This window comes from Ochotona princeps, chromosome 17 (assembly GCF_030435755.1).
Source record: "Ochotona princeps isolate mOchPri1 chromosome 17, mOchPri1.hap1, whole genome shotgun sequence".
NCBI classification, from domain to species: domain Eukaryota; kingdom Metazoa; phylum Chordata; class Mammalia; order Lagomorpha; family Ochotonidae; genus Ochotona; species Ochotona princeps.
The window spans coordinates 47,741,508-47,813,596 of record NC_080848.1 but is presented as its reverse complement, the minus strand read 5'-3'; the positions used below and the strand labels follow the sequence as shown (position 1 = coordinate 47,813,596).

Genomic DNA, 72,089 nt, shown 5'->3' with positions numbered 1-72,089 from the left:
TAAATCTACAAACTTCACAGGAAGGTGTGTCTGGATGCCTGTGCCTGGCTGCTCTTCACCTGGAGGTAAGGACCTGACGGAGTGGGGGTAGGTGAGGGGCGACCCAGGCTGGTTGCCTGTCTCTCTCACAGCTGCATCCGGTGGACTAAAAATGAGCAAAGTGGAGCAAGCATCAGGTCCCAGGTCAGCCTCCTGACTGCACCTTACAGTTACTTGTTCTTACTACAAACCCCCCTTCTCTTCTTCAGTCTCTATTGGTTACATCCAAAATATCTAAATGGAATTCAGAGGGACTAAGCCCCCATCAGTGACATTGCCCTTGTTTACTGGAAGACGATTCGAGTTGCAGTTGCTCAGTTTCCCATCTAGCACCCCTCTCTGGCACTTGGGAAAGCAGCAGAAGATAATCCAAGTGCGTAGGCTTCTGCCACCCCACTCGTTTGTGAGACGTGGAGTTCCTGGCTCTTGACTTTGACCTGGGCCCAGCCCCAGCTCCAGCAGTTGTGGCCGTTTGGCGAATGAAACAGTGGTTTGAAGATCTATCTTTCTCTCTGTCGATTTGCTTTCAAATGCATAAGTCAATCCAAAATTACTCACTGGCTCACCTAGATTTACAGCCCTCCTCAGAGTCTGTGCTAGAGTCATTCTTTTAGGTTAAGCATGTTAAAAATAGGCAACCTTTAGGGCGTGGTGGCATGTCTATGTAATCCTTTGCCTGCAGCCCTAGCATCCCATATGAGTGCCAGTTCTAGTTCTAACTTCTGATCCAGCTCCCTGTTAATATCTGGAGAAGAAGTGGGTGGTGGTCCAAGGTCTTGGGACCCTGCACTCACATAGGAGACCCAGAAGAGGATCCCGGCTCCTGACTTTGGACCAGCTCAGCTCTGACCGCTGCAACCACTTGGGACATGAGCCAGGGGATGAAAATATCTCTCTCTCCCCTCCTCCTCCTCTCTCTCTAACTCAAGAAAAGTAAACAGCACTTTAAAAATATAGATACGCCTCGATCACGTTGAAATTTCCATGTGATAGTAGATCAATGCATCTTCCAAGAAGACGATCTTGAGGTGGGGTTGGAAAGAGGTACAGCAGGAGTTTCGAAGAAGGCATTGTCCAGAGCCCTGCAAGCCTCTGCTGGGACATTCTGGCAGGGCAAGGGAGAGTTAGTGGCAACTGTGCTTGGGCACAGGGTACCAGGAGCATGGTAGAGGGAGATGCTAAGGGCCTTTAGTGAGCACCAAACCGCACCAGGCTCTATGCATATCTAATCCATTTCTTCTCTTGTTCTTCACAGGAACTGTGTCATCCCGAGTTCACCAAGGCTCAGGAAGGCTCATTGAGATGCCCTAAGTGCAGTCATTACCATGTGTTAGAAAGAGCTACAAATGACTACTGCGTGAACCTCCAGCGACATTTCCACAAGCACTCCTTTTCACTCACTGATGATGGGATTTCAGAAACCGTGGGATTTTTTTTTCTTGTCTATGTGTGCTATAGGCAATGCCAGGGCTCCACTCAAATATGATCAAATCCCATTCTGTCACTTCTGTCTACCTGCCTCCACTTTCCCTGGGCATCAGAGTCATTGCACTTGTAAATGCACCTGCCTGCCTGCCTGGTACCTCCTCACCTTGTCACTAACTGGGCTGAGGAGCACGAGCTTACAGACCCCTTGCTTTGAAGGCAATTCTGTGATGTAGCTTAGCCTGCCCTGTCCTTGGTGCTATGGAGTCTGAGTTCTGCCTTCCTACGGCAGGGCATTGCTTGAGCATGGGCCCTTGCTTTGCTGCTGTTCCTTGCCTTCTTGCTTGCTATTTGTTGTCCCGCAGCACCTGCTTCATAAATCACTTGAATTTTGACACCACATCTGCTTCTTGGGAAAGTAAAATCAGGCAACAACTCTGGAAGGTGATGAAAAAGGAAGGGAAGAAAGATGAGAGTGTGGGGAGAAAACAAAAATAAAGGGAAAAGGCTTTCCTTGACTGGCCGCGACCTCGTAATACATTCGCTGAAATTTTCTGAGACATTTCTTTCCACACCACCATTTTATATAATGGTTGCCTTTATGCCTAAAATTACAAAGATAATATGACGTCTATAGTTTTCTGAATACTTAAATAGACTTGAAGGATCTAAGAGATTGGAAACTGAATACAGTCCAGGACAGGTCTACACAGCACAGGGCCACAGTGTTTGAAAACTGAATTCATTGCCAGCATTTGAAGCCTGGAGTCAGGTGAAAAAAAAAAAATCCTTATTTCTGACCTCTGTTGAGAAAATGAGAGATTTGGCCATGTCTAGCCTATATTACTGCGTGACAGCAATCATTTAAAAGTGAGCGATGAGTCACAATTACATATTAGTCAGGATATATTGCTCTGCTGGATAAGCAAATGCAATCATAAATTTTAATGGCTTAATCCAACAGGATTATTTCTCATTCAGAGTTCAGCGAAGGTCGGGTTGGTCCTGTTTCAAAGCAGCCAGGACTCTGGTGCAGACCTTTCCAGGAAGGCAAAAGCTCTTGACCCACTGACCAAAAATGCCCTTGCCGACACCGAGGTGATGGCCAATGGTCCGCAGAGGCCAGCCATCTCCCCAGAACCTCCCCAGCCCCTCCAGCACATACTTGGTCACTTTCTGAGCAACCATGGTTTCTTCTCTCTACATTGTCACCCAGCATCTTCCCCGTGAAAATGGGCAAAAAGAGGTGACGGTGCCCTGACGCCATGCCACAAAACCCGCTGAAGCAGAGGATGATTGCAATTCCCTGTGGGTCTGAGACAGATTCTGTGGGCTGGCTAGGAATGAAACTGTCACCTCAAGCCAAGTCAACAGGAAATGACATTTCAAGAGTGAATGACTGGCTTGTGGAAAAAAAATTTTTTTTGTTTTGTAAGTTCGGCATCACCTATACTAAATAATCTGACACTGGCTCCAGGAATGTCCATTCCTTCCCCTCTCTGTAATGACTGGTACAAAAATGTAATTTCAGATTCCTTTTATCTTCAGAATAAAAGAAGCCTGCTAACCAGTTAATGCCAGTCAATAGACAGGTGTTGCTGTCTATTGTAGAGGATTCTGCATAAATACTGCCTCATAGAAATTCGAGGTAAATCATGTCCATAAAAGAAAAGCATCCAGAAATCACGTAACAAAAAGTAAAAACTAGGGTCTACATTGCAGTGCAGCTGGTTAAGCTGCTGCCTGTAACACCAGCATCCCATGTGAGTGCTGGTTCGAGTCCCAGTTGCTCCCCTTCTGATCTCACTCCCTACAGATACATCTAGAAGAACAGCAACGATGGCTCAAGTATGTCAGTCCTGGCCACCAACACCTTGATGGAGTTCCTGGTTCTAGGATTCGGCCTGGACCAGTCCTGACCATCATCACAACCTTTTGAACAATAGGACAGTAAATGAAATCTCTCTCTCTCTCTCTCTCTCTCTCTCTCGGTAACTGCTTTTCAAGTGAATAAATACATCTTTTTTTTTTAAGTAAAAGTAAGCAAATTAACTTAAATACAAAATGTTGCTTAATTTTTTTAAATTTATTTATTAATTACATTGTATTATGTGACAAAGTTTTATAGGTACTGGGATTCCCCCCATCCCGCCCCAAACCCTCCCTCCATGGTGGATTCCTCCACCTTGTTGCATAACCACAGTTCAAGTTCAGTTGAGATTCCTTCACTGCAAGCATATACCAAGCATAGAGTCCAGCATCTTATTGTCCAGTTAAGTTCAACGGCTTCTTAGGGAGACCCTCTCTGGTCTGAAGGTAGAGCCAGCAGAGTATCATGCTGATCAATTAAAAGCTCGAACATACCATCAGCAACAATTTATAATGTTATGGAATTAATTGAAATAGTATTGAGTAACCAATATGTTAAAAATAAATGCGAGTTCTTAATTTGATAAGGGCAAAGCAAGCTTCACATGTAATTAATACAAAAATCTAAAGACACTGGGCATTTAATTAAGGTGTTGCGATACCTGTGTTTTACATGAGGGTGCCTGCCTGAATTTGGTACCACACCAGTTCCTAACTTCATGCCAATGCAGACCCTGGGAAGCAGTAGGGCTGGCTCAAGTAACTGGGTTCTTGTCACCCATGGAGGAGACATGGGTTGAGTTCACATCTTGTGCTTTTAGCCCAGTGGAATCCCAACCCTTCTGTGCACTGGGTGGGGGACATTAACCCAGAGATGGGTGCTCTCTTTCTCTCTCTCAACATCTCGAATAAATAAAAGTTTTTAATTGAGACATTTTCTTTTTTATATGAAGCCTTCAAAATTCAGTATCTATTTTACACTCACTGCATATTTCAGTTTGGGCTAGGCACCAGTAGCCTCTTGTGGCTCAGTGGCAACTAATCTGGACCTTTGTCCATGTAGTCATCAAATCAGAGGAGGGTGTGGGATAAAATTACAGGAAAGATGGCTCAACTTTAAAAAAAAAAAAAAAAGGAATCAAGACTCCACAGAAAACCTCAACTCCATATGATGTATGAAAGATGTGGATCATTTGTAAAGCAAGGCTTGCTAAGTTAGGAGACACTCTTGATACCAAAGCCAGCTGGTGTGGATGAGGATGGAAATGAGAACAGACAAAATTTTAAGGAAGCAGCTGCTCTGACCCAGGAAACAGAAGCATGTGGAGATTAAGGCCACGTTACTTTCCCAGGCACAATGACAGACAACTAGGTCGGAAGTGGAGAAGTCCGCAACTGGTGTTCACGTGAGATGTGAGTGTTAGAGGTGGCACCTTAACCCACTGCAGTACAAACGTTTTACATTTATGATCTTATGGCTTACCTAGTATCTATCTCTCCAGTTGCTTTTAGCCTTCAAGGCCAATAAAGTTTAGCAAGAATATGAGGCAGGAGCACCAGAGAATATCTCAGGAGTGCCCATTGCAGTGATAAACGCCCCTGCAAAAATTCAAACCAGTCGTCACCACCGCACCAGCACAGCCTATGACTCTGCTACCTGTGTGCGGAGACCTCGAGAGCCTTCCTGTGGCCAGCAAAGCGATGGCTCTCCAGTCTGATTGAGAGCTTAGAGACCGTGCACATGGAGACACAGCTTGTTTACCGTTCCCGTCTCACAGATGAGGACAGTGAGAGTCTGACTGTAAAGAAACTATAGCAAATCCATTAGCAGGTGTAAATGGACCCTCCCTGCTGCAGGCACAATGCAGGAGTCCACTGGCTCAGAGGACACCTTCCACTCTTTTCACCAGCTCCCGAGGATTTCGGGAGGACCATACCTCGTGGCACTTGGATCTGATCTTTCTCCACCAGCTGCCGCAGGGAGCAGGATCAGAGTTTGGCGGGAGCTATTAGAAGGACTCTGGAATGAGGGCCCCACCATCCGAACATTCAGTCACGTTCCAAACATCTGACAGCGCAGCTATGTTTATCCAGACCTGGCAATTCCTTCTGCAGTTATTTTCCTGGAGCGCTCTGAAAGCTTTGGCCTTAGCCAAAGAGCGTTCCTGTGGGGCTCTGTCAAATCACAGGGCAGCGCAGATGAAGGGATGGTGGCTGCCTGCTCTGTTGCCCTCGGGCTGGTCCTCAGGGGGATGTGGGAACACAGGTGTTATCCACAGGCTCGTAAGTGCCTCACTCATTGCACAGCTCTCGCAGAGCGTGAGTGGGGACACTGGGACCCTAAGGAGCCCCTGGATGTTTGCAGTGACACCTGGAATCCATTGCTGCTTTCTTGGCTACAAATTCCAGCAAACAGGATGTTTGGTGTTCTGCATCCCCTCACTCCAGTGTCAGCCCACGTGAGTCCAGGGATCCATGAAGGAAGACAATGGTTGCGCAATAACTGGGTAGGAGGCAAGAGAATCCAAAGGCATTAGTATCCTGAGAGCCTGTTTGGAAAAGAATCTTCAAGCTTGATGACTTGGTTTGCACCTTGGCTTTGGAGTTCGGCATCCTTTTGCCATCTCCAAGCTTTAGAAAGCTACCTGAGATGTCTTCTCACTGCCATGCCAAGGAAGGGCTATCTTCCCTTCGGTCTCTATTAGCTTTCCTGGATTATCATAACAAGTGTCAGAGACCAGGCAGCTCAAGCCAGAGAGATTCCTCTTCTCACAAACCCAAAGGCTGGAGTCTGAGAAAAAGTGTTGGCAGTGGTGGTTCTACCTCTAAGGACTCTTCACTTGGTTGACGTTTGGCTGCCTTCTCCCTGTGTCTTCACAACGTCTGCCGTGTGTGTGTGTGTGTGTGTGTGTGTGTGTGTCTAATGACAAAATTCCCTTCTCCTGTAAGGATGACACTGTTAGGTTAGGGCCCATTCTCATAACTTTAACTGCCTGTGATCACCTCTTATCATCTCTTATCTGAGACTAAGTATCGAGGTGCCAATGTATCAATTTGGTGGGGGTGAGGGCGTAGGAGACACAAGTCAATCCTTTAATACATCCTTACATGGAGCAGGGTGTTGGGATCTTAACAACCCATGAGGACTTCTTCCAGGGAAGGAAAATTGGAGAGAAAAAAAAAAATTACAGCTTTGTGTGTGACCTTCCTTCCCTACCACAGCAGAACAGCAATGCAGTCTCTGGTCTCTGGGGTAGAAAGAGACAGACAGAGGTTTTCCATATGTTGGTTCACTTGGCCAGACTGAGCCGATCCAAAACCAGCAGCTTCGTAAGGGTCTCCCACATGAATGCAGGGGCCTGGGAATTTGGGCCGCCCTCTGCTGCTTTCACAGGCCATGAGCAGGGAGCTGGAAATAGAGCAGTCGGTGCCACAGGCTGGGGAATTAGGTTGTTAAGCCACCGCACTAACCCCCCAAGAATTGTATTTCTTTGTGATCTATCACTTGCCAGACTCATTTTGTGCCTAGCCTGAACTGAGTCACTACTGACACTGCCGCCCAACCTCTCAACTTTCCTCCGGCAGACCCCACACACCACAGCTAAGTGCATCACCCCCGCAAGTCCAGCACAAGCCTATAATCCTTCCTCTCGGACCAGATGGTATAGTTCAGTTGCCTCGGGTCCTGGCAGCAATATTCCTTCCCATCCATGGCCCCCACCCTAAATCCTTCCTTCCAGACAATCAGAAAACCCACTGCAAACTCCAGCTGCCCTGGAAAGAGAATCTTGTTGGGAGGAAGAGTAAGGCGAAAGCTGCAGTTTTCCTCCCTTGGGGACCATCATTGTCAAGGTCTCAGTGTCCTGTTTTGTGTAGACATGTGTTAGGGCTGATCAAGCTCCCCCCAAATCCACTGGCTGAAATCCCACCCCAAGCATGTCTCTCTTTTGAAACTTTTATTCGTATACCACCCTTTATCCTTTCAATCTGCCACAGCCCATGCTGAGCATCTGGGCTTTCCTTCAAAGTCCACTTCCCATACAGAGCTATGCATGATTAAAGAAGAAGAAGAGGAATAAGAAGGAGGAGGGTGAGGGGCAGGGGGAGGAAGAAGAAGGAGAAGCATTCCTCCACCCAGGCTTGCACCTGTGGGCTCTCTGTCTCTCCACTCCTTCCCTTCTTGCCTTCCTCAAATGACACTTGCTTTACAAGTGTTGCATGAAGTCCTTCCCATGACCCCTTGGGCCCAAGGATGACCTGGTTCCCCTTCAGATTACAGCAAAGTGCTGGGTGCCCTATTAAGACTTTAAGGACTCAGTCCAGGTTTCAATGGACAGAAGTGCTGTTTCTGTCCACTTACTGGTTTGGTTACTTTAACTATGGCAACATACATAAGGAATTAAATGTACCATTCTTTTAAGATTTTGTTTTTATTTATTTGTTACTGTCCCTTTCAAATAAATCATCAAAGGAAGGAAGGGAGGGAGGGAGAAAAGAAATCACAGAAATGGAAATGCTGCCCTGTGGCTCACTGAGATTTTGCGCCTATTCTCATATGAGGAAAACCTTTCCAATCCCGTTTTGACTGCAAAAGTTAAAAGAAAGGAAGAGTAGAGCCTGGCACCATGGCCTAGTGGCTAAAGTCCTTGCCTTGAACGCCCCGGGATCCCATATGGGCACCGGTTCTAATCCCGGCAGCTCCACTTCCCATCCAGCTCCCTGCTTGTGGCCTGGGAAAGCAGTCAAGAATGGCCCAGAGCACTGGGACCCTGCACCCGCATGAGAGACCCGGAAAGAAATTCCTGGCTCCTGGCTTCGGATCAGCGCAGCACCAGCCGTTGTGACCACTTGGGGAGTGAATCATCGGATGGAAGATCTTCCTCTCTGTCTCTCCTCCTCTCTGTATATCTGGCTTTGCAATAAAAATAAATAAATCTTAAAAAAAAAAAGAAACGGAGAGTGATCAAATCACTGAGACAGCTCTTATGCACAAGAACTGGATTGATGGCCTCCAGGTAAAAAAAGATTCTCTGGAAGTCATAAACTTTTACCTTTGGGGATTCAGTGAGATAAGATTCTTTGCTATATCTGCCTCCAAAGATACAGACTCATGTTTGAATTGCTTTTACAAGTCACCACACACACAGCACCTCCAGGGCCCATGAGCAAACTCCCATCCAGACACTTACCTCAGAGATGCTCAAAACTTAATTTCCTGGTGAATTACCATCCTGACCCAATAGGAAAACATTTCCTGTTAAAAAGGATGGAAAAATTGGATCTAGCCTAAGATGGGCTTTTATCAAATCAGTGTATCCATTCTGTCCAGTGACATTTGCCTTAATTCATTTACTTCTGTTTTGTTTGATCTGTGAGTTTTTCTTTGGGGTTTTTATTATTATTTTTACTATCCCCCACATTTTGCTGCTACCATGCTGCTGGTTAAATTCTCAGTTCACTAAAAGAATGCCTCAAAAGTGGTTTGCTGAAGCATAAGCATGTCATGGAAACAGCAATATAAATATTACAGCTCAAAATAACCTTGTAAATATAAATAGGAAGTGGACTCCCATCTCATTCAAATATAGACTGTAAGTCTGCATGTGCTCCAACAGACAATGGCCAAATTTGTTTGCTGCAAACAATCTGAACTGAAGGGTTGGATGAGACCCACAGCAATGGGTTTTAAGTTGATTTTCCTTGGACCAAAGAATTTGCTTCTGCTCTACAGCATTGTATCTGTTCAGAAACTTTCTAAGAAGATGAAATCTTTTACATCATTTCTAATGATGGCCTTTTCCATAAACCCAGTGATGTTTCTTAAATTCTAGAATGAGCCAACAATATTGCTCCTCTGGTTTTCAGCTGTATATTTTTATCTAAGGACTCTAAAAGCAAAAGAGCCATCACTGAAAAACCTTCTCCAAAGCATCAATAGATTGAAGTGAAAATATTTCCACAACACTTAAAACAACACTAATTGTATGGTTCTGGGCACCTTAATGTTCAGAAAGAAAGCACAGAAGCTTCTGGAAGCCTTCTGTACTATTCTCTGCCTGTCTGCAGACCTTTACCTTCATGTGCGCAGTAGGACCACAGCTTGCTGCTGACAGTGAGGTTAGGTGTGGCTGTGGGACAGCTGGGTGGACCAGGGTGGAATTTGTCACTGCTCTCTCTTCCCTGGCCTCCCTCATAACTTGACTATTTCAATAATGGCAAGTCCACCTGGCTGGGTCCCAGAGTGAAGAAGATTTGTGGCAGAGCTTTCAGTTCATCTACACTGAAATTTGCTGAGTGGTAGGGATTACACACTAAAGCATGACATAGCCCATTTTGACTAATCGTGGTGATGAAAGAAAGCCTTGATTCATTGGACCTCTGGGGAGATGATGCTGAATACTAACTATAGATATATAGATATATAGATATATAGATATATAGATATATAGATATATAGATATATAGATATAGATATATAGATGTATAGATATATAGATACATGGTATAGAATGGGTTTTGCTGTATGGTGGTGGTAGCAGCACTTGTGCTAGTGTGTGTGGGGGGGGAGTTGGGTTAAGCCTCTTTCTTTGACTACTTTATAATGCCATAACAAATTACCTCGGACTAGATCGTTTACAACAAATAAAAATGGGTTCACGGTTCTGGAGGCTGAGAATTCCCAGAGCACAGCACCAGTGTCTGGTGAGGGTCTTCCTTCTGGTTTGCAGCACCCTGTGATGGAGGAGAGAGGGCAAGAAAATGGGAGAGCACAGGAGAGGGCTGAACTCACTTGTACAGCAAGCCCGTTCCCCATTCCAGGGGGCTGCAGACCCCTCAGGCTTAATCACCTCTTAGACACCGCATCCCTCAACACTGTCCCTAAGGTGATTCAAGTGTCCAACATATGCACGGGGTGGAGGGGGGAGATGCACCCAAACCATAGCAACCCCTGAACTCACTCTGGGAATAAGAGTGTAGAACACAGGAACTTGTGAAAATTCATTGTCAAATGGAGTTAAAAGATAAGCTTATTTTGGCACAAAAAAGAAATCCATACATAGCTTTTTCCATAGCATGCATTTTCCACATACTTTTCTCAGGGCCCCTTGTATATTCAAGGAAAAGGTGGCTGGTGACATTTTTCTACTGGAAAGTAAGGGGAGGAGAGGTATTCATTTTAGTTAATTATTGGGTGGGTCACCAGGAGGACTGGAGAATGTGGAAACTAAGTAGGTATGAAGAATGGGAGAGACCATAAAAATAGATGAATTCACTCCTCCAGGTTTGTGTTCTCACTGCTTGGTATTCAATATCGTGCGTGCTAACTATATTAAAGAACTGCACTACAAAATGAAAGCCAAGTGGTGGCCCTTGGGCAGGTTTTTTTTTTTCAGCACATTGTGTGAGGGTGTTAATGGGGAGTAGAAGATTGTCCCCCCTGACTGTATTTGAAATGAATCATTTGTAAGCCTGACTGTACAACACTGTTGTTATCAGTCAAGGCTATTTAACCATCGTCAGGTGACTTGCCTGTGTGCCGTGTGGGATGCCTCAGCTCTGAATTTGTCAACTGATGAAGATGATTTAAGTGATGGATGCAGGCTTCCATCTTTAACTGTTAGAGGGATAGGTAGAAGACATGTTATTGGGCAGATGGTGCTTTATTTATGAGTGCAATCGAATGTGTAAGCAGAGTTTGGAAGTTCCAAGGCTCAGCTCATCCATAAAGCCCTGGGAACCATTGGCCACTGCCTTCCAGCTTTTGAGCTGAACCCAGGCTTGCTCACTGTCCTGGGTGTTTGAATAGGTGCTTGAGAGTACGGAGTTAGCCATCCGGGGCTATCAGGTGTGGCTGTTTAGAATTTGCTTCTCGTTTCAGTGAGCCACAACTATGAATCAGGATGCTTTTGGGTACAATTGAAGTGTTGTTAAACTTGCCTGCTTTTTCTGTTACTGTTTTCATAGCTTCTTAAAATCTGAAAGCACCTGTAATCCATGTTAGCAAACCCCATGAAATAGAAATCTACACTTTTTCCCCCTAAGTAGCAGATTATTTACGAAGCCACCCTTTCACCATGCTTGGCTTTGCCTCTCCTTATCTGTAAGTTTGTATCTCTTCCAGTCACTCACACATCGTAGTGGATTTCCATGATCCACAGTGCCCCATTGCTGATTTTATGGGACTCGAATATGAAGACAGACCTGCTTTTGGACATCCTGTTTCATTGATCTGTCTGCCCATTCCAGTTTGGCTGACTGAGATTTAAAACCCCTGCTTTTAGAACATTTAAGTAAGAATGACTGAAACTCCAGCTAAGGGGATTGGAAAAATTCTCGTCTTTAAAATAATAACTACAAAATTAGTATCAAGTAGTTCACCTATGACTGAAAGGCAATACATGAAGTAGGAATTCTTTCAAAATACTTGATTTTTCACCTTCTCCATGTTTTTATGAAGGGTTCATGGAAAATACATTTTATTAAAAATTCTGCATATGGATTTGAAAACTCTTTTTGCATCAAAAAGTGATCTTTTAATTGTATTTGGCCATAGACTTTTTGAAGTCCTATCATAAACATGAACATGTCTTCTGCATGTTGAAGAACCTTGCCCTGATTGTTGCCTTTATTTATTTATTTATTTATTTATTTATTTATTTTACTTTTTTCCACTGCTTGTCCACCTCTGTTGCCTGGGCAACATATTCTTTGCCTTAAATTCCTGATTTATCTGGCCACCCTGTGCTCCCTGAAGAGAACTATTAAAAGTTATCAATGACCTCTTTCTCGTCCTTCAAGTCTATTTCTGATCTCCAACCTCCTTATATAATGTGACGCCTACTCTCACACCGCTGGGACCTACCTCTGTCACCGTCTACTGTGATACAGTAAGGTGACCCGTACTGTCACCGTCTACTATGCTAGGCCTCGTCTGACTTGCCCAGAGGCTGCTTCCCTGCCTCCTCTCTCTTCCTCTTACACACTTCTCCAGATGTGATTGGGTGGCCTGGCACTCATCGCTGCCATATGCTTTCCCACAGGGCCTTCAAGCATGAGCTGGTTGGGCTCATGTGGACTGAGCTCAATATGAACCAGCTGCACATTTTCACAGGGTAGTTGTCGGGTAGCTTCTTCTTTTCATGACTGAGAGTCATGAAAATCTGGGTTTATAATCATATTCGCCCTATCCCAGCCCCTGTGGCGTAGAATCTGTACGTAACCTTACTGAGTTCTATTATCTCAGACGTTCCTGTGGAGGTCTAATCCATATTCAATAGCCACACGTGGCTAGGAGCTGCCACGTTGGACAGGAAACTTACAGAGAATGATCCTGATTCTACAGAAAATTCTTTTGCATCGTCCTGATAGAGAAAACATCTCAAGAAAGGTGGCATGGCTGCCAAGAAAGTCATGAGATAATATTGTTGGGAATTGCCTGAAACAGAAGCTTCGTGGACGTGGCTATCCATATTCAACAGAAGCACTGCCAGCCATATTAAGTGAGAAGCCAGCCAAATGTCTCTGGGATGTGATCCAGAGTGCCTGTGTGGAATTTGATTAGTGGAGATTCAGACAACTGAAAAATCTCATCAAAATCTCTGGGTGAATGATGGAAAGCAAGGCGGTGGGGGGAATCCTCAAAGAAAAACAGCCCTACTCTATACCCAGCAGCCTCTAGCACTGAATCCAAAATATGAGGAGATTCCAAAAGATAGTTTGAGACTTCACATAGAAAGGAATTATTTTCAGATATTTTTCAGCTGTGATGATTTAAGAGATCAGCGTTGGAGTTGGCATTTGGCTTAGCAGCCAAAGCACTGGTCAAAAACCTGTTTCCTATCAGTGTAGACCCTGGGAAGCAGAGGTGATGGCTCAAGTGATTGGGTTTCTGTCACCTAGGGGGGACTTCTGGATTGACCTCCTTTGGGGAGTACTTAGCCCTGCGGGGGGAAAATATTATGAGGAAACATGCAAGAGACTATAGTGTATCCCAACTAGAAGACTTTGTTAAATGCCCACCACCCCTTTAATATCCCAGGATCCTCCTTAACCTAATTCTCTAATGTGCTTCTTAACAATCTGCTTGTCAAGATTTGAAACTATCAGTCATTCTTTGTTTCTCAGGTGAACTTAGGGAACAACGGAATAATCATTTCCATACTTTCTTTTTTTAAAAGATTTATTTATTTTATTACAAAGTCAGATATACAGAGAGGAGGAGAGACAGGGAGGAAGATCTTCCATCCGATGATTTACTCCCCTAGTGAGCCGCAACGGGCTGATGCACGCCGATCCAAAGCCGGGAACCAGGAACCTCTTCCAGGTCTCCCACGCGGGTGCAGGGTCCCAATGCATTGGGCCGTCCTCAACTGCTTTCCCAGGCCACAAGCAGGGAGCTGGATGGGAAGTGGAGCTGCCGGGATTAGAACCGGCGCCCATAAGGGATCCCGGTGCGTTCAAGGCGACGACTTTAGCCGCTAGGCCACACCGCCGGGCCCAATTTCCATACTTTCATTCTTAGCATGGACCCCTCTGGAATTGAGATTTATTTCTTGCTGTGTCTTAAAACCCTTCCCTGGTATCAAGATCAATATCTTATACCCAGGACTGGCCACTTAACTTGAGGGACCCACAGCACAATGGAAATGTAAGGTGCTTTGTATAAAAGGTAAGAATTTCAAGGGGATAACATTGAAGTATTAAACCAGGGGCAGAATAGTGGCACAGCTGCCTGCAATGCCAGTATCTCACAAGGGCACTGATTTCAGTCCTGGCTGCTTTCCTGCTGATCCAGTTCATTGCTGATGCAGCTTGGAAAGCTTCAGCCTGGTCCATCACATTCCGGGACTGAACAAGCAGATGGGCGGTCTGTCTCTGAATCTCTCCCTGTTCTCTCTTCTGTAACACTGCCTTTCAAATAAATAAATATCTTAAGAAAAGAGATTATTGCAACTTCTTTATTTCCTCTCAACACTGGGTGTTTTCTGTGTGCTAACACCAGATTCTGGGAATGATTTGCTGGACAAGTTAGGAATCATTCTGTTACTGTCCAATGGAGTAGATAGATGTGGGTCAGATAATCACACCAAAAACCATGCAAAGTATGAGAGTTTACAAGAGAGGGATTAGGCTTTGAATGTGGGGAGCTTTCTTGCAGTAGTGATGCCAAAGTCATTACTCATTATTTGCATGTTAAGAACTCAGCATGCCATGTTCTAGCAGTAGGAGAGTCCCCAGGGTAGTTTTAGGTAGAAAGAGATGCATTTGAAAACGAGTTGGAATTTCAAGTCTCTGTGTGACCTGTACAAAGTGTACAGGTCAGGGCCTGCCTTGACATCTCAGTGGCTAAATTTGCACTGTGCATGCACCGAGTTCCCAAATCGGCACTGGTTCATGTCCTGGTGGCTCCACTTCCCATCCACCTTCCTGCTTGTGGCCTGGGAAAGCAGTAGAAGATGGCCCAAAGCCTTCGGACTCTGCATGGGAGACCCAGAAGAAGTTCCTGACTCCTGGCTTCAGATTGGCTCAGCTCTAGTCATTGTGGCCATTTGGGGAGTGAATCAATGGCCAAAAGATCTTTGGCTCTCCTTCTCTCTGTGAATCTGCCTTTGTGATGAAAAGAAATGAATCAGAAAGAAAGAAGGAAAGAAAGAAAGAAAGAAAGAAAGAAAGAAAGAAAGAAAGAAAGAAAGAAAGAAAGAAAGAAAGAAAGAAAGAAAGAAAGAAAACAAGGCAGTGTTAGGAAGGGATGTGATTGGTTAACACTTTTTCTTTAAAGATTTATTTATTTATGTGGAAGGTAAAGAGAGAGGGAGAGAAGGAGAGAGAGAGAAAGGAATTTATCTTCCCATCTTCTAGCTTGCTATTGCAAAGGGTTGCACTGTCCAGAGCTGGACCAGGCCAAAGCCAGGAGCCAGGAGCAAGGAGTTTCATTCAGATCTACCATGTGGGTGGAATGAGTCCAAGAACTTGGGCTATCTTCTGCTGCTTTGCTGGGACTCGACTTGCTGTGTCTACGGCTACCCACCCACTGGCCCACATTGCCAACCCTGCAATTCTCCACACACCGTATCTAGAGAGAATTGGCTATACAAGAGGAAGCTATAATTCGGAGTCCAATTCTAGTTCCCAGCATTGTTTCATCTAACACCTTTGTGCCAGGGATTTAGCCAACCAGGGAGCACAAAGACAGTAAAGCCAAAATTTGGATGACTCACTATTGAACCATCCTGTCATTCCTTTTGAGTTCCAGTGCCTACTTCTCACCTGCCACTGGGCTTGGCTAATTTGTATTTTCCTTAGGGACTTTCGTTGATTTAATAGAATGCTTAATTATCATACTCCTCAAAGCTGTGTGGGGTTTTACCCTCTACTTCTCAGGGCACAACAATGGCAACCTCAAGGCCAAGCAAAACTGTCCATTGACAAATGTGACAGTGCTGCACCCCGTTGATAACAGCATTTACTCCAAGGACAGACTTGTTCCTCTGCCTTATCAGTGTAAAAACAGAACAGACATGTTAATACAGGGCTCGGGAAAACGCCCTCAGTGCCAGTGTGCAGGAGATTGGTCTTGGCAGTGGTGCCAAGGGTGCAGGTAGCCCTGCTGGGGCTGCATGAGGAAAGAGAAGAGTCAGCACACAGAATGAACTTCAGTTGTAGGCTCCCTGTGTGCTCTGGGTCAGCCCTGCATGCAAAGCGAAGGAATCCATGCTTGTTCGCAGGGCAAAGCAGAAATTATAACCTAAAACCAGACCCCCGCACTCCAGCTATTTACAGCATGAACTCGTGACACACAAAGTGCCAGGTGAGAGGAGTTTATGACAACATTCTCCAGGGACATAAATGGACATTACTAAAATTATAGGTGACTTGGCTATTTAGGGGCCAATTACACACATTTCTAAATCGGAGCAGTGCTCGGGTAAGCAGAAGCTCGTGGCGATTCCAGAAGTCTGCGTGAAAACCACATAGGAGTGAATACAATTGGGGGCTCAATAGATAAAACTAGAGCAGGTGCTGATATTTGTAGTCTCCAAGGTTCTCAGACAGGGTCTCGGTATTAGAATCTTGACTCTCACGGCGTAGCTACAGCACATCAGACAAGAAACCAAATGTTTATTTGCAGAATTTCATCTTGCCCTTGGTTTACCACAGTAACAAGAAAACTGGGCTTTTTCTGTGCCTGAACTTCTTTTACTTCCCATTAGCCTTTTAGTGCCGGGAATGTATGCCTAAGTAAACTGACTATATAAACATTTATTCCTAAAAAAAAAAAAAAAAATTCTTGAAAAAAGTCAAAGATTTCCCCTCTTAAACATACAGCAAATAAGAGCCATGTAGAATTTACATTTATTCTTGCTGTTGTCTGATGTTATGCTGAGCTACATCTGATTGCTGTAATTGCTAAGTGTTGTGGTGGTATTCCTATATTATTGTTTCCATCAGAAGCCAAGAGAGGATGACAAAACCTACAATTTGGTTCCTAAAATGATATCCTGAGCCCACAGAATAACCCTAGTACAAGTTTATCATCTATATATCAGGCCTGCTAATTTATTCTGAGATGTTTTGGAAGATGAATTAAACAAAGGTTTCAAAAATGCTAGGAAGTAACAGAAAAAGTGGGGAGGTAAGGGAAGATGAAAACGGAGTTTGGTGTTAAAGGACAAGCGGTTAAAGTGGAGGAAGAGAACATGGGGGAATGGATGGAGGTGCTAATAGGAGTGAGAGGTACAGGAGAGGAAACTTTGAGGCATTGTAGTCTGGCAAGTTAAGCTACCACCTGCAGTGCCATCATCCAATTCCAATCCAGTTTCCTGTTAATTCACCCGAGAAAACAGCAGAGAATGGCCCGAGTGCTTAGGCCCTGCACCCACGTGGGAAACCAGAACGGAGTTCCTACCTCTGGCTTCAGCCTGGCTGTTGTGGCCATTTGGGGAGTGGACCCCAGCTGGAGCATTCTGTCTCTCCTTCCTGCTTTCTGATTCTCTATTCCTCCCTCTTTCCCTCCCTTCCACACCCCCCATCTACAATTCTGCCCTTCCAATAAATAAGATCTTTTGAAAAAATCTTTCCTCCTGTAGGTTCTCCCTCTTATTTCAGAGATTCTAGTCCTAAAAGGACTCAGAACTAGCAGCCCTCCATCCCAACCCCAAATTGTTACAGGTGTTTTTGTGAATGAATTAGTAGATGATCTCTCTATATACATATATGTGTGTGTGTGTGTGTGTGTGTGTGTGTGCCTGCCTCTCAACATTTTTAAAATGACTTTAAATGTCATAGATTTTTGTATCGAATCTACTCAAGTCTGCCTGTATGATTATATTAAGATGATTTATAATATCTAATATAATACAAAAAAAATTGTCTTGTTGGCAAATAAAAGCAAGGCAAGAAATATCTATATATGGCCAGGACAGCAGCAGGTTTCTTTTTCTAAATATTTTCAGTGTGTGTTCAGTTGAATCTAGAGGCATGTTAATATAGCAGCTTGGCTACACATTATGTGAGCTGTGCTATCCAGTACAATTCTATTTCTTGAAGGGGAAATGCATATGTAAATGCAGAAACAAATTCCCCCATGCATCAAAATATCTTGCTGGTTTGGCCATGTGGGAGTTATTTCTTTTGCTTGTCTGTATTATCCGAAATTTCCACAAGCAACAATCAGCAATAGGTTATAGATGTTATGATATATAACATATATATATGTGTGTGTGTGTGTGTATATATGTATATATATAACAAAATATAGGTTATATATATTGAAAAATATGCACTATGCACTATCTTTATAAATACAAAGAAAGATTACACATTACTATATAGGACAATGAGTGTTGCACACATACAGATTGTAGTCACAGCAAACAGCTGGAAGAATATATTTAAAAATGCTGATAAACCTCAGTGATTATTTTGGGGGTGTGGTAATAGTGCATGGCTTTCAGAAATATTTGTCTGAGGCATTTTTGTGTGTGTTTGTGTTTTTCTCTCATTTCGAAGCTATTTTCTGTGGTGCAAATGTTTTTCGCTTGCGGTGAAGACAAACAATTGCTTTAGTCAGTTTTCCGTGGCTGTAGCCGAATGCTGCAGACTGGGTGAAGCATAAGGACCAAAGGTTGTTTAGGCTCACAGTTGTGGGGACTGGCAAGCCTGAGAGCACAGCACCTGCTCCACATCTGGGAGGCCCTTCCTTCTGGGTGCTGGTGGTGGGCAGAGGCACCACAAGGTGTGTGCCAGAGGAAGCTGACTTCTATACCAAGGCTACTCCAGGCAGCAGCCTATGCCCCGTTTGTAGATGGCTCGGTTAATGCACTCATGGAGGGTACAGCCTTTATGACCCACCCACCTCCCAGAGGCCCACCTCCCAGAGGCCCCCCTCCAAAAGCATCAACAGATGATGCTGGGAAATGAGTGCCAAAGACACAAATTTTAAGGGACACACCCAAGCCATGGCAACAGTGATTTTAAAAAATAATAGTAACTCTTACGACATCACAGGACTTCCTAGAATTTAAGCAGTGTCCCGTTTCCAACTGCTAGGGTTTGAACAAGATTTAGTTCCCCAGCTCTTTGCAGACAATCTTCAAAATCTTCAAGTCAATGGTAGCTTAGACGTGTAGAAATGTCATTCAGTTATGGTAGAAGAGTGGGCCAAGGTGAAGGTCTTGAAGTCAGTCAGGACACAGATACCCTCGAGAGGTAGCTCTCTGGTGAATGCAGGGTCTATAAAACCATCCTGGGCCCAGCCGACCTCTCTCCTTCCTGGCCCGCCACGTGGTCTTTCCTCCGTATGTACTCTATCGTTACCATCCTCCTCGGCCTCATCAGCTGCCCAAGTCGGGAAACCACCTGATCCTGGATTGTGAAATCTAAATCCGCAAGCCCAAATCAACCTTTTGGCCTCATCAGCATGATGTTATAGTAACAAAACGCTGACACACCGGTCCATGTAGCATCCACGCCCACGCTATAGCACCCTGGATCCCTCAGCATCCGGTATGGAAAGAATTGCCGAGTTCAGTTAGCTTGTGATCATAACGTGATCTGCATGGCACCTTTCTCTCCGTTTCATACTTCCATTGCCCAAACATCATTTTCAGACTCAGGCATTGTCCACGGAGCAGAAGGCCCACCTCCTCTTCCTCCACTTTCCCAGGTGCCTCCTGCACTGGTTTCCCTCAGATACACCCAGGGCCAGTGAATCTCAGCCTAACTAACCTACTCACTCCAGTCCCAAAGGCACTCTGCAGTTTGCAGATTTCCTGTTTGGCACAAACTATTTCTGACTAGCTCACATCCAGAGAAGAACTGGCTTTTCTTGCTGTTTAAGGCACAGTTCAAACTTCATTCTGCCTGTGACTCCTGCCATGACTACCTCGGAGATGAAACAGCTCTTCCTTTCCGCCCTTCGAATACAGAAAATCATAGAAGTCAGCGTGTTCTTCATTTCTGTTAGATTGGGTATGTTTTGCTTTTATCCTGCTCAGAACCCAGAAGTCTAGGTTAGTGGGAGGAAGCGAAGTTGAGACTGCAACAGAAGACTCCCCAAGACAAGTAACTGGTACATGGCCATCAATCCTTTAATACATGAATATATTAACATTCATTATGGGCCCTGAGACAGGGGTGTGAATCTGTCTTTACTGGGGAGCCACGCTCCCAGGGGTTAACGAGGGGGGGGGTCCTCTAACAGAAACAGGGAGTGATGAGAGGGGGCGTCTAACAGAACCCAACCAGCCGCAGCGTGTTGGGGAAGCTCTTGCGCATGCTCATGCACTTCTCCTGGTCGATGTACAGGGAATTGGCCTTGACGGCCAGGTCGTGCTCTAGGGTGGCCTTGGTGTGGACCAGCGACTGCAGGGTGTCCTCCGCTTCCCTCAGGCGCTGCTGCAGGGTCTGGATGGTGTCGTCCACCTCATAGACTTCATTCACAAGGCTGCAGGAGGGAGTAAGTGAGGGGAGGTTAGCAGGGGTCACGCTCCTGTGGCTCGGGATGAGCTGCGAAGGAAGTGCACATGTAGTTAGTGAGCTTGTGTGAGGGACGTGGCTGGCTGCTGAGCTGGGTGTGGCACGCAGAGCCCCTGCAGTGCGTAGGTTATCCTAGAATGATTCCATGTCATGGATGGAAATATTACTTATGTGCGATCCTACTGTCATACCAGGGTCACACCTGTCAATCACACCCCATGATCCTATAGGAAAACTAGGCATATTCTTAGGATGCCAGCACATTTTTCATATGCACACACACACAGAGTTGTACATACTGATGAATATACACATATATGCATAGCAAATATTATATTTTAAAGGAGGAAAAACTTAGACCCACTTCACATTTTTTAAATAGTGAAACGGAGAACTCAAAACTTAGCTGGACACTTTTGCATTTATTTTGTCGCTGAACAATATTTTTATAGTTGAAAAGAAAGGATCATTCAACTGTTTTCAGTGGCTAAAATCCAGCCCCACCTGTTAACCTACCCTGGGACAGGGATAGTTCACGGACACTCCCCAGATCCAAAAACACCCTTCCTGCACAGCCGTGACCTGAGGTAAGGATTCCTGATTCTAGAGTACATAGGTTTGTAAGGGTCAAACATTTCACACAACATCAAACTGGCAGTGTGTGAGGTCAGTCAGCTCCATAAACCACACAACCAACCAGCTGCAATTCCAGTTGTGCTGTGGTAATGAAAAACATTATACATTTTTCATTCATTCAGACAAAAGGGGGAAAAAACAGTAGTCTGAAATGGTTTTTGATTGATTTCTAAAATTTGCTATTTCTTCATTAAAAGGAACTTTCAGAAACCTCTGTTGGTCACTGTGCATTTCCTCTGTGAATTGTCTCTCCTGTCTTTTGCTTATTTTCCTACTCAGGTATTGTTACTGGATTTAGTTTAAAGAAAAAAATCATTTCTGTGAGATCAGCACACTGGGAATTAACTGTTGCATAGAGCAAGTGTCTATATACCTGAATAAAACTAGAATTTCCATTTTCATTTTAGTTTATTTTTATTAGATGTGATTTTTTTTTTATGTCATGATTCCTTCAAACAGTGGGAGACCTGATGCAATAGCCTAGTGGCCACATCCTCGCCTTGCATGCCCGGGATCCCAAATGGACGCCAGTTCATATCCTGGCTGTTCCACTTCCATTCCAGCTCCCTGCTTGTGACCTGGGAAAGCAGTGGAAGATGGCCCAAAACCTTGGGACCCTGCATCCATGGGGGAGACCAGGAAGAATCTCCTGGCTCCTGGCTTTGGATAGGCTCAGATCCAGCCATCATGGTCACTTGGGGAGTGAATCAGCAGACAGAAGATCTTTCTTTCCTTCTCTCTGTATATCTTCTTCTCTCTGTATATCCTACCTTTCCAATATAAATAAATGAACCAATCAATCAATTAATAAAACATTGGGAAGTTAAGTGTTACTGTGAACTAAAAGAACATGCTAATGCAATAATTTAGGAAACAGTAATAACAGAGGAGATCAGAGAGGAAGAGGATGGTGAGAGAGGAACCTCTATGCTACTAAATCTGCACTGTGAAAAATGTGAAATCTACTCATTTTATATCAATTAAAAATAAGAATAAAAATGCAACATTCCTTTTAAAGTATCAGTTGAGGTTATAAACATTTATTTCAGCTTTCTATGTTTTTTTTTCCTGGCAAAATTGCTTGTGATTGAAAGCCATGTTGCATCTGTCTCTTAAATAATTAAATAAATACTAGGCAAACTGATTTTTTTTTTTGCCCTCATACTTATGAAAATGGTTTTCCCTGATTTTAGTTTGTGTTTTGTTATTCCTAAGATTGCATATTTTAGCAAGTCAAATCTTTCTCGCTTTTCCCTGATGGTTTCTTCGGTTGTGTTTACAGTGATGGTCCCTGACTTACAATGGTTCCACTTACGATTTTTCATTGTCTGTGACAATGCAAAAGTGATGTGGATGCCACACCTACACGCTGATAGTAAGACACCTGCAGAGCAGCAAGTCCAAATTCCTCCGTGCTAACCTTTTCCTAACAAAAGCATGGGGAACAGATGTAGCCTAGTGCTTGCCTAGGTCATGGTGACATCATCTCAGGGAATGATGCTCTCAGATGTTGGGATCAGAATCTATCTGATCTTCATGGATCCGCCCTACTCCTACACCTCAGTGGTAAGGTCACAATATTGTTGTTTCCCAGAGCCTCCCCCTCCTGGCTCACCATACCTCTCTCTGCCTCTGCCCTGCAGACTCACGCTCAAATGTGTTTGTGCTATCTCTGACTTCAGAGCCACCACCTTTAATGTTTGCTCAGCTTAGATTACTCTCAACCTACTCTTTCTCCCCTTAAGGGATACCAACCTCCAATCCCAAATGAATGGGTGCTTTTCCAGGAAGTCCTTCCCTTAGCCTTGGGTCTAGGTTGCAGTCCAATGTGGAACATTCCAAGAGGACCAACCCTTTGATAGCCTGAAACTCCCAGCTTCCTACATCTGCCCTATGCACTGTCCATTGCACCAAGGAAGCCAGATCCACCCACAGCTGCCCTGCTGTATCCATAGCCTTTTCTGCAGTCAACAGCCATGCCCAAAAGGCATGGTGCATGAAGATCAACCCGCATGTAGCAAGTAAAGGAGGAGGTCTTAGGAGGTGGAGATCTGCTCAAAGCTTGGAGTTCACAGACGTACTGAGAGAAAGAAAACAAAGGCAGGAAGGAACTGAGATGGATCTGCTTCCAAGTCTCCTGCAGCCAGCCAGCCTGGAAAGGGAAAGGCACCAAAGAGAACCCAAGCAGGCTCCTGGAAGAAGCAACAGGCCCTGGAAACAAATCCACTCTGTCCATCTCTTTCCATCTCGTCAGCACTCTTGTTTTCTCCCATCCCAAGGGGATGGGAAGAATTTTAAAACTAAGTGCCTGAAGTTTTGCTTGGGCTGGTGATCATAAACACAGATTCTGAGAATTCATGGGAAAGCACATTTGATTGCTGTTGTTTAGCTCAAGTTGAATTAGAAAAGAAAACGCGATATGAAGTACCACTAGCAAAAGCCCAGCTGCTGAAGAATGGCAATGGGTTCTCAGGGGTGGGGTGTTTAGATCCACACCATGACTTCCCCTTATCTCCCACCCCTCCCTGGCTTCAAAAAGGACCCGGAACCCGACCACAGGAAACGCAGCAGGATGATAACTGAGACTTTACTCCTCGCAGACAGATGCTGGTCTAGTGGAAAATTTATCCGGGAGGGAACATTTGAAATTTCATACTTTAAAATATCAATGTTAAAAATACATATATAATTCAAGATCCATGGAGGGTGGCAGTTAGGGACGTAGCTTCCTATTATAAACACAGGTAGGAGACGAGCTATTAGGAACACAATATCCAGAGCAAGTTTTGTGGTTCAGCTGGTTAAGCCCTTTCTTTGATTGCCCACACCCCATATCCAAGTGCCAGTTCTAGTCCCAGCTTCTCCACTTGCAATCCAGCTCTCTGCTAAGGCATCTTAGGACATAGCAGAAGATGACTCAAGTTGTATGAACCCTGCCACCCTCAGTGGCTCCTGGCTTCTGCCTGGCCCAGTCCTGGCTTTTGCAGGCATTTAGCAAAGTGAGTCAGAAAATAGACAATCTCTTCTCTGTCCTCTCTGTCGCTTTGACCCTTAAGTAGATAAAAAACAAGATATTTTTTAAAAAGTATTTTCCGTCATCTTCAAGGACATATTTCAATCCCAATTTCCTTGCTCTTGGCTGATGATAAGCTCTGTTATGCTGAAATCACTCCAAAAAAAACTCTTTTTGGAACTACAGAACTACATTTTTGCATTCAGAAACATATAGAGCTCTCCTCCTTCTAAAAAGAAAAGTATGGAGATTATTTAAATAAAGCAGAGCCTGGCCTGGCCCACGACCAGAGATGCCAAGAAGGGTTAGAATCTCTTTTGAAAGAATCCATTTAGAACATTTTAAGTGAAAACAAAAGTCTTGAATTGAAAACCACCATTCTTTTTTTTTTTTTTTCTCATTCACCACTGCCTTGAATCTAGGATCTTTTTTTTTTTTCCATTTAGACAGTCAGAGGGTTGCTTTCAGAATGATCCATTTCAGAAGGAAAATACCTCCTTCCCTCAACAATAATGCTAACTACTTTTAGCAGGGATACTTTAACAAGAAACCTTGACAGCCAAAAACAGATTTCTTGTTCCGTAGTCAGTCAAGACGCAGGAGACACAGACGCCCTAGAAAGCTGGCAGGAAAGAGAAGAAAAGTCAGCCCTGAGTAGCTGGGAAAGGGTAGAGGGAGACCGCACAGCTTCTCCAGGGACACTGTGAATGATCCACTTCCCAACAAGTCCTACTGCACCACTCCTTAAAGCCACTTGAAGGAGCAGCCCGCAGGGCTAGGGTTATGGTACAACTGGTCAAGCCACCACCTGCAATGCTGGCATCTCCTATGAGCCTGGTTCAAGTCCCAGCTGTTCCATTTCCAATCCAGCTCCCGGCTAATGCACCTGGGAAAGCAGTGGAAGATGGCCAAATATTTGCGTCCTGCCACCCACGGGGATGATCCAGATGGAGTTCCAGGCTCCTGGCTTCAACTTGACCCAGTCCTGATCATCGTGGCTCTTTGGAAAATCTATTCCCCCTCTCTCTCTTCCTCTCTCTCTAACTCTGACATTCAAATAAAGAGCTACACTTTTGTCTTAAGGCAGTCTGAATAATCTGCTACTTGCTCACAAAAGCCCAGCTTTTGGAGGCTCTGCAGAGATTTCTGAGAAATGAAACAGCAGCTCATCTTTCCCCTAATACTATTTGCATAAAGCCACAGCTCACAACCGGGTGTGCTCCAGAAGTGAAGCAACGTTTAGGCAGGCTGTGTAGGGGCTAGCCTGGAGGAAATGGACACCAGGTTAGCTTTAGCTTTCTTAAGCAGGAAGAAGAGGTCTGCAGGACCCATTCTGAGAAACGTAAGGCCAAGGCAAGCTCCTCTGTGCCTACAGCCTAGACAACAGCTCATCCAGGAGAAACACAGCCAATCCAGGAAGCGAAGGCTCCCTCGGACGCACATGCAGGTTGCTGTACGGGAGTTATGTCCTAATAAACCCATCTTACGTTGAACATGCTAAAAGTAAAAAATAAATTTAGTTTGTCTAACCTGCTGCACATCATAGCTTAGCCTAGTCTACCTTTACAGTGTTTTGAACATTCACAATAGCCCACTGTTGGGCAAAATAGTCTAAGTCAAAGCCTATGCTTATAAGAGAGTGTTGAAAATCTCAGGTAATTTGCTGCCTACTGTACTAGAAGTGCAAACCAGAATGGCTGCTCACACCATTGAAATTTTGCATGTGGAGCCAAAGCATTTATAAAGTGAGCAGCAGCTATACATTCTAGTGCATGCTTTGTAGAGTTCAACTCAGACAACTCGCGTGGTCCAAGAGTGAGGGCTCTTACACAAATGATCTCCGTGGTCTCCATTTCATTCTCTGCCTAAAAAAAAGAAGAGGATGGGCTCGGCAGCATGGCCTAGTGGCTAAAGTCCTCACCCTGAATGCTCCGGGATCCCATATGGGTACTGGTTCTAATCCTGGCAGCACCACTTCCCATCCAGCTTCCTGCTTGTGGCCTGGAAAAGCAGTGTACGATGGCCCAAAGCCTTGGGCCCCTGCACCCAAGTGGGAGACCCAGAGGAGGCTCCTGGCTTCTGGCTTCGGATCAGAGCAGCACAGCCCAGTGCGCTCACTTGGGGAGTGAATCATCGGACGGAAGGTCTTCCTCTCTGTCTCTCCTCCTCTCTGTATATCTGACTTTCCAATAAAAATAAATAAATAGAGAGAGAAGAGGATGTCATGCTGACTTGTTCTCATTTGGGCATGGAGAAAGCCAGATGAGACCAGCCATGTGATGTCAGGCTGGCCAAGGAACTATGCAATGGAAAGAGCTGGCTCAGTTGAACAGATCTCTACAATGAGACACACAAGACTAAACTCCGGCTCTCTCTGACCACTTGGTGTGGTCTGAACCAAGCCACTCAAACTGTCCCTGCCTCGGTTTCCTCATTCGTCAAATAAAGGTAATGAATGAGACATTACAAGTTGCTTAGGATGAAATAAGATGGAGCAATTGTAGTAAAACTGTTTTGATCACTGCTTTGATCATTGTCTTGTCATTGCCACCACTGTTGGCCTCACAAGGACCACTCCCTCCTCTCTCTCCAGGAAATCCATTGCCTCAAACCATCACCTGCTTCTCCGGTGGAACCCCAAGTGGAGTTAGCTTTAGGATATAGCCTTCATGTTGAAACAGGGAGTCTCTCCTGGGGTCACATAGAACACAAGGTGTGTTATTTCCTCTCTGAAGCAGAGAGGCTGGTGGAGAGCAAATGTTTCCCCCTCTGCCCTCCAGTTGGTGTCAAATTGATTCACTCCAGAAAGGAGTGTCCCATGACTTTAGAATGGCAATGAGGGGGGACAGGTCTAAAAACAGCAATGTAAGAGGTGGCTCTGCCTGTGATGCTGGCATCCCATTTGGGTGCCAGCTAAAATTTCAACCATTTCACTTCCTGATCTAGCTCCCTTTTGTGGTCTGGGAAAGCAGCGAAAGATGGCTTAAGTCCTTGGGCCCTGTATCCACACAGAAGTTCCAGATTCCTGGTTTTGGATCAGCTCCGCTCTGGTTGTAGCAACTGGGGAAATGAACCAGCAGTTGGAAGATCTCTCTGTGTGTCTCTCCTTCTCTAACTCTTTCAAGCTAAATAAATCAATCTTTTAAAAGAGAGAGAGGAGATTCAGAAAGCAGAGGCTGATTGGCGGGGACTGCGAAGTGGGAGGCTAAGCCAGTGGTGGTGCAAGGAGCAGGGAAGATGTGGTCAAGGCTATAAAGGCGCTTCCTGGAAGGTACCTTCAATGTTAGTAAAAGAAAAATAAACCTTGTGGAGTGTTGAGCAGATCTAGCGTGGAGTCCAATTCCTCCTGCCACGAGCAGGTAAGAGCTGGGCTTGAGGCAGAGTGGTTGGCTTTGAACATGTGGAAATGAGCCTAAACTACATGTAAGGCTGTGTTGGGTAGGGGCTCAGTCTCAGGGGATCACGAGGATCAACTGAATGACAAGAACAGCCACTAATCGCCAAAACAGACCACTAAGGGCAAATGAGCACAGAGGAGTTAGAGGAATTGGTATCAAAAATTCCTTATTCTGAGGAATCCCCCAGAGGTTGAGAAATAGAGAATCAAGCCATCCAACTCTGCTGCTGGCAAGAGAGGTGATAGGGAACCCTTAAAGGCTCCCAGGAAGTGGCAAAGAACTCCAACACGTCCAGCACTCACCAAATGAGCTAAATGCTTAACACTTTGTGTGTCTGTGTGCCCAGTGTTGATGTCACTTCCTATTTTTTTAGTTATGGTAATGTGTACATGGCATGAAATGTACCAGTGCATGGCCACTGTGCCAGGCACAGTTCCATGGTGCTGAAAACCTTCACATGATTGGGCAGCCATCACCACCAACCTTCTCCAATTTCCCCATCAGCCCACACTGCCATACTGCAATCATGCTGCAGCTCTGCGAGGACCCTGCACATGGTGTGTTGGCAGAAAGCGCCATGGGCTACATATGGTTGTGTTAAGGTGAGCCCCCAGCCATCTCCCTTGCCCAGCCATGCCTCCTTCGCCTTACCGTAGCTGTGCCATGTCTCGGCAGAGTTCTATGTTGGGTCTCCGTGTGCGCTCATCCAGTCTGGTCTGAGCCACCTTCAGGAAGGCTGACTTGTCCCTGATGGCCTTCTTGATAGAATCGATGGTCATTTCGGTCTGGAAAATCTCTTGCAGCGTCTACAGTGGAGGAGAAGAAATGACTGCCTGAGGCTGGTGCTGGCTCCGAGACACCTGCTTCTCCATGTGCTCGTGTGCTGCCTGCCCTCTCTAGGATGAGGAAGTGGGGCCACAGAGACCCTAGTTTCTCTAGTTGTGTGGGACTGGAGTGTGAATCTTGAGTTTCTCTTCCCGGTTCATACTGGGAGGGCCAGGGTGGAAATATTTACACCACATAAGTGGGTTGTCCCCAACACCACCCCAGATGGCCAGGTGTCAGTTATTTGACAGTATGTAGCTTTGTGGAACTCTGATGAAAGTAAGACCCCAAGCTGTTTCTTCACATCCATGTGTTTTTGCCTCTCTAGGTTCCCTTGCTCTCTTTCCATTGATTTACATGTGCAGAGAAGAGCTGCATACATAAAGAAGGTTCCTGAGAAAATGTCAAATATGTAGGTGAACTCTGGAGGGAGACACCAATGTTCTGGGTTTGGGGGCCAAACTGCAATATCTTGAACAAAGAAACTTGGAGATATAAAACCAAAGGTTGAGTTCAGGCTGAATCTATAGAAAGCATGGTGGTTGGTATGGCAAGGTTGTTGTGGAGGTGGGGAGGGGATGGAGCAGAGGGCGGAAACATGTGCCAGGAGAGAATGTTGGGAAAATAGGTTGCAATCAGATTAGAGGAGATGCGATGGGGAGGTTAATTAGGTCAAGAGTCCTCCACTGGACCGTCAAAAGCCTTTGTAAAGCCAAGCCTAGGCTTTTTCTTGAAGCCCAGTGGATCTAAGCTGCAGGATGCCTCACTTGCAAGGGTGTTGCACCTGTGGTTCTGCGTTCCTGGTTTGGATCTGAATTCCTCCTTGGTTCCTCCTCATCTCCTCTAACTCCAAAACCTCCCTGCAACCAGCCCTCTGCTCCAGTTTCTTTGCTGTGGTCTGGAGACATGCCCAGGTTTGACCAAACTTGCTTGAAAACCTCCTGTTTACCACCACTCTCCCATTCAGTTCCTCCTTGGTCCTCTCCAATCCTGCCTCTTGGGTTCACTACCCAGTGTATTCAACCCTGGCTTGTGCGTTCTCCCTCCTCTTCTGACCCAGCTAATCGCAGTGGCCCCTGGGAGCCCTCTTGTGGCCCCTTGAACTACTCTGCGCTGGTGTTCCCAAAACCAACACCAAGGCTGGTTTGAGATTTCTCTCTCCTTGAAACTCTCGCCTCACCTGCTTCCTCCAGCCAATGGCTGTCCTGAGTGCTGGCTTTTCCTTCTGACATCTGCTTGCTCACCTTCAGGAAAAGGCACTGACTTCTCTGCTGTAGCGCTGCCTCCCCACCCCACCCTACCCCAAAACCAGCTGCCATGCCATGGTGCAGATTCAGCACTTATGTATTCCCGGGACTCCTAAATCAGTCATTTGGGTTTTGATCTCACTCCCCAAGTTTTCAACAGCTGCCTCTCTCTCTCTCTCTCTGTGTGTGTGTGTGTGTGTGTGTGTGTGTGTGTGTGTGTGTGTGTCTTATCTCACTGTTAACATGGTGATGCTCCCCTGTGTGAATATGCCACTGCTCCTGGCATGGCTGCTTGAATGACTCTGTTACAGGTGCAATCATTGTCTCCTTCCTTCCTTCCAAATTCATACATTCAAGTCCTACATCCCAGGACCTTGGACTGTGGCCACCTTGGAAGACAGGGTTCCACAGAGTGCAGGGGGGATGGTGAAGGTGGGCTCTACTCCAATAGGAGTACGGTCCCTCTCAGCAGAGGGCATCTCTCCATAGGTACCCACAAACAGGAGAGAGACACTGTGAGGACACAGGGAGAAGCACTCAGACTGAAGGCAACCCTGGCAACATCTCAGATTCATAGCCTTCTGAATGAAGAAGAAATTCATTTGTGTTGTTGAAGCCACCAGTCTATGATGTTTGATGTCCCTAGCAGTCTAGCAAACTCACACTAGTACATAAAAGTGTGTCTGTCTTAGGAGCTTTTTAATGCACAAGTGGAGAATCTGCAGGTCATGTAAGTTTCCCAAAACACCACTTGATGTAGCCCTGTCAAGGCAATCCTAGATGAGACTCTATTCAATAAATCTCTAATGTGTTCATTTTCAATTGATGCTTTTGCATAACTCATGAAGGATGTCATCAATAACCAAATGGCCCTTCACAGAAAACACCTTGCCTACCCTCGTCAAGACTTTATAATGGTGTTTACACCTATCAGATAACACCTGACCTTATTTACCTTCCATCAAGGCCATCAGTCACCTGCCACAGCCCATTTGTTCCAGGTTTTTGTCCCCAAGACACAAACCCTTCCTGACCAGCAGCCAGCATAGCGTCTTGGTAGCCCCAAACTCAACCTCCGAATTACTGTGTTCACGTCTTTGTTCAAGAAGTTGTCCTACCTGGAACATTCAGGTCTCCCTCCAAAGCTCAAATACACTGTTCTGTGTGTGTTAACATGGCAGTCACAACTTGAGATGCTCATTAGGGGCTTTTTACAGGCAGGTCTCTCTCCTCTGCACACATAAGCTTCCTGCAAGTAAAGCCTACACTTCTCGCTTTTTTCTCTGCCCTTCACAGCAAGAAGCCCAGAGAATATTTGTTCCCCAAAGAAGGTACCATAGGAAGGAGAGGGACACAGAGGACCTCTTTATTGAGTAATGGCACCCAGAGCCACAGAGAGGACAGTGAAAGCTCCTCAGCAAATAGATACGACTAATCACAGGCAACTGAGATCCATAGGTGCAGTGGGATTCACAGGACCAGTGCTGAGTCCATGAAGAGCGTCCATCATCTTTGCCTGCCAACAATCCCCTCTGCTCAAAATCTTCACTTTATTGTCACTGCCAAAGTCTTCTTGCTTAGTGCATTTAAAAATGCAATACCAAGAAGACTTTGAATTACCCAACAGTGGCCTGATTTTGATTCTGTGTTCTGCAGAGCAGGTCTGAAATAACAGAAAACACACTTTCCATATGTTCTAATAATAAATCCACTTCCTAACTAGAAATAGGAATTCGTCCAACTTGAATAATATTTTTGTTTCCAAGAAATACTAAGAACCATTCATCGCATACTACCTTCTTTGTGTTCTTTGTGTTCCCAACACTATGGGATTCTAGTTTCATTCTGACACCTAACTACCTGGCTGAAATAAATGGTCCCTGTTGTGCCATTTCTAATATTTCTTACTCTGGATGGCAGGGAGTCATGTGCCTGTTGGTGTCTTTCTGGGTGTGGTGAGAGATTTGCCCTCTGCCCTATCTGGCTCAGCTGCGGCAGGTGGATACGCCAAGGGAGGGGGGGTACCTTTGCTAAGTGAATCTGGATCTTATTCTTAGCATCAGCAGTCTCGGCGATGCGATTAGTGAAAGCCAAGTTCACCCTGTTGAACTGATTCCACATCTCATTGGCAGTCACCACCAGGAGGTTTTCAATGTCATCCCTGAGCTTGGCAGAAGCCATGCGCTCACTCTGGGAGCGCAGAATGTTGTCATCTGTAAATTTGGCCCAAGTTTCAGGCACGGAGATCCTGAGGAAGAAGAGGAGAGGCAGAAAAATCAGTTGGAATGGTCCGTGGGTAACCATTTCTGCCATGCAAAGAGAAACTCCCCGAATCACAAGCATTGGTTTCATGTGTACAATGTTCTCAATAGAGTAAAGCTCTTTTTAAAAAAATGTCTTTCCTTGGGGTAAGCATGTAGTCAAGTGGTGAAGAAGCCTGCCTCCCACAACAGAGTGGCTGTGTTTGATTGTTAACTCTGGTTCTGAATTCCAGCTTCCTAACAGCATAAACCCTGGGTGGCAGTAGGTATTGGCTCAGACAGTTGAGTCTCAGAAACCTATTTTGAGCTCCTGGCTCCTGGCTCTCAAATCTAACCCCAACCTATCCAGGCCAACCAGTCATTGCAGGCATGTGGAGAATGAATTAGTGGAGCGGGGTTCTCCTTCCCTCTGTCTCTATTTACATCTCTCTGGTTCTAACAGATTTTTTAAATCAACATTTTCCCTTAGAGACAGTACAAAAATCATGTATCAGGTCATTTGTTCTTGAGTGATAAACATCGCTTTGCTGAATTATACCATGTAAATTACAATACACTCTAGTCCCCCCTGTTATGATCATTACCAAGAATTCCTCAGTCTGAAATATCAATATCCCTGTTTTCAAGGAGATAAAATAGGGACCAGCATTATGACACAGAATGTTAGATCCTGTACTGTTGTGGGCTGGAGCCCTGGCTGCTCCAGCTCCCTGCAAGTTTCCCTGGAATAGGGATCGGTGTTGATACAAATGCTTGGGTCCCTGACTCATGTGGGAGAGTCGCATGGAATTCCTGGCTCCTGGTTTCAGCCTGATCCAGCCCTAACATGGCCACTGCAGCCATCTGAGGAGTGAACCTAGAGTTGAGATCTCTCTCACACTCTTTCTCTCTCTGTAATTCTACCTTTCAAATATTTTTTTTCAAAAAAAAAAAAACCCAATATACATATATACGTATAATATCTACATTTGAAGTGGATGTAACATAATGTTAAAAGATAATAATTAAAATAAAAAAACTCTCCCTAATTATTCCTTATTTTACTGCTAAGCAATTTTATATGAATATATATGAGTCTTTCTTCATCATCAGGTAGGTGTTGCTCTCATACACCACACACTGAAGTACTGGAACAAGCATGTCTAACGAAGACTTGTCGAGTGAGAATCTCACTCCTGGGAGTCCTCCCTCACTTCCATTCTTACCTGTGTTATGGTCTGCTACCCTCCGAACACTCAGGTTCAAACTGGATTGAGGTGGGGTTAGGAGCTGGAGTCTTTAAGAGGTGATTGGGTGAAAGTCTACAGTTCAGATGTGGATTCATTCCTGAGTGTGTGTGGTTAATCACCACAAGAACCAGCGAGTGCAACACTGAATTGAATCCATGTCATTCCCACTGTGTCATGACACAATCCCCACTGAAAACTTCTGGCAACTTCCCAGTCCCCAACCCAAGAGCCAAACCCACCACCTCTGTCTTTCATCACCAAGCCGAGCATTCAGTGCTAGTAACAAGAGACCAGGACAACTCGTAAGCTGCACTACCTCAAACAGAGAATGAATGGAACACCATGGAACCCATGTGAGAACTCTCAACGCCCTACTTACGTGGCGTCCACTCTCTCCACGCCCCGGAAGTAGCTGACACCATCCGAGGTGTTGCGCAGATGGTGGCATTTGTCATCGATGCGTTGAGCTGCTTGTTTGTCGCTTAGGTCCTTCTCCAGCTCATGCTGGGCAGCTCTGTCCGAGCTGCAATGGAGGAGGAAGAAGCGCCTCAGGCTCAAGCCAGAGTGACTTTGCCCACTGTGGGAGGACTCTCTCTTTCTTGTGCTCCCCCTGCTCCTCCTCACGCTCTGCTCTCTCCCCCTCCTCCATCAAAAGGAGCCTTCCCTGGCGATACCCATACAAGCCAGCCATGAGAACCCTGTTGCTGCCCAGCCCCTACTTCCTCTCCCAGGGTGTGGGGTGGAAGCCGAGAGAGGAAACATAGACAAACAGTAGTACGTATCTTCCTAACACACACAAACCATCCCAGACAGGATATGACCTTAAAGCAATTCATCTTTATCTGTGCCTTCCGTTCCTTCTTTCTTCCCCTCTTCCACTTCCTCAACACTTGTCCTTCATTTCCCAACCAATTCCAATACAGTCTCCTTTTCTGTCTATGGGGGACCTTTGTTTGTGGTCATGCTGAAGCTAAGAATTTTACCAGGAGATGTAAACCCGGGTTTATAATTAATGTGGAGGGTTTAGAGAAGGCTGGAAGAAATAGAGAATTCGCCCACCCAAATGCTCCAGCAGCCCCTCTGCTGGAAAGGGAGAGAAACCTTGGTAACTGTGAGATGTACCATTCTCATTGTTCCCCTAGGCAGAGAGGGAGGGGACCCACAGCCCCATTCCAAGGAGACAGACCCAGGGCACAGAGAATAGGCAAACCACAGTTTCATTCATGGAATAGTTTGCTTGATAAATAACAATGTGCCTGGCACTGTCCTACAAGCCCAGGATGCACCAATGGACAAAACAAACTCATTTCTCTAAGGAGCCCGCACCCTCCTAGGAAGAAGAATAGGCATTCCTCATGGCTACAAAAGCAAAAACAGGGAAAGGGACCAGGACTGTGAGTTTGAACTTCAAAGGGGATGGCCAGGAGAGGTGTCTACAGGGCTCAGATGAGGTAGGCTTCTGGTAAACCACGGAGTTGGGCTTTTCTCTGGGAAAACCTGAAGACCATGGCATTACCATTGAAAAGGCCAATTCACGTGTAGGGCTGAGAACAGACTGTGGGAGAACCCTTAGGAAACCACCTCAGTGATTCAGGTGAGAGGTCATGGTAGCCTGGACCAAGGAGGTCTTGGTGAAGGAAGTAAGAATTGTTCAGATGCTGAGTATGTTTTAAAGACAGAACCAAGAGCATCCCCTCTTCTGGAGGAAAGAGGAGCTTAACTGGTCAGAACAACACACCTCCATCAGCTGAGGCGGGGTGGCAGGGCTGGGGGAGGCTGTGGGTGGGGAGGTGAGGGGAGAAGAAGAAAATTCACATGAAGCACAAAACTTGAAGGTTTGTTCAGCATGCAGGTAGTGGTGTTACCAGGCAGGCTGCTGGAATTTAGGAGAGATGGCTGAGCTAGGAATAGAGCGGTGAGTCACTCACTTACAGACAGTATCTGAAAACTTGGAACAAATGAAAGGTCTTAATAATGTTTAAATTCCCAGCATCTAAAAATGGTCTTGGCATTCAGGAGCCACGTGGTAAAAGATTTTTTGAATTGAATGAACTAGTTACGATTACAGGTTTCTTTCAATGTAGCTCATATCTTGGGCAAGAGCTAGCTTTTTTTTAATTTGGAAAGTAGAAATGAGGCAGCACCATGCAATTTCTCTCTATCTTGTGAGTTCTAAAGCAAGACACCATTGTTAAGGATGGAGAAAGAAATAGTTGCCTTTCCTTGATATTTATGTGTCAAGTCTTTTGTCTTGGGCTGTGATGGTAAAAGTCTGGGCTGAAGAACTTTCCTGTGTGTGGTCTGGAGCCAAGGTGCCTCCCCTAGGTTTCCTCTATTGGCCTGACACCATAGTAAGAAGGGGCTTCCTCAGAGTCCCCTTGGGAAGGTTTTAAGAGGTCATACCCATTAACCTTATAACCCAAGACCAGAAGAATCCTGGCCTAATGGGATTGCATTTTCAGTTGAGATGGATACTGATGACCCTCCCCCATCATCACCACATAGTGGAAGAGCCATTCTTGGAAATGAGGCAGTCATTTTGCTCACTGCAACCTAAAGGAAAGCCTGGCATCTTAAGGATCATCAACAAAGATTCCAAATGAGTGCACACAACTGGGAACTCTCGGCAGTGGCCTGCGATGCAGCCAGGGATGAAATGGAGACTGGGATGTGGCTGCTCCAGGGTGGAACAGTCGGAGCCAGGAAGCAGCAAGGATACGCAAAAATGGAAGGACACTGAAGACTAAGAGCAAAGATGAAGGTGAGGAGCCAGATGGGAAGAAAATGGAGTAGAAGCAATTCTTTAAGCCTCACTGAAGGATGGTCCCATAAATCCTGGAAATCAGAAACTAGAAATGAATGTCAGAAGCACAAGACCATATGTTTACAGCTTACATGTTCATTCAAAGTAAACTGTGTTTACTCAAACCATGTCCGGCCAGTCACCCTCAACTAGTCTTCTGCCTTATCCTGGTGAACTCTGAAATTTCTAATCCCAACTCAAGGGACTCAGCACGTAATGCTCACCAACCCTCTCAGTGCTGGTCCTGGGTACAGAGTGGCTAACTAAGTGAACATCCCTGACACCCTCACTGTGCTCATCCTCTTCTGGGTATCACATGTAGTCTCTAACAGCGTAATGGGAGCATAACGATCGTTTCTCTTAGCAGCATGTGCTTAGCCAGTATTTTGTCTATGCCAATGGCCGTTATTATTGCTAAGTCTCTTCCTTTGATGACGATTCTTCCTCCTCCATGCTCACCAAAAATACAGAGTCCCTTCTACTGTCAGGAAAACAGCCTTTGTGGAGTGGATGATTTGGTGGGGTACAGGATGGATAAGAAATTACAATGCAGTGAGAAGTAGTGAACATAGCAATGGGGTACCCAGGGAGTGTTGAGTCTTTAAGGAGATGGAAAGTCAGCCTCCATGAGTCAAACTCATTACTTATCCGACTCTCAGGGCTGAACGCTCCAGTATATATAACCTAACTGAAGTAAGCCTTTTGGTTCAAAGAAACTTTAGCCATGCCCCACGCAAGAACAGAAATACCTTCTCTCAATACCCCAAGGTTATTTAAGTAACAATTTTAAAGCAAGAACTCCAAAAATAATTCATTGCAATCACTGAAGAAAAATACACACACTTGGGCTTGTGTGTTGTGTGTACTTATTAGAAGCTGGGAGGCCAAGAAACATTTGTAAAGTTCCAGGATAGACTCTAAATTATACAGAGGTAAAACTCTTACGCAAGTTGGGCAATAGCCTTATCCAAATGTAGCTTCATTCTTTCTTGACAACACAGAATAACATCAACTTCCTACTCAAGTCAAAAGGGGGGGAAAAAAGCACATTAATGTTTTCATTAATAGGGTATAGCATCCACACTTAGTATTCACACTCAGCAAAATGTTACAGCTTGAAAAATTATGAAGTTGAATAATGAAACAATTTTACATTAAGTTCCCTAAAGGTACCTAGATGCTCCTCCTTCCATATATTGCAAATTCAAATTAAGTATTAGGCTGAGACATATTCTTCATAGAGCTATAGTATTATAATACAGTTAAAATTTCAGGGTTAAGGTTTTCTCTTGCTCTCTCTGTCTTTTGATTACAAAATTTTTTAATTCCATTTTTATTTTAAAAACTTTCTTCACTCTGACAATACTCAACAGTATCACAGGGGCCAGCGTTGTGATGCAGAAAATCAAGCCAACAACGGCATCCCACAGAGGCACCAGTTTGTGCCGTTGCTGCTTCCCTTCCTATCCAGCCCCCTGCTAATTAATTAATACACCTGAGAAACTAGCAGAAGATGGCCTATGTGCTTAGACCTTAAACACCTACGAGGGAGACCTGGCTGCAGTTTCAGGCTCCTGGCTTCAGCCTGGCCCAGCTCTGATTAGCCATTGCTGCATGGTCAGTTATTGCTGCCATCTCATGAATGAACCAGTGAATGGAATATTTCCTTTTCTGTCTCTCCCTCTGGTGTCACTTCGCACCAAAAAAAAATTTTTTTTTTTATTTGTGAGGCAGAGAGTGAGAGAGCTCTCAGGGGCTGATCCCATGGCCATGACAGGCTGAGGCCAAAAAAACATTAGCATCTGGAAACTCATTCTTAGGCAGACGACAGGAACCCGATTCTTGTGTCATCACAGCTGCCTTCCGGGGTCTGTATTAGCAGCAAGGCAGGAAGGTAGAATTGGGAGCCACAAATGAGCACCCACATTGTGACTGCCAGACCATACACTTACCTTTTAATTCGCTTTTCCATGAACTTTCTTTATTATCGAAACCTATATTTATTATTTATTTCATTGTGACCAGATTCCATTATAGTATAAATATGTCTTTGTTCATCATCTGACTTTATTATTTTGCAAACTATCTATTCATTTGCTTGTCCACTCTTCCTGTTTGTTTATAGTTTGATACTAATCTATACAAAATTCTTAACACATGTAAAATTCAACCCTTTCCCATCATGTATATGACTGTTTTGCACTTGCCTTTATATTTCATGCATGGCGATTTTGATGTGAACACATTTTGTGTGCTTTTTTATGTTGAACGTATCAAGTATTCTTTTTTGGCTTCTTTGTTGTTTTGGTTATAAAGACCTTCTTCACTCCCATATTAATGGTTATTCAGTTAGAGTCTCCTTATTTCTTGCATCCATCTCTATGACTCAGGATGCATGTATAATGCACTTGTGCATGTGTGTGTATATTTCATGTTGGCGAAGTGTCGGCAAAGGGTCTGTGAATTCCTGCTTAGAAAACATTCTGTAAACCCCCAATTTTTGTGTGTGTTATATTCTGGGCAGGGTATTCTTACACATGCTGCATGTAGTAGAAAAATCCCTGGGACTTTGAGAGGAAAAATACATTTAATGAGATTTAGTACCAAGAAAAAAAGTTTCTGAAGGGTTGTATTTATGTGTGACTTTAAATAATGTCATGGGGTGAGTGGCAGAGGGTTTAAGACAGAAGAGTTCATGTGAGCATGAAAAGCCCAGAGCTGTGCACAAAAGTAATTCACCTGTAAATCCAGAATCACACCTAGAGATGGCCTTGAAACATGGCAGTGAAAGAAATAAATGCAAGACAGAGTGTTGCCCATGAAAAGAGCGCTTAGAGGAAGGTTAAGGGCGGAAGGAGCCAGAGCACTTACAGGAAGGCAGAAGGGTGGGAGGACCCTGGATCAGGTTAGACCTACAGCTGTTGCCTTACACCTTGAGAAGTCAAGGTTACATCAGAGCACCTGAGTATGGTGTGTTTCACAGCCCGAACAGTGGGTCAAATACTTTAGGATCCTGGACTGAGGAAGGCAAATCAGACTCCATCAAACACACGGTCATTGGTGACTTCTCCAAGATTCCAAGTCCCAGTGACCAAAGGGATTAACCGGTGGTCTGATTCAGATGTACTTGTAGCAAGAAATCACATCCAGTTGTCTGAAGGGCTTTAAATGCAGCCCATCCTTGATGGCATTCACCTCATAGGAACTGCACTCTTGGGGCAGGGTAGAAGGTGGGGAGGTACAGTGGGAATTTCACAGCCTTTGGGTTCCCTTTATCTCTGACTCCCAGGTCTCAGATGGTAGAGTGGTTAAAGACATCTGTGGCAATATCAGACAGCCATGGTACAAACACTGGCTTTGCCACTGGCTAAACGGTAGCCAGAGGCAAGCTAAAAACGAAGGGTAATGATAGTTCTCTTTGCAGGTTGTCAGACACGATTATGCACCTAACAAATGGACAGGTTGTGTGATCCTAGAGCTTAGTCATCGGTGAGCTGTGGGCTCTGTTCTACTCTAGGCTGACCAACACAAAGCCACATCTCCAAGACATTGACTTCTGACCCTAAGTATGGACAGACCATGACCTACAGCAACACCCTGAATTGTGGAGATTGTGAATTGTGGAATTGAGTCTTTCTTTGCAGTTTCCTTTACCCAAGTTAACTGAATCTTCTTCAGTTCTGGTAAAGTGGGTGCCTGCTCCCCCCGACTACCAGGTGGAATGGATAGGCTGTCACTAGAAAAATTCAAACTGCAGGCCCAGATGTTGTCTGCCTAATGGTAACCAGCAGCTTGGACTGCCTCTCTACATTCAAGGCTTTTGAATGATGGAATCAGAAGCACATAGTCCTTAAGTGTGGTAGGCAGAGGCTTTTGTGTCCATTCACAATGTGTATTTGTAGCATTTGCTCCTGAGTTCAGCAGAGATGACCAAGTGGCAGGCTCTTCTTGACACGGCTGATGTGAGAAGGCTATTTTCCAGTGACAGGCAGAAACCCAAGTGAGCAAGGCAGTTGTTATTCCCCAGGCTCACAGTCCACCTGACCATTCTTCCCATGCTAGTATCATGGTTTCTTGTTCAATCCTCTCCCACAGCAGAGCACCACACTGAAATACGAAAATGCAAGTTCCACAGCCAGTCTGACATTTCTGAGATGTGTGGCTTGCACAGTCACAACCAACCTGGGAGACTGGAGGACTGCAGCGGTTTTGCTTTCTGCCTCTACAACACCGAGGCCATGTTGAGGTCAGGCCCAGAGCCCAAGCCTGAGTTCTGAGTAGTAGGACCTGCCTGTGTCTCAGAGTGAGACCAGGGTAGGCTGTGTGAGAGATACCTTTGTAGATTCATCAGGGATTGGGGCTGGCAGGGCAGTGCAGTGGTTGAAGCCACTACCTGTGAGGTCAGTATCCCATATGGGTAGCTATTCCACTTATAATTCTGTTCCCTGAGGGTTTGGGACCCCTGCACCCACATGGGGAGCCCTGATGAAGCTTCTGGCTCCTATCTTTGGCCTGACCTAGTCCTGGTCATTGAAGCTATTTGAAGAGTGACCCAGCAGAGGGAAGATCTCTGCCATGCATTTTCTCTCTCTCTCTCTCTCTCTCTCTCTCTCTCTCTCTCTCTCTCTCTCTTTCTCTCTCTCTCTCTCCCCCTCTCTCTCTGTCATTCAAATACAATTAATCTTTTTTCAAAAAGCCCAACAAGTTAACATTGTTTGAGAGTGATTGAAAAATAGCACCATGATTGATTTCCCAAGAGAATCTGTTCCATAGGACTGAATTGAGTATCACCAGTTAAACGAACAGAATTCATATGAAAATAGAGGAGAGGTTCCTGGATCCTGACTTTGGATGAGCTCAGCTCTGGCGATTGCAGCCATTTGGGGAGTGAAACACAAGATGGAAGATCTCTGTCTCTCTCATCTCTCTCTGCCTTTCAAGAAAAAAAAATTTAAATCTTTTCTTAAAAACATGCTAATATGGTTAACTTGAGTAAGTAATAAGATACAGTCACTATGTCAATTAATTGCCAATAACCAAAGTGCTCCCCCCACCCAATTCATGAGCCATTACTCTAATAACATAAGGTTTATTGTAACTATCACAAGAGCCAAATTTAGAACATTTTAATTGCCTTAGTCCACAAGCAGGGAGCTGGATTAGATGTGGAGCAGCTAGAACGTGAACTGGCACCCATATGGGATGCTGGCATCATAGGCATACATACCCCTCAGCTGCCATTCTCAGTTTCTAAAGCCCTAAACCTTCCTCTCTTTGACCAAACACTAATCTACTAGTGTTTCTTTCTATACTTTGGAAAGTTTTTCACTTTCTGTACTTTGGAAAGTTCATAGACATAGAATCATGTTATCCAGTCTGTTTGTGACTGCCTGCTTTCATCAGTGGAATGTTGTACAAGTTTTACTGTGTTCATCTCTTTTGTTGTGGCTAGATAAAACATCATATTTCTACACTACTGTTTATTCATTGTCCATCAGTTTGGGTGGCTTTCACCTTTGGGCTGCAAACATTCATGGACAAGTTTTTGTTTAGACATGTTTCCTTTGATCTTGAAATGTTTGAGTACTAGCATCTCTATTTAGCCATTTCCCAGAGCAATTGCATTCAATTCTAAACCTCATGGGGGTTTAGATGCCTCTCCATTCTCACCACCACTTGTTACTCGCTGCAGTTTGTCATTATAGTCATCCAAGTGTATGAAATCTTATTGCAGTGTGAAGTGACTTATATTTCTCCAACAGTAATTCACAGGTTGAGCATCTTTTCATATGCAGGCTGGGCCATTTGCATATCCACTTTGGAGAATCATTTATCTTTGCTCATTTTTTTTAAAAAAGATTATTTTTTATATTTGAAAGGCAGATTTACAGAAAGGAAAAGATGAGAAGAGAAAGAGAGACAGAGAGATCTCCTATCTGCTGGTTCACTCCCCCAGTGGATGCAATACTCAGAACTAAGAAAATCCAAAGTCAGGAGCCAGGAGTTTCTTCTGGATCTCCTACATGAGTGCAAGGGCCCAAGGACTTGGGTCAACCTCTGCTGCTTTCCGGGCCATAAGCAAACAGCTGGATGGGAAGTGGAGCAGCCGGGACATGACCAGTGTACTTATGGGATGATGATGCCACAGGCAGAGGCTTAGCCTGTTAGGCCACAGCATAGATGCCATCCTTGCCCATTTTTAAATTGGGTTATTTATCTTCTTTTAAAATCGTAACAGTTATTTAGACATTGTTAATACAGACATCTGAGCTGCAAAGATTTTCTTGTTGTTTACATGCTTGACATAAAAACTTTTTAATTTCCATGGTATCCAGTTTTTTCTTCTGTTGTTTGTGCCTTGGCATCAGATCTAACAAACAATGTCATAAACACTTATGCCTGCTTTTACTAAAAATGTTATACTTCTGTCTCTTACAGTTAATATTTTATCCATTTTGGTATAATTTATATGGTATGACCTAGGACTGTGCATATTAAATCACCATCATTTGTAGAAAAGACTGTTCTTTTCCCCTTGAGTTGTCTTGATACTCTTGCTGAAAATCAGTCCATGGTCAACACAAATGTTTGTTGAGGAAAGTTTCTTTCTCAACTCTCAAATTCTATTCCATTGATCTATAATCTTCATGCAAATCCTACACAGTCTTAAGTATTAAAACTGCATGGTAACTTTTGAAATCAAGTAGTATGAACAGCCTACCTTTCTTCTTTTCCAATACAGGTTTGACCACTACATCTCTTGCAGTCCCATGTGAATTTTAAGATCCACCCTCAATTACTACAAAGAAATCTGAGATTTTCGTAGAAACTGTTTTGAATCTATGGATCAACTTGGGAAGTACTATTTTTTTATATTCATTTATACATTTTTAAAAGTCAGAGACATCAAGAGGAAAATAGAGAATCTTTCATCTGCGGGTGTACTTCCTAAATAGCCAAAATGACCATGACTAGAATAGACAAAATCCAGGAGCCAAGAGACTTATCCGGGTCTCCCAAATTGGTACAGGGGCCCAAACACTTGGGCCATCTTCCATCACTTTTATCAGATCACCAGCAGGCAACTGGATCAGAAGTGGAACATCCAGGATGTGAACAGGTATCCAGATGGGAGGTCGGCATCGTTGGCAGTGACTATTACCTGACACACCACAATGCCAACCCCCCAAAGGGGAAATACTGTCATTTTTACTACAAAGATATCTCCCAGGTGTGGGCATTGTGAAGCAGGGTGTTAAGCTGTTACTTGGGATATGAACATCTCCTATCAAGGAGCCTGACGCCAAGTCCTATCTCGACTTCAATGCAGCTTCCTATTAATGCAACTACTGGGAGGCAGTAGATGATGGCTCAAATACTTGGGTCCCTGTTATCCACACGAAAGACTTGGATGGAATTTCTGGCTCCTGGTCTCACCCTGGCCCATCCATGGTTATTGTGGGTATTTAGGAATGAACCAGGAGACAGAAAATTCTCTTTCTCTCCCTCCCTCCCTTTGTCATTTCCGCCTTTCAGATACATAAACCTTAAAATAATCAAGTCTTACTGTTTATGAATATGGTATGCACATTTCTTTAGCTTGTCTTTAATTTCTCTCAACAATATTTGGTGTTTTTTTAAATGGCATATCTCTGCCTCATCATTAAGATTACCTGAGAATAGTTTCTAAAAATACAGTGCTCTCTCCGGATTGGAATCAGAAGCCCTGGAGTGTTACCCAATCATCTTGCTAAAACCTTCTATGTAGGACTTGTGTCCAGCTGGATTTGAGTGCACCTTATTAAACAATGGGAACACCAAGAGGAGACAAGCTTCAAATCTACTTCTTGGAAATAGCACAATGTGTAAGAAAATCAGTGAAGTTAAGCTGGTAGAACTGTCTTATCATCTACTTCATGCCAAAGGTTTCAGGATCAGGAAAAATAAAACGTTCCAGGGCAAATGCTGGTAAACTCCTATCCATTTAGGATGACAAAGTACAAGATGGCTTGTTTTGAGACTTGAGAGCTTCATCAGAGGCTGGGATCCATCCTTGCTTGCAAAGATGTTTCATTGAGGAGTTTCACATTCCCAATTGCTGGCAGGTGGCAAGAGGGTCAGTGGCTTTTCTTCCTCCGCCCCCTGAAAAAAACCTTTATTTGAAAGACAGAGTCTTCCAAGACAGGTCATCATCCACTGCCAGGTGTATTAACAGGGAACTGGATCACAAGCAGAGCAGCCAGGACTCACACCAGGATTCACACAGGTTGTGCAGGTGGTCGTTTAACCTGTGGGACCCCAGCATTAGTTCTAGGACAGTGACTTTTACAGAGTCAATGGCATCGCCACAACTTTCCTGAGGATATTCTTTCAACTCGGATTTCTCCCAGAGAGCCAGGAAGCAGCAGAAGAGAAAGCACAAGGGGAAAAAAGCTTCTGCTTATTATCCTTAATGTCATGAGTCACTGAAACTTCACTGGCCATGGGAAAAGACAGCAGTGGTGATGTGACAAGGATGAAGTGTCATGATAAAAGCACTCGGATGACCAAGCTGCGAGCTCCAGTTCATCCTACTTTCTTACAGAGAACTCATTTCTCACTAGGGATAAATCAAGCAAAGGCAAAGAGGTGGGACCCTGCCAAGCTGCCTCTATGAAACAGAAGATGGATTCCCTGTAGCGGAAATTCTGCAATGCCAGCAGGGATCTTCTCCTGATGCAACTAGGCAAAGAAACAGCTACAACGGAAGGAAGCAGCTGGTGACGGTGTGAAGTGGAAGGTATTGGGGAACTTCACATGGCCCAGCTATGAAGACGAGCTGAGGCGAAGACAACAACGCCAGAGTCACATCATGGCCAAGAGAGTCCATCAGCAGGATGAAGCGATGACGTGAGAGGGCATCAGACTGAAGACCTGCTTTGAGGTTTCCTGAATGTGAATCAAAACAAAACAAAACAAATATATTCATATATATATATGTATGTATGTATATATTTTGAATGTTTGGCAGGCACTTAAGGACACAAAACTATTCCTTAATAGTGTCTGGGCTGAAAGAAATGATCTGATAGGGCTGACCCCAGGCACAAGATGGCTGAAAGTGTAAGCAACAGCAGAGATCTTGTGGTTCCAAGTGCAGGAAGTGAAGGTCGGAAAACTTCGAGCAAAACTGTACATCACTGATGCAAAAGATTGGGGTTGGGGAGAGAGACTAGCGAGTGAATCAACAGAGCAAGACAAACAGAACTGTAAGGTTCCACGTGGCCATTTGGTTAGCATCCAAAGACTTCCAAATGCATGTGCCTTGGCCTTATCCATCAGATTTCCTGAACTGCAGACCTAAGACTAAAGAAAATGTCAGAAGTACACACAGTCATCTGCCATTTTTTTTACATTGTAGTGTTATTAAAATGGAGGGGAGGGAGTAAGACAGGAAGGCATTCTGACTTTTCAACAAAAAACTGATTTTTGAAATAAATATGATGGCCTATTAGCCATTTTTCAAATTCTCTTAAATAATATCTAATGATATGAAAAAATGAGTCCAGTCTAATTTTTGGTGACTACAACAACACCGTTCAAATTCAAATTCACTGATACAGTAGGATTCTAATCCTGAGCTCAGATGTGTGAATTAGCTGCCATCTACCCACAAGCACCATTATTTAAAAAACAAAAACTGAACTATCCCTAAACTAACAGTAATCTCTAATAGTTTCACATGATTTTTTAAATCTTTCTTCTTTTCTGTATTTCTCATTTTCTCGACGAACAAACATTACTTTTATAGCTAAGAAAAAGAGTGATGGATAACTAAATGCTATCAACCACGTGGTGTGATGTAGAGTTATGTAGTATCATTGTTATGACTCCGTAGTAAACATACAATTACAATCGTCTCATTATCGAACATTTCCCCCAGGTTTACCGTCAGAAGCTGGGTTTCCACTTCATCATGAACTAGATCGATCCCCATTCTCTTCTCTCGGTGAAACAGACATTCCCGGGCCACCTGCAGATACACAAATAAAAGAAAGCCTTGCTACAAACCAATTGCAACCATGACCAACAGTTCTCACAACTTCTTTCAAAAGCTCATCAGTTGCTTCTCCCAATTCCAATTTTTCAAACCAGTGTGTGGAGATCTGAGAATGATGGAGACAACGCAATAAATCCTATCAGCTAAAGGGCTGATTATATTCCTTACTCTGGAAAGTTGACCCAATGAAGCAATGGCATCTACTTGGATTTCATACAGCAGCAACTGTAACGCACCGTCAGTTTCTTTGAAATAATTCAAGAGCATAAAACATGGTCCTTAAGATATTATTTCCAAAAATTTTCTACCAAGAAGAATAAATGATTTTCTTGAAATACATTTTGACATAGTTTATACATTTTGATATGTGTGTAATCAAAATCCAAGTGATAATTTTTAAGTAGTATTTGCTCTCCTAATTATTAAAAAATGAGTTTATTCATTAGAGGAAGAAAATGTGGAAAAGCAAAAAATAAGATTTGACAGTTTTCTATCACTGATTTGCTTGCTTTAAAAAAATGGGAATTACAATGTCATTACAGCTTTGTGTTTTGCTTCTCAGAATGGCTGTTAGTAGGCTTGGGTCATGAAATATTCTTTGAGATAAAGCACATCAGTGACTCCAATGGGATATAGCTCAGATGATTAGCAATTAACAATAAATTATTTACAAAACAATATTATGCAGCCATTGAAATGCTTATTTCAAGGGCTGTTTCAATGGCATAGACTGCTGTATAATACTAAATGTTTTCAAAGCTCAAATAGGAGCTGGCACTGTGGTAAAGTAAGCTAAGCCTCCACCTGTAGCAACAAAATCCCTTGTAGGCACCATTTCATGTTCCGGCTGCTTCACTTCCAATCCAGTTACCTGCTTCTGGCCCAAGGTAGCAGCAAAGGATGGCTCAAGTCCTTGGCCCCTTGCCCTACACATGGGAGACAGAGAGGAAGTTCCTGGCTTCTGGCTTCAGGTCAGTTCAGTTACAGTCATTGTAGCCATTTAGGAAGTGAACCAGAAGATGGAAGATCTCCCTCTCGCTTTCTCTCTGTGTAGCTCGGCCAAAAAACCACAACATAAATACCACGGACATTATAATTCAGATACATATCACTGCACAAAATATTGTCTCTAACTTTTTAAATGGTTATAATTTGCAACTGTGATTATTTTACTATGTATCAGTAAATTTCATTTCAGGAAATGTCTACCAAGCCACAGATCCACCAATAATATAGGCAAGTGGTCATTTTCTGCTCTTCTGCCAATCTCAGAAGAGTATGTCTGTCTTACTGCAAATTTGAAGGGCCAAAGATGGTTCCCTCGTTGGCTCCATTTGCATTTAAAGTTTGAAGATTTTATGCTTACATGAGTTGAGCATCTTTATTTTGTCTTTTGAGATTTATCTGTTTGACTAATTCTAATTCTAATTTTGGGCAGCAAATATTCAAACACATAAGAACATAAGGACAAACGTTGCAGAAAAAAATTTGAATCACCTCCCTGCAAGTGACCATCCCTGAAAGGGGTACTAAGAGAAGAAACAGACTCTCCACTAAGTGAGAGGGGATGTGGCTATAGTATTTAAGACACTCCAGCCTATGAATGCTGGGTAGGTTGTGGAATACACCTGTCACCCTCAGAATGAGCCAGGACTCAGGGAAGACAGGGAGGTTTTCTGAGGTGAAGCCATCAGCCCCAAGAATTTAATTTTAAAAGACATGCTGAGTGCACTGCCAGCCTTTTCTCACCATTCCTAGGGGTTCTGTTCTGTATGTGTGGCTGTGTCTAGCACAGAGCGGATGGGCCACCACCTGTCAAAATGGCCAATAAACACAAGCTACTTGTTTCTGACTCCTGGCATCTCTAACCCCTTCAATCATTGATCCTGTGGTGAGGAAGGACCCACAGCAGATGCTGACCACACACGAACACAAATGATGCCAATCTGGAGCAGAGATTAGCCACACTCATTGAAACACGTGCACAACTTCTGAAACCGTGTCTGTGGCTTACACACCTTCAACCGGGGAATATTTTCTTTCAGTGCTAGAGAACAGAAGGGACCGAGAGCCCATCACAGGGTCCAAGGGTTACAGGTAACTTGAGCCCATGTAGAAGCCTGGTCATAAGCCAGGAGCCAACTAGAAAATGCTTGCTATCTCCCCCTGGTAGTCGATCCACCCACTCTCTTTAAGTCAAACTCCTTTAACATGCCCTCATTCGATCATTTCAAATGTGTGCCCTGAAAGGAAACCCTAACACAGATTGAGCAAACATCCCTGACTTCCCAGAAGTCCCAACTTCTGGAACTAAAAGTTCAAGACACCACAAGTGAAAAATCCAACACTGCTGGCCTCACGGTCATAGCCAAAACCAAGGCTCTTTCAGAAGACTGTATTAAATGGCCTTCAGTCTATGTGTGAAAGGTGTTCACGAAACGTCACTGAATTCCATATTTAGACTTGGAACTCACACCCATGGTATCTCAGTATGCATATCCAAGTAGTCCAAGATAAAATCTCACTCCAAAACACTTGTAGCCCAAGCACGGTGTATTAGGGATACTCAGCCTATATACAGGAGATGTTTCTGGTCAAGAAGGGTAACTTCTTCCTCAAATATGGTTTATCTTAATCCTGGGACAGCAGTAATCAAAGCAGCCTACTAAAGAGATAAAAATACGCCATTTCCCCCTCCCCACTTAAAATGTGGAGTACCATCATGATCTCTAGTTTTGATTTTTGGCTTTAGATTCAGAATTCTTTCTTAAACAGGCTGTTCAGCATAATGTATAAAAACAGCAATGGCTTTGCCGTTATTGAAACCAACTACAGATTTATGGATAGGGGCTTGACTTGGACACGTATCGTGAAACCAACCTCAGAAGCTCAGCAACACTTTCTTGTATGGTCTCATCTTTACCTGAAGAGGGGCTTCTGTCTCCGTCAGGGCTCTCTCCAATCTTTTCTTAACATCAGTCAGTGCGTTTGTCTCTCCAATCATCTCATCCATCTCATGAGTGATCTCGGATTTCCAAAATCCAATGTCGTTGACACGTTCTCCCAGATTTTGGGTGGAGTCCGCCTGGGTTTTCCTGATTTGTTGATACTTGTCTTGAATCAAACGAGAGGTATCTACCCTCAGTCTTTCCGAATTATGTCGAGACATGCTCGACTCTTGAAAGTTGGTGAGATTGGACCTGTACCAGTCATCAGGAGTGTACCTTGTGAACAGCGTAGTCCTGTTGGAGACGAAGGGCAGCATCGTGCTCTCGGCCACCCTCTGAGATCTCGTGCAGTATGGAGCCAAGGTCGGTGAGTTGGAAGCTACCCTGTAGTATGTGCTCGGTCTCCAAGGAAGGCTCGGGCTGTGGATCAAATTGTAATGGGGGAAGCGGTCCTTGTAGCTTGACGCCATGGAACTGATGGCTGGTAGAAAGTTAGTTGGTACCGGTCTGGGGTGGGCATAAGTTGCCGTTAGTGTAGAACCTAAATGCGCCATGATGCTTGCACACTATTTGCAACTCTCTCCTGTTTGAAAATAAATGAAGAGGTAAAAAATATGCAGTCCCAGAAGTTAGCCTCTGTTGAATGATACAAATAGGAGTACATACAACTTCGCATCAACCACAGTGCTCCCTAATGCACTAGGTATCTATTCAGTTTGTTACCAACTGATACCATAATCCAAAAAAGTCTTTTTCCATTTCTGTGTCCCTAGAATATAATCCTATATTAATATATACACATTTACACATAGGTATTTCTTCTATTTCTACACTGACCTCTGGATTTTTATGCAATTACAGGACTAATGCTGTCTTCCAACACATTCTTGGCCTTGATATTTAAATCTAGCTGTGTGGCACTGGGAAAATGACTGCCTCTTTTGTACCTCAGTTGCCTTTTCTATCCATCAATAACAGAGGATGCTACTGACACGTCCTTCTTTGGATTGTTAGCAGTAGCAGCAAGGGATTATTCCACTCACCCTCTCCCCATCAAATCATCCTAAGTAAACACACAATCTGGGTAATGGTGATTGGTGCAGCAGCCTGTAAACACAGGCTATAAACTTGACCTCGTTTCCTGTCCGCTGGTCAACCTCAGCATCTTCAACATACAAAGCCTGCAGCAGCCAGAGTTGTAAGGATGAAGGCACATGGTAGCTTTTTCAACTTCCTCATACAGAAACCACTAGGATAGAGCTCATTAATAATTGAGCCTTCTTAGACTTTTTCCTATTCGCATGCCAATATGTATGTACTTGTATACAAGGGCATTTCCAAAAGGTACATGCAAAATGGAATTAAAACATAAGTTTGTTTTGGAGGGAAAAATTGAAATCCATGTAGATGATTGTTCTTCAAATATGTTCATAAAAAACTTGTTAAAAAAAAAAACATGCATGGATTTCAAAACATTTTTATAGCAAAATAAACTCATCTTTTCATTCCACTCATCCAGAACTTTCTGAAGTACTCCATATGCCATTTATATGCCTGCCAAGTTTTTAAGGCAAAAGCTGAATTGTCTCCATCATTCTAATATCATCTTGGTTTTTTAATTACATCAACATATATTTGGGACGTTTGTCTCTATAGGACATACAGAGTCACGTAAGTTTTTACCAATTTCTTTCTCTGGAATTTTGGGTCATTTTTATGCTAGATATATTTCTCAATATCTGAATATCATTTCTTTTTTAAGATTAATCTCTATAAATTTGTTCATTAAAATGGAAAATAAAATCACTATACACTACCCAGGAAAAAAATGAAATCCCTCAAATTATTTCAATGGCCTTATATTGAGGACTTCCACTCTCAAACCAAAAATTACTCTATTTGCACAACTTTGTAAAATCCTCTTAAACCATAGAGTGAAACAGCTACCCATGGCCAGTGTCAATGGATCATTGCCACACAGATTCCTGACTTTTTCCTAACTCCTTCCCTCCTACATCCCCAAACATCTAATACCAAGCTTAGAGTGTGATGGTAAGAAAAATCTAACTAACCACTCCAAGTTCCTCACTTTCACTTGAAACTCATCCATTGTCTTTTAAAAAATAAATACAAAGAAACTTGAAACCTTAATGTCCTTAAGGTTGCTTTTCTAATCCTTTCTCTATGCAAAGTCTTGAAATAATTTACTTTTCTTCTAACAGGGATCTTCAAGTGAGGATGGGCCACTCTCAGTGATATTGGTGAATTCTTGACAATCAAAGGATCCAAAAAAAAAAAAAAATCCCAGAGGCTCACTTTGGCCTTCAACCGTGAAATCCACAGTGTGGCATGCTAACCTGATGAGCTGGCGTCTTGAGATATCTCAACCCTTGTTATCAAGTGTTGAACCATACAAGACTCATCAGCTCCACCCGCCCCACCAGCTGACATGCGAACCCACAGAGGTGAATAAGCACTAAGAAAAAAATGATTATACTTACAAAAGCACTTAAAGATTTGAGTTTTCTAAATATTTATTTATTTGTTTGGATGTCAGAGAGACAGAGAAAGATCTTCCATCCACTGGTTCACTTCCCCAAATGGCCACAATGAAGACAGCAGTCATGAGCTTCATCCAGGTCCCCCATAGGGGGGCAGGGGCCCCAAACATTTGGGCCATCATCTTCCACTGCTTTCCCATTCTCAGGGAGCTGAATTAGAAATGGGGCAGCCAGGACTTGCACTAGTACCCATACGGGATGCTGGTGCTACAGACTATGATTTAATCTTCTGCACCACAGTGCCAGCCCCATGACTTGCTTTTAAACAGAGATAGGGTATTAGGATCTCTAATCTGAACCATAAACCTCAGTTGCTTGAAGCTCACCAAAGTGGAACTCCTCGTCCATGTCTGTATATTTCACACTGATATTTCAACTTTTTTTGTTGATACCCATCATCAAAGCTCTTAACTCCAACCTCTTTGTAAATCACTTGGAAAAAGACAGCCCATGGTGAGACTGCACTGAAGTATCCCACTGTCATGTGTCATTCTTGGTGAAGATCATTAATAGTGTGGTGGCCTAAGACACACTTAACAATTCCAAATAGGCCATGCCTCTAGCCATGATCAATTCATAAAATCTTGAATCAGTCTCATACGTTAAAACAAAAATCCAGGTGGACTTCTATCAAACAACTGTTTTTAGACACTATATATCAGCTAGTACAGGACCTTGGTCCCAGAGAGAAGAGAGACAAAGGTGATGAACCCTCTGATTGTCAGGGCATCAGGCCCCGAAGCAATGTCCAAACCACAGAGGGAGATAAAGAGATGGATAGAGCCTGGCGGCCTTTGTGAGTTCAGAATGTGATCAGAATTAGGAGGGGACTGAGACAACCAAAATCTAGAGGAAAAAAATAAATGAATTCTGCAGAAAAGAAACTCCAGATATCCACACAGGGCTCCAGGCTGTTATAGGCCACACACACACACACACCCCAAGGGCCATGCCCAAGACCTTGGCAAGAGGGATGGCAGAATTAGCAGCTGGGCTGAAAGGCATCCAAAGTGCACAGAAGGTGGAGATGCTTCTTGACCCAGGTTAATCAGATGGGAAAGTCACTGGTGATTGTCATGAGCATTCACTGGGGACTCTAAAGTGCTGACACAGCAGAAGTAGGGCTGACCTATCCCTGGGGAAGAGGCAGTGAAGACTCACATGAACCAAGTCTGAAAACGAGTCCCAAAGAGGTTAAACAAATATCTTCTGCCATCCCAACGTGTAACCTCATGATGTCCGGCAACCAGCTAAAAAGTGCCAGATACATGAAGAAGCAGGAAACCATCTCCTATAATTAAGAAAACAAATACAGCCGATAGAAGCAAGCCTAAAGAAGGCAAACACAACAGAACTAGAAGTCACGTACAAGTATTTCACACACTGGAAAACCAAATAGAGACATGGACGGCAAAAGAATGAAGTGAGACTTCAGAGATAAAACATGCAGTTTACACATATGTGATATATATTTGCACAATTCCTCTAGGTGGGATAGCATTCAGGTTAGACATTAGAGAATTCACAATGTTGACCTTGAATTTAACCAAATGGAGCACAGAAACGTTTTGAACTGAAAGACGAGGAAAAGCACCTACACTACAACAGCAGTGGTCTAACACCATGTCAACGGAGCGTCACATAGAGAGGGGAGAACATGTCTGGACAAATGGGGAATTAATATTTCCCAAGCTTCTTGAAAATTATGAATCCCCAGGTCTAAGAAGTTCCATGGTATCCAAGAGGATAACAGAACACGGATACACACAAACACAATATACACAAACACGTGTACACACAGCTACACACCCTAGTGCCACCACCATCACATCACGGCTCATCATAACCCAACCAGTCGTAAGCAGAAAGGTCTAAAATCACAGACACAAAAAAGGCATATTCAGTAGGAATTAATGCAAAACTATCGCCCGAAACAATCCAAGCCAAAAGGCAATCAACCAAGACTTTTAAAGTGTTGAAAGAAAGTGTCAGCCTAGAATTCTGTGAATACATCTAATGGCAATAGTCCCCTGAGAGGAAGGGGAAATTCTGCGAGTGCATCTAATGAGAATAACCCCTTAATTGAACAGGAAATAAATTCTCCCTATACAGTCCCCATACCAAAAGAATGCAGGGGCAATAGACCTGCAGTTCAAGAGTTGTCAGAGGAAATTCTTCAGGCAAAAGGAAATCATACCAGCTGGAAACTTGGATCCGCACAAAGCACTCAAGAATGTTAGAAACAGCAGGCGTGTGAGCTAATATGCTTTGCAACAAAAGACCTATAACTTCCAGATTTTTTAAAAGATAATCACTTAAAGACAGCTAAAAACTCATGGTGGCATTTATAGCCTAGCAGGAAATCATGTGGTAATAATGGTATAAATGATGGAGGTGTTTAGATGGAAATAAAGAGCTTATAACTGCAATAGAATGCTGTTATTTAAACAGATTCTGAAATGCTAACATGGTACCTTACAAGTTTTAGAGTAGAGGTTCTCAAAACTTGATCTAAGAAACCCATGGAGGGCCTAAGAGCTTCTCACATTTTCACTCCAAACGCTCATGCAATTTGCATGCTTTCGCCTCATCCTTTCAGAATTGACTTACAGCATGTTCACCGTGGACCCAATGAAGAAGACATGAGAACTCAGATACAGCTGAGTTCTCATGTCTTCTTCATATATATATGGCTCTCATGCTAATTTTTTAACAAGAAATCATATTTTTAATTCTAAATTTTAACTTATAAAATCGTAAATAAATATAGAAATGGTTCACTTGCATGAAGCTCTTTCAGGTTCTCAATATCTTGACAGTGTCAAGTCATGCTGAAATAGCAGAGATATGAGTCCAACGATCTTGAAAAAAATATATTTACAGCAAATGACCTACACAGCACAATTAAAACAAACAGATTGTTGGAATTACTTTTCAAAGACATTTATTATTATTGGAAAGTCAGATTTATAGAGAGGAGAGACAGAGAAAAGGATCTTCCATCCACTGGTTCATTCCCCAAGTAGTCACAACGGTCGGAGCTGAGCTAATCTGAAGCCAGGAGCCTGGAGCTTCTTCCAGGTCTCCCATGTGGGTACAGGGTCCAAGGCCCTGGGCCATGCTCCACTGCTTTCCCAGGAAACAGGAAGGGAAGTGAAACAGCTGGGATACAAACCGTGCCCATAAGGGATCCCTGTGCATGCAAGGCACAGGCTTTTGCCACTAGGCTATGGCGCTGGGCCTATTAAAATTACTTTTTAAAACAACTGTCAAACCACATGGTGGTCTATAAACAAAATCTCATTTTCAATCATTTTTATTTTAGATAAGCTTAAGTCAAAATACATTTTAAAAAATACACCATGAAGCACTAATCAAAAGAACACTGAGGTGGCTATATTTCTGTCAAGCCAAGTGGACTTACAGGAAGTATCATCAACAGGAAGAACTAAAGAGATAAATCAGTCAGAAGACACCATCACCTTAGTTATATCATCATTAACACAACAAACATATAAGGCAAAAGCTGACAACATTAAAATGAGCAAGAGATGAATGACCACTGGATACAGAATACTTCTACACTCTTCTGCCAGTAAATCAGAGAAAAATTAAGACAGAAAATTGACTGATTCATAGAAAATATGAACAATTAGCTGGACCTAATCCACAACAACAAAACACTCCACCCAAAGCAGCAGATTACATATCATTCCCAACTGTGACGAGAAAACTCACCATGGAGGCCATATTATGAACCAGAAAGCAATTCTCAATGCACTTGAAAGATGGAAATTGTATATCCAACCAGTAAGGGGGGCTGGCATTGTGGGTAAAGCCACATGGGCATCTCATACCCCGTTCGAGTCCCAACTTCTCTGCTGTCGATTTAACTTCCTACTGATGGCACTGGAAAATGGAAAATGGCCCAAGAGCTTGGGCTCTGCCACCTTTGAGAAGACAAGTACACAGTCCCAGCAACACTGCATGTCATGGCCACCTGGTGACTCTATCAGTGGGTGGAAGTTTTTTTTTCTCTCTCTCTTCACGTCAAATAAAATTTAAAAAAATAAAATACAAAAGGCTGGGGGAAATAAATCTAAAATAGAAAGAATAAAATTTAAAAAAATAATCAATGCAACAGAATAAAGAAAAAAAGGAGGGAGAAACCAGGGTCAGCATGGTGGCATGACAGCCTAACCCTCCACTTGCAATGCCAGCATCCCATACAGGTGCCAGTTCATGTTGCAGCTGTTTCACTTACAATCCAGATCCCTGCTAACATGCCTGGGGAAGCAGCAGAGAATTGCCCAAGTCTCTGAATCCAATGGGAAGCCAGGAGGAAGCTCCTGGCTTTCAGCTTAAGACCAGCCCCGTTCTGACCATTGCAGTCATCTGGGGGAGTGAACCAGCAGATGGAAGACCTCTCTTCTCTCTCTCTGTAAAAAGCTGCATTTCAAATAAATAAATAAATACATATTTTTAAAAAAGAGCAGTAAAATCCTATTAGTAAAATTGATGAATCACTTCTTTTACATCTGTCAAAAAAACACATTAAGAATGAAACAGAAGCTGTTACTATCCAAAAATTATAATAGGAACAAAACAGAAGCTATTACCACAGATCACCCACATATAAGAAACAACTTTATTTTACCAAATCTAACAATAGAAGTAAAAATGGTCCAAAAATTTTTTGAAATATTGTGATAACCATTTAGTCTGATAACAATTTAGTTTGATACTCCAATTGAAGCAGAGATAGCCAACCCAGAGAGCTCTATAGTAGTGAGAGACATCGAATCCATAGTTGAAAACTTTTGCTCTGAGTTCTGGTGCAAAATATTCCCCGGGGAGAATGTGGGACTCTGAAGGAAGAGTTGCCTAGGTTTGTAGCAGCCGTTAGCTTACTCTGGTGATGTGTGCCTTTCTCAGTAGTTCAATTATTCTCTAAATTCTCACTCACTCAATTCCCACGAAGCCATGTGCAGCACACACTCAAGTCATTAACTCATGTTATAAATAATTCGCATTTGCAAAGAAACTGAAAAAAGAAAACTTTCAAAAAAAAAAAAACTAGAAAATAGCTATGTAATGACTCACCCCTGAAATCAGGCAATTGTTATTTTTATTATATTTTTAGTTGCGAAAAGAAGTCATTTCAAGCAATGAGGCATTTGCCACAAAGTCAAACATCTTGCTAGGCTTATTTCGCATGCAGTCAATATTTTTTCACATGCTGAAAAAAATCCTATCACAGTCTTACAAAAATACTCACATGCTAAATAGAGAATCAATCACACAAATTTTTAAGTGGTGGAAAGTTACATTTATAGAAAGTTGTCTTCAAATTGCACAAGCAACTTTTATCAGGACATTTAAACAAGACCTTAAAAGCTTATGTGTTTTGAAATATGAAAACCTATACAAAGTAGAGCCGGCACAATAGTTAAACTGACTACTTGTCTGCCTGGAAATGCCAACATCCCATATGGATGCCTGTTTGTAAGCTCCACTTACAATCCAGCTCTCCGCTTATGGCTTAGGAAAGTAGCAGAGGATAGCCCAAAGCTTTGGGACCCTGCACCTATGTGGGAAACCTGTAAGAAGATCAGCTCCATTGCAGCCATTTGAGGAGTGAGCTAGCAGACAAAATATCTCACTCCTCTGTCTCTCCTCCTCTCTGTAAATCTACCTTTCCAACTTAAAAAAAAATCAATAAATTAAAAAAAACCTATAGAGGGAATGTGTGGCATGCAGTAGTTAAGCTCCCATGTGAGACTCTGACAGTCCCTATCAGACTATCAGGTTCAATTCCCAGCTCCCCCTCTTCCAAATCCAGCTTGTTCCTAAAGTGTACCCCGGACGCTGGTACATGATTCAACTATTTCAGTCCCTTCCACCCATGTGGAAAACGTGGGTTGAGCCCCAGGCTCCTGGATTTGGCCTGTCCCAGCCCTGGATGTTGCAGACATTTGGAGAGTGAACCAGTGGGTGAAAGCTTTCTTTTTCTCTGCTTTTAAAATAAAAAAGGAAAGGGATTAGAAGAGAGGGAAGGGAAAGAAAGAGTGGAAAAATGAAAGAAGGGAGGAAGAAGGAAAGAAACATTTGAAACACACACACACCATTAGGGATGTACAATCAAAACCATAGTAAGATATCATCTCATCCCTGTTAGAATAGTTATTACCAAAAACACAAAGGGGTAGCAAAGGCAGGCAAGTACGTGGAGAAAGGGGAATTCATATATATTGTTGGTGGAAATCTAAATTAGTGCAACCACTATAGAAAACAGTAAGACATTTTACTTAAAAACTAGAAACTAAATTTTCAGATGACCCAGTAATGCCAACACTGGAGATAAATGACAGGTAGGTAGGTAGGTAGGTAGATAGGTAGAAAGACATGAACCTAGTCTAATAAAGACATAGCTAGTCTACTTATTGCAGCACTGTCTCACAATAAAGGAATCAGCTGAGATGTCCACCGTAAGACGAATGGAAAAGAAAATGTGGCTTGTACACAAAAAGGAATATTACTCATCATTTTTTAAAAATTGAAATCCAGGCCTAGTGTTGTGGCATAGCACATGAAGCCACCAGCTGCAACACTACATCTCATATGGACACCAGCTCATGTCCCAGCTGCTAAACTTCCAACCCTGCTAACGGCCTGGGGAAAGCAGCAGATGATGCAAGTGTTTGGGTTCCTGACACCCACATGGGACCCCAAGATGAAGTGCCTCATTTCGGTCTGGCCCAGCCGTAGCCATTGTGGTCAACTAGGAAATGAACAAGCAGATGAAAGATTTCTCCGTGTGAGTGTGTGTGTGAGTGTGTGTGTGTGTGTGTGTGTTTCTCCTTCCATTTCAAACAAATCCTTTTTTAATGAAATTATGTTTTTTGCAGGAAAATGGATATGATTAGAGAACATCGTATCAAATGCAATAAAGCCAGAACCAGATAGACAAATTTCATAGACTGTGACTAATTGTGAAAACCTTCAAATCTCAATACAGAATGGTGAGTAGCAGAGGCCGGAAGCCATAAGAGGCACAGAGGGAATCTGGATTCGTGAGGACCAAGTTAAGAGTCAGATCAAAGGAACAGTTTCCTGGTGTGACACCACAAAGTAGGGACACTGCAGTTCACAATAAACCAGCATATACTTTATGACCAAAAAATACACAAGAGCTCTAAGCCTGCAATCAGAAAGTAAAGTCGAATCAGGGAAAATGTGAATTCCCTTGTTTTCATCAGTAAACCTTGCACACATACATTGTAATGTCATACGATAGCCCACAAATACACAATTATTCTATATTTTTTAAAACATGACTGCAGACCATTCTGTACAGAACACACAACTAGACAAAGTTGGTGTGACATGTCCCACACCCTGCCTCCAACCAGGGACAAGCATAGACAGCAAAGGCTCCGAGAAGTCCCTTGATAGCCTATGTTGTGGTGCAGCAAATTAAGTGGCCACCTGCAATGCTGGTCTTCCATGTTGGATGGCTGATTCCAGTCCTCGCTGCTCTGTTTCCAATCCCACATTTCTACTCGAGCATCTGGGAGAACAGCAGTTGATGGTGAGAGGGCTAGGGTCCCTGCCATGCATGTGGGCGAACCAGATGGAGTTCTGGCATCTTGGTTTTGGTCTGGTCCAGCCCAGATCATGGTGGCCACCAGGAGAGTAAAACAGCAAGTGGAAGCACTTTCACTCTCTCTGTCACTGGGTCTTGCAAATAAATCCATTATTTGGGTGCAAAATCTTCCCTTCCGTTCCTCTTGCTGCACTCACCTACGGTTTTAGAAACTAGAACAGAAATAAAATACTTCTACCAATGTGCGGACAAATACCAGAATCCTGTGTGTGTGCGTTTTCATGGTGAAGTCACTGCTTTCATTCGTGCTTAACTAAGAATACAAGCAAAGTTGAGCGATTTCTCTCATTCAATTAAAAGCCAAAAATCACAAGTGTGGCCAAGAACTCTATTCACTGATAAGGGAGGAAGGAGTGTGCATGGGAGAGCCACGTGGTAGAGCTGAAATTGTTCACTTGCTGTGACTCAGCCATTACCCTCCTTGGCATAGACCCACAGAAAAACACGCATGGGCACAAAGGGAAGAGGGCAAAAAATATACATATCATTCTAACATCTGTAAAGGGAGCAACGGGAAAGTCCACTGGGAAGGGGCTGCCCACACAATTTGTGATCAAGTTGTACAAGAGGGACAAAATCACAGATAAAATGAACGGCTGTGGGCACACAGAAACGCGAAACACAGCGCTAACTGTAAGGTCTTAGATAAACACCTAACTGGAAAACGCTGGATTCTTGTAGGTGAGCCTTGGATGGAATGAAAGAGCAAGAGAATTTCCAACAGCTGCCTATTTGTGCCTACACTTGGGACAGGATCCGCAGGTGCAAGCTTAGGGTGTCAAGTATTTCACTTCTAAATTAGAAAGAGAAACGATACAGCAAAACACTTTCCCCTGCTAGGAAATTCCACCACGACCAAGCCAATCATTTCAAGCATTGTTTAACAATTGTTTTCTTTATCTGTAACACCTTAAGCAATCCAGGAGGACTTGGTCTCTTTTACTAAAACACAAGTGAGAGCTGTACAGCCCAAAGACGACTGACCTGGGAGGGCTCCATGGGCCAACACCTGCAAGGGCCTCTCCTCCACTCTGCCTCTCCGCAGCAGGTGTCCTGAGACCGGGGAGTGAGGCAGCAGGAGGGGTGGGCAAGGGACAGGGTTAGGAAAAGCACCGCTAACAGGTGTGGCTGTTGCGTGAGGATGGAAGGCGAGGTAGACATGGGCGCCAAGTGGGGTGGAGAGGAATCCCGGGGTCAACGCGACCCCCATTCGAGGTCAGACACTGGAATCCCAGGGTCACCGGGACCCCCACCCAAGGTCAGACACTGGAATATTGGTAGGCGAAAGGGACGGCCAGCAGGCCGAGAGGAGCGGACCACTCACCTGTCAGCGGGTGCCAGGCGAGGGGCGGAGAAGAGACGGCGAGCAAGGAAGGGTCGCCTCCCCAGCACCTACCTACGACTCACATCAAACTCCGACCCCCTGGTCCCGCCTTCCCCTTCTGTGACGTCTGCGCCCGTGGCCACTCAAAGACCGCCGTGGCCGGCTCGCTGACATCTGATTGGCCAAGCAGGGGCAAGGGGGACACCCGGCGGCAGCGGTTGCCGGGGACGCTCTCGTACTTAGCAACCGTTACCTCTCTGAGAGAACCGCTGGGACTGGCAAATGACTGGGAGAGGCCGCCAGCATTCCGGACACCTGATTCAGAGCTCTTGAAGTTGAGAGCTTCATGATCCATTCTGGGATGCACCGGAGCTGTGTGGAGCTTTAGTACTTCTCCTGGAATGCTGGCAAGCCTGTACCGCTGCACCTGTTACAGACTGGGAGAAGTGAATGTATTCGGACAAGCCCGCCCTGGAATAGACTTAACCCTAAAACTCACGTCTACCCTCCACGAGACTGCGTGAGTGGCAGAACTCACTGAGCGACAGGGGAAACTATTAATGCTAAAGAAAACAGTCGTGATTCTTGCGTTTAGGGGTGGGGTAATCCCCTGTGTAAAACGCTACCCTTCAGGGTGAAACCAGGAGACTGGCCAGGATAAGGCAGATCTTCACCAAGGGGCTTCAGCGAAGTAACTGCTGGTCCTAGGGTGGGTCTCAGCTTTGCCAGTTCAGAAACTTGGTTCTGCCTATGTTCTGGGTGTATCAAAGGCTAGTGCAGGCCAACTGGACTCAGGATTCTAAGGAAACATGTTAGAATGTCAGCATTAGGGGTTACATTGAGCAACCTGGTCCCTCTAACATCACAGATAAGCACAGACTATATTTCCCAGGTAGAAAAATGAAGACTTGCAATGATCAGAAACTACTTGTTAGCCAGGATGTAGGGCTGAGAAAAGGCAAAACAAGGCCACCGTATCTCACACAGGGGCACTGCTGGTCCTACTCTATTGCTGAATGGGTTTGTTTGTTTGTTTACTATTTTTAAAAGCTTATTTATATTTTAGAGTCAGCATTATTGAGAAGAATGCATCTTCCATCCACTAAATCACACTCCCCTGACAGAGGCAACAACCAGGGCTAAGCCAGGCTAGAATCAGGAGCTTCAGCCAGATCTCTCATGTGGGTGGTAGGGACCCAAATCCTTGCGCCATCTTCCACAACTTTTCTCATGTGCACTAGCAGGGATCTGGAGCAGAGGCTGAGCAGCTGGGACTCAAACCAGCTCCCATATGGAATGCCTGCATTTGTAGGTGGTGGCTTTATTCAGTACTCCAGATACAAGATAGATAGATAGATAGATAGATAGATAGATAGATAATAGATAGTGTTTGGCTTTTTCTCATGTGCAGTATGCTGCATTTCATATTGATTCTCATTTTGCACTGACTCTCAGAATTCCAGAGGGACCTTGCCAATACCAATAGGCTAAGCACACTACAGTAAATGCAACCATGTTGATTCTTTGGGCCACAAGCCTGGCCACTGTTCTAGAACAGGTGTCATGGACTGTGTCATTCAAAAGATCAGATCGTCTTCTAATGGCTTCCATATTTAAGTCAGCCACTTACTGCCTTCGACAGTCAATTGGCAGCGCTCGTGGGCATGTTGACTATCGAAGGCAGTAAGTGGCTGACTTGAATATGGAAGCCATTAGAAGACAATTTGAACTGTTGAATGACACAGTCCATGAATTTTGTAAGCTGCATTTATACTTCAGGTTAGGAGAAGACTATAAGCAAACAAGAGATACGGGATAAATCAACTGTGTAAAGACTCATTTATTTAATTTGAAAGACAGAGAAAGAGAAGGGGAAGAGGAGAGAGAGAGAGTCTTCCATCCGCTGGTATACTCTCAAGATGGCTGCATCAGCTGCAGTTGGGCCTGTCCGAAGCCAGGAGCCAAGAGCTTCTTTGGCGTCTCCTACATGGATTCAAGGACCCAAGCACATGGGCTATCTTCCGCTGCTTTCCCAGACACCTTAGTATGGAGCTGGATCAGAAGTGGAGCATCTGGGACTCAAACTAGTTTCCATATGGGATACCAGCACCACAGGCAGAGGCTTAAGTAGCATGTTATACCACAACGCCAACCTGGAGAAGATCTTGTGGCTCGCCACTTTCCACCCCGACTCAGTTACATGTCAAAAAACTGTCTGCCCCCTGAGAAACCTGCTTAAGCAGCTTCCAGCAGCTCCTGAAGTTAACCTGCAAGCGAGAAAGAGCTTTGTCTACACACATCCCTAGAGGTGTGTTGGTTGAGCATCATGGGACAAGTCTGGGCCTGATTTTGTTGCAGTGACACCTGGCAAAGCCAATATCCCCACATCTGAGTGACAGTTACAGTGCTGGCTGCACTGCTTCCTATCCAGCTCCCTGCTAATGCATCTTGGGAGAGCAGCAGAGGATGGCCCAAGTGCTTGGGACCCTGCACCTGAGTGGGAGACCTGGAAGAAGCTCCTGGCTCCTGGCTCCTGGCTTTGGATTAGCTCACGTCTGACCACTGCATCCATTTGGAGAGTGAACCAGCAGATGGAAGAGCTCTCTCTCTCTCTCTTTCTCTGTTTCTCCTTAATCCTCTGTAAAAATATGCCTTTTAAAGAAAAAAAAATCTTTAAAAAATTACATAGATGTTTTCTTAACAAATTATTGCATGATTAACCAGTTGCCAGGCTTACGAAGTAGAGCCTCCCCCTCAGCTTTGTTTTACGGTGGAGACTTCCTACAACATTGACTTGTCTCTGCTCACAGTACAAGGCAAAGCAACCTGTATTGTATTAGCCCATCTTGCTTTTCTCAGCAGCCTGTTTTTCCCCATACACACACACACACACACACACACACACACCCCTAAGGTAAAGTCTTATTTATGAATTAGGCACAGTAAGAGATTAACTATTATATATGTAGGATTCAGAACTGTCCTTGATTTTAGGCATCCACTGGGGATCTTGGAATACATCCCCCATAGGTAAGGAGGGGAACAGTGGCAATCCATTTGCTGCTGCATTTATTGATTTTTATTTCTGTCTCCAACACTGAGCACACCATACATGCATGTGTGCACACACAACACCATCATATTGGAATCCTGCCAGCTGTAGTTAAGATTTAGAATATTTTTTGGTTGGAAATGTGGTATGATGGGGGATGGGGAGAAGAGAGATCTCACACATTGGTTCACTCCCCCAAATGACTACATCAACTAGAGCTTAACCAGGCTGAAGCCAGGAGCCAAGAACTTCACCCAGGCCCTCCACATGGGTGATAGGGGTTCAAGTACCTGGGAGACCATCTGCTACATTCCCAGGACCAGAGGGAGAGTAAGTCAAAACTTGCAGTGGCACTCAGATCAGGCATACCAGCAGCACATGCAGTGGCCTCGCTTGCTGTACCACAACACCACCTCCTTGGTTAGTATTCATTGCTGTCTGTCTCATAGATCATATATGATACCAGGATTTTTACATACTGCAAAAATTCCCATTATTGCTCCCCAATAAAACTACAGGAGTGACTGTTCATAGTTCCAATATCCAAATGAGACAGTGGAAGTTTGGAGATCAGGTGGCTTCACCAGGATCATGCAGGCTACAAGAGGAAGAGCCACTCTCTTAAACCCAGGGCTCTCTCCTTATAACCCTGAAATAAATGATACATTGGAGGAAGCACAGTCCCAGGCATCCAGAACTAGCTCTGCGCGATAGTGCCTGTAATTGGCATGTGCAGGCCGTTTTGTGAGAAGAAAGCACAGCCGCCCTGACATTGCGGTGAGTCAATGCTGATGTGTTATCTGAGAAGGACAGCAGCAGATAAGGCTGCCGCTGGGGTAAAGTCCTCTACTGGACTGCTAAAGTTTAAAGTCAACTTTTATAGATGTAAGCACCTTCAATAAACCATCTAAACAATGTCATACTCTCTGAATGGGTGAATGACTGCTCTCCCAACAAAGCAAAGTGTTCAGGTCCAGGAGAGTTTAAGCAGAACCTTAAGGAGTTCCTCCTGGTGATGTTTGAGATTCACACAAAGTTCAAGGGAGCCACAAAAGCACCAGCGACTTAGATTAGGGGCCCAAGATCCTTCAGACACCTGCAAGAGCATTTAAGAAGATGGTAGATGAACTTCAGCTCACCCAAGAGGGCAAAGCAGAGAAGGGAGGGAGGTGTAGGGAGGCTGGCCAACAAACAAGTGAAGGGGTGAGCAGGGAGTGTGGTGCCTCCTTCCATCACAAGAGGGACTCTGCGTGGAGACTAAGAATCAAAGAGTAGGGACCCTTTGCTCAGTTCTTTAGCACAGGAAAAAAGAGAATTCTTATTGCTTTAGACTGGTGTTTCCCAAAGTGTGTTCCCTGAACCATTCAACCCAGTCTGCAAATAATAGCTGTACAATCAAGCACATGTGTGCACTTCTGGAGTGAAAAAAGTTTCAGTTAACATGAGAATTGTAGACTTTGATGTGCCAATTTACACTTGGCTGCGGGATTCTAACCGCTATGGACATGGTAAAATTCAGCACACTTGTGAACAGTTCCAAGGGCACTCGCGGGCCACAGGACACAGCTGGGGAAGCTGATCAGCATGAACACTTAGAATTCAATGTGTCCCAGGCCAGTGCCATGGCACAACAGGCTAATACTCCACGTTCAAGCGCCAGGATCCTGTATGGATGCCGGTTTGTGTCCCAGGTGCTCCACTTCCATTCAGCTCCCTGCTTTATGGCCTAGGAAAGCAGTAGAGGATGACTCAAATTTGGGGACCCTGCACCCACATGGGGGACCCAGAAGATTCTCCTCCTGGCTGTGGATTGACTCAGCTCTAGCTGTTGCTTTATTTAGGGAGTGAACCAGTGGGTGGAAAATCCTTCTCTCTGTGTCTCCTTCTCTATGAAAATCAGAATTTCAAATAAAACAAATAAATTTGATTAATTAATTACATAAAACAAAACAAATAATAGCATATAGATATATTATAAAGAGTGACATCTGGGCTTGTCAATCCAGGCATCCTGAAGCTGATGGCCACAATGCCCACATGTGGGGACCAGCGAGGGAGGTTGGGTTTTATTTCCTGAAGAGTGTTCATCAGAGCATACTCACAGACACATCCAGGCAGCCAATTGAGGCCACAGTGGGCTGCTCCCTCCTAATGGCCTGGGAAAAGCAGCAGCAGTTGACCCAGCTACCTGGATCCCTGCTACTAACATGAGACCTGGAAGAAGCCTCCAGTCCCTGGCTTCAGCCTGGCCCTGCCCTGGCCATTCCCTTTATCTGGGCAATGAGCCAAGAGATGAAAAATCTGGCTTGTTCTCTCTCTCTCTCTCTCTCTCTCTCTCTCTCTCTCTCTTTCTGTGATTTTGACATTCCAAAACAAATCTTCTTTTATAAAAAGTTAATGGAAAATGTATATTATGAGAAAATTATCCCTGGATTACAAAGCATTTTGCACCAAAATAAATTTATCATTGTTCCTGGAAATTATTTAGAAACATCTTAATGACATTTTATTCATATGAATGCCATCAGTACGAATGCCATTACTTTTCCTTGAATTCTATTCTGGGAAGCAGTGCTCTTTGGAAAGGCCAATGACACTGGATACAGGAACCAAATAAATTTAACATAAGAGTCATCATTACAGAAAAAAAAAGTTTCGCGGGAACTTGACTGGGAAACTTAACTGGGCGTGTGATAGATTCATTGAGAGTCTTGGACATTTACAACATGAGTGAGGTGATAACAGCTGTACTGTTGTGTTTCACTGATGTTACTTAGGCTGTTTATCAGGGGTGTGTATCATGGACTGCTGTTTTCATGGGATAGACACTTTCGTGACATGAAATTGCAGGAGACACCTTGCTGGAAATACTTCCAGAGGCCCTCACCTAGCTGAGATACGAGCTATAACTTTAAGAGGTTAAATGCTATGCCAAAGGTCACAGTTTTGCTTGCCGTTTCCAGTTTATGTGGAGTGCCAAGTTTCCACAAAGGCCATTATCTGATGGTCTTTTTCTGCTGACTCTCCCATTAGCCTAGGGATCACTGAATGATAAGGACGGTGATCTTCCCATCTTAATCACAGAAGTCCTGGCTACAGCACCTGCTCTGTGCATGGCATCCATACCTCACACAATAACCCCACACAACTGTTTAAAGGTTTCTCGTTTTTCAGAGATGTAAAAGTTATGTGACACGAGCAAGTCCACAGTAGCAGAAAGAAATAGAACTGAAGTCCAATGTAGGGCCTAAAGCCTGTGTGTTGTTATTATACAACGTCTTGTGTGCTGTTATTATAAAGACAGGTGCACGTTATTATACAGTCTTCTTTGCCTTGGCACCTGCCGTCAGGCTTGGGCTATGGTGCTCGGCTAGTATACAGTGAATGAGCGAATAAATGAATGAATGAAAAAGAACCAGTAACATACTTGAAGGGAGAGGGAGCAGATTCACTTTGCGCATTAACTGATGGTGTGATCCTGGACCAATCTCCGACACAACTTGTCTCACCACATAAAATGAAGGTGCTGATGTTCCACTAGGCTTAAGAGAAGACAATCCAGTACTCTAACGATTCCTTTCCAGAAAATGAATGGACACTTGGATGCTCATTTATAAGTGTTATATGGGAAAATCCAGTGATTCTATAAGAATTGACACTGGGACGGGGGGACTGGTGCTGTAATACCAGCATCTTCTCATTTGAGTCCACAGCTGCTCTACTTCCAATCTTGCTCACTACTAACGTGCCCCTGAAAGCAGCTAAGAATGGCAGAAGTGTTTGGGTGCTTACATCCACGTGGTAAACCTGGATGGAGTTCCAGGCTCCTGGCTTCAGACAGGCCCAGCTCCGGCTGTTACAGTCACTTAGGGAGTGAAACAGCAGACGGGCAATCTCTCTCTCTCTCTCTCTCTCCTTCTCTGTAACTCCCTCAATATGTATGTATAACTCTGCATTACAAATAAGTGAATTTTTTGTTAAAGATTTTATTTATTTTTATTGCAAAGTCAGATATACAGAGAGGAGGAGAGACAGAGAGGAAGATTTTTGGTCCAATGGTTCACTCCCCAAGTGACTGCAATAACCGGAGCTGAGCTGATCCAAATTCAGGAGCCAGAAGCTTCTTCCAGGTCTCCTATGCAGGTGCAGGGTTCCAAAGCTTTTGGGCAGACCGCGACTGCTTTTCCAGGCCACAGGCAGGGAGCTGTTTGGGAAGTGGGACTGCCAGGACTAGAACCAGCATCCGTATGGGATCCCGGCACACGCACAAGGTGAGGACTTCAACGACTACGCTATCGCGCCAGGCCCACAAATAAGTGAAATTTTTAAAAACATAAAAGCTAACACACTGCTTCTTTTCTACCAGGCATAAATGCAACTCAAGGGAAACTCAAGAAATACAGACCCAGGTGAGCTTGATCAGGTGAGTTGTGTTATAGAATATTCTGGAACCACCACAGCAAATGAGAACGCTGAGCAATTAATTTGGTCTCTGTGGCTTAAATATTTTCATTATGTGAGCTGAGACTTTCCTTAAATTTAACCTTAAAGTTCCGTTTACCAGAAGTCCTGTGTCATAAATTAGTCATCAATGACAACTCATAGTAACAGCAGTAGAAAGAACTTAACAATCTAAAGGAGATAAAGGTATGTAGACAGATGTTGTTAAGGATCATAAAATGCTGACTGTTGGGTTACAGACAGTATCTGGCTGTGGATTGTATTTTGTATTCAAAAAAATTTTTTATATCACCAAGGAACTAAGAGAACACAGCTTCAATTTTTTGTGTTTGTCACAATTTGAAAGCTACAAGAAGACATTTTTAAGTGTAATATGCATGGTAAGCCAAGGTTGCTTCAAAGACCGGACATTTTGAGATTTGAAAACATTCTATAATCTGCCTTCCAAGATTCCATAGAAACCATGCATTAATCTTTCAAATAGAACTTACAGTAGGGGTCCAGCGCAATAGCCTAGGGGCTAAAGTCCCATCTCACACATGCTGGGATCCCAGATGGGTGCCAGTTCTAATCCCGCAACCCCACTTCCCATCCAGCTCCCTGCTTGTGGCCTGGGAAAGCAGCCGAGGACAGTCCAGAGCCTTGGGAACCTGCACCCATGTGGGAGACCCAGAAGAAGTTCCTGGCTTCAGATTGGCTCAGCTCCAACCACTGAGGTCACTTGGGGAGTGAATCAGCAGATGGAAGATCTTCCCCTCAGTCTCTCCTCCTCTCTGTATATCTGATTGTCCAATAAAAATAAATATAAAAAAAGAAATAATAACTTACAGCTAAAAAGACACTAATTGGTCTGAAAAGACTGGTTTCTCCCAGCATTTCATTGCAGACAAGCCAAAAGGGTCTTCATCGTATTATAAAAATGAGCCTGTGTATTTTGCTACAAGAGGGAAGATGTCAAAATTTTGTCAAGAAAAAAATCAAAGCACATCAAAGAAAATTGTAAACTCCACATCTTTAGCTTGTGGTGGTTTCGGCAATCCTTGAACACTGTGCCGCCCTCAGCAGCAGGCAAGGCACCAAGCTGTGAGACTTGACTGCTGGAGGTGTACTGGAACTGGTTCACCCTGGGAGTGCAAGGGGCGACTGTGAAATGTTCGGGAGCTTTAGAAGCTAGTAGTTCATCTCAGCTGCAAATAAAAACTAGATTATAGAGGCAGGCATATAGTCTACAAGTTAAGACACTGGTTGCACATTGAAAACCAGGCTCCTTACTCCAACTTCCTGCTACTGCATGCCCTGGAAGGAAGTAGGGATGGCTTGAGTAACTGGATTCCTGCCATCCAAGTGGGACACCAAGATTGGATTCCTGGAGCCCAGACTTGGCCTGCTGGTGAGTATCAGTCATCACGGTCATTGGAGGAGTGACCCAGTGATGCAAACACTGTGCCTATCAAATAAATAAATAACTGTAAAGGATGGTAGAAAACACTCAAAAACTTCACTGCGTCTTTCACACTTTGCTATTTTCCATCTTTAAGCTTATTTTCACCTGTTGAATCTCTGTGATGAAAACACTGCAGAAAATTGTAACTGTTGAGTATCTCTTCCCGACTCAAAGTTCAAAAACCTCAAGTTGCTCCCTGGAAATGGATCAAGGTGTGACTATTCTCACCCTGAAATCCTTAAAAGCGAAAAATCTTGATGCATTGTTTCATGTCTAGACTCAAAGAAGGGGTGGAGGAAAAGGTATAATACATCATGAATATGCAAAGCTAAGGATAGAATAAGGATAAGAATAAAAATCAAGCTGGAGGAATTACAATCCCAGAGCTCAAGACATACTACAGTGGGTGCCAGGTCTGTGAACCCCAGGAGCATGGGGTCCAGCAGGGCCTGGGTCATCTGGCCTGGGTCCTCGGGCCCACCTGCAAGAACTGATCCTCCTCAGTGGAAAAGACAGAGTAGTGGACGGCAGGCTCTGACGCACATAAAGGATATGGCAGCCCATTGGGACTTGCAAAGGATATCTGGTACCATAACAGAAGGAGGGCAGACAACATCAGACAACCATCCCAGCCAAACAATGACAGCAAGTACCTGGGCAAATAGAAACTCTAAGGTCAGCTATGTGAGCCAATGGACATTGGAAGGGCTTTCTCAACCATGGATCAGCAAGACTGACAGCAGAACTATTACAGCTACCTGGGCAGAATCCTCTGAGTGTGTGCCACATAGGGACCCAGGCTTGATATTGGATGGTATATCCCATACCCATACCTAGATATTGAGATGGTTGGGAGGCTGAAGTATGGCTTCTCCGCTTATCTCCCCGCTCCCCCCAGAAACAGGAAGATGAAATAGAAAGATTGGAAACAATGATCACACCGACTTTTCCCTAACACTAGCTCCTTCCCACCCTGATCAACTATGTAAACATAATCTACAATTTTTAAAAAAAGACATGCTGTAGGGCAGTGATCATCAAAACAGTATGGTTTAAAAAAAAACAGTCTGATACTGGTACACAAACAGAGAAGATAATGGAACAGAATAGAAACCCCAGAAGGGAGCCCGCACATGTATAGCTAACTAACCTTTGACAACAGAGCTGAAAATAACCCAAGGTAAAAGTGAGGTTTCTTTAACAAATGCTGTTGGGACCATTGGATAGAAGCTTGCAGAATTGAAGAAGCAAGACCCCCATCTTTCACTTTATACAAGAATCAGGTCTAAATGCATCAAGGACCTAAATCTGCACTCAGAAACCATCAAACTATTAGAGGAACACATAGGAAGGAAGATATAGGCATTAGTAAAGACTTCTTAGAGGTCACCCAAAGCACAGGCCACCAAAGTCAAAATAAACAAATGCAACCACATCAAACTAACAAGCTTCTGTACAGCAAAGGAAACAATCAACAAAGTAAAGAAGCAACCAACAGAATGGGAGAAAATCTTTGGGCATTACACAGATACGGGACGAACATCCAGGATTGACAAAGAGCTTCCAAAACTCAATGACAGCAAAACAAATAACCCTGTAAAGCAATGGGCAAAGGAAATAAACAGACATTTTTCAAAAGAACAAATGCAAGTGTCTAATAGGCACAAGAAAAAATGCTCAGGCCCCCTAGCTACCAGAGAAAAACAAATGAAAATCACATTGAGGTTCCACCTAACTCCAGTGAGATTGACCTACATTCACAATTCTACTAATACCTGCCGGAGTGAATATGGGGAGAAAGGTATCCTACTTCACTGTTGGTAGGAATGTAAGCTAGTGTAATCACCATGGAAACTAGTATGCAGAGTGCAAAGAGAACTGAAAATTGATTTGCCATATGACCCAGCTATCCCACTTCTGTGAATTGTCCAAAGGAAATGAAATCTGCATATAAGCAAGTGATCTGTAACCCTATATTTACAGAAGCAAAATCTACAACAGTGAAGACATGGAAATAACCCAGATGTCTATTGAAAGAGGAATGGATAAAGAGACTGTGGTGCATCTACTCCATGGAGTACTACTCAGTCATTAAAAAAGAATGAAATTCTATCATTTGCAGCAAAATTATCTCAATTAGAGACCATTATGCTCTGTGAAATAAGTCAATCCTAAAAGAACAAATATCATGTGTTCTTCTCTGATATAAGGCAACCTTAATGCAAAATACAGGATCAATAGATATGAAGCATATATCTATATGGCATATATATACACATTTACAGATATAAAGCATATATATATACACACACATTTATCTAGAGAATCTGTATAATGGAGGCAATTATATCATGAAGTGGAGACAGATTGCAACATGCATCTCTACTTCTGAATAAAAGATGAACTCCCAATGGAACTTAATATGTCTTCACACTAGAATGCTGGACACTTAAATAGCAGAATATTGCACTTATGATTGTTGTTGAGGGACTAAACTATGTTACAATAGAGCAGAAACCTGGGGGAGGGGAGGATGGGTAAATCCCTGAGCCTAAGGAACTGCATCAAAAACAAAATTAAAGAGTTTTTTAAGATAAAATAATAATGTAAAATAATATAAATGATAAAAATAATTTAAAAAATAGCTCAAACCTGTAGGCATTGAGGGGTGACAAGTATGCAACATTCTGTGCTTTTGAAGCTTTTCTTCCCCCACGTTTGAAAAAAAGATCTGATTCAACATAGAATGCATTTGTGTCATTGAATAAAGTTCAGTATAAACCTTGACTTGTTACTGGAGACACGGGCAGTTAGCAAAAGCCAATAGAAGCTTCTGTAAAAACTAACAGAACATATAGCACAAAGTACCTGG

At 43.8% G+C, this 72,089-nt stretch overlaps 1 protein-coding gene across 2 annotated transcripts; it reads right to left on the bottom strand.

Annotated features, from left to right (window-relative positions):
- Positions 1-19,904: 19,904 nt before the first annotated feature.
- Positions 19,905-60,380, bottom strand: TEKT3 (tektin 3). Of its 2 annotated transcripts, none has more exons than XM_004594723.4 (8): positions 60,261-60,380; positions 48,685-49,292; positions 45,651-45,734; positions 36,668-36,738; positions 33,299-33,442; positions 31,455-31,677; positions 28,009-28,163; positions 19,905-20,278 (listed from the first exon to the last, which is right to left on the bottom strand). In XM_004594723.4, the coding sequence occupies exons 2-8, from the start codon at positions 49,261-49,263 to the stop codon at positions 20,062-20,064; spliced, it is 1,473 nt and encodes a 490-aa protein (XP_004594780.2). In that variant the 5' UTR covers positions 49,264-49,292; positions 60,261-60,380; the 3' UTR covers positions 19,905-20,061. The 2 variants fall into 2 exon arrangements, with proteins under 2 accessions (XP_004594780.2, XP_058532290.1); XM_058676307.1 differs by lacking the exon at positions 60,261-60,380 and adding an exon at positions 50,918-51,056.
- Between the last annotated feature and the right edge of the window lie 11,709 nt (positions 60,381-72,089).

Coding starts and splice junctions, on each gene's coding strand:
- TEKT3 (XM_004594723.4), bottom strand. CDS start 49,263: ATGGCGCATTTAGGTTCTACACTAACGGCAACTTATGCCCACCCCAGA. Junction 31,678..33,298: donor GTGGAGAGAGTGGACGCCAC/GTAAGTAGGGCG, acceptor CTTCTTCCTCAG/GATCTCCGTGCCTGAAACTT. Junction 28,164..31,454: donor TCCAGATTCACTTAGCAAAG/GTACCCCCCCTC, acceptor CCTCCACTGTAG/ACGCTGCAAGAGATTTTCCA.